Here is a 60,948-nt window from a genome sequence, read left to right as displayed (position 1 = left end):
GTGTGTGCCCTCTTGGGTACATCTCCGGCATTCGACAGGACCGTCTTGGTGTGCAGAGGGACACTTCCAGAAGGTCAGGGGACAGATGTCCTGAGTGGAAGTGACCCAAGGGTGCCCGCTCAGCTGCAAGGACTGGCATGTGACACAGGGACGAGCGAGCGAGCGAGCGTGCCAGGGCCTAGGAAGGGCCAGTGCCTCAGACACAGCTCTGGGCATGGGCAGTGGGTACTGCCAGGGAGAGCTGGAGAGAGCACAGCCAGGCTGCTCAGGTGCGCCCCTCGAGGCCCCGGGGCAGCCGCACCCCAACTCATGGGAGCACACCAGCTCCAGGACCTGGTGCTGAAGATCTGCCGACTCGGGTTCCACCCACGAGGCTCTGCTGTTTTCTTATCTCTCCTTCCCCAAGGGCCCTGGGGGCGGGGCAACAGAAACCTGGGCTGCACAGAAGGTTAGCCAGGTCCTGCAGGAAAGTCCCAAAGTTGGGCCCCTCCTGTCTCACTCCTGAACTGGATCTCCACACACTCAGCAGCTCCTGGTGAGAAACCGGTGAGCGCATGTCCCCTCACAAAGCCCTTTGCAGGTCTGATCTTTTTTTTTTTTTCTTTTTGGGCCACACCCAGTGATGTTCAGGGGTTACTCCTGATTCTGCACCCAGGAATTACTCCTGGCCATGCTTAGGGGACCATATGGGATGCCAGGGATCAAACCCACATTGGCTGCGTGTAAGGCAAAAACCCTACCTGCTATACTATTGCTCTGGCCCCTTGATAATTTCAATTTGATTTTGAATCAAAATTTCCAGAGGACTGAAGCGGTCAGCTGACATCATTTTTGCTTGTTTTTTTTTTCTTTTTTCTTTTTGGGTCACACCTGGCGATGCACAGGGGTTACTCCTGGCTCTGCACTCAGGAATTACTCCTGGCGGTGCTCAGGGGACCATATGGGATGCTGGGAATCGAACCCGGGTCGGTCGCGTGCAAGGCAAACGCCCTACCCACTGTGCTATCGCTCCAGCCCCCACATTATTTTTGCTTGAATGATGCAAATTTTGTCTGTACATCTCATGATTCACAGATTTAAATAGCACTTACTTGTTTGTGTGACTTTTCCTTATTGATGTGAGAAGCCTTCTCAGCAGGGCGGGCTAGAAGGAATGGGAAAGGATCGATGCCGAGTCTTGGCTCATCCGAGCCATTAATAATCATGTGGACAGTCACAAACAATGAAGTTCCTATTTGTTTCATTATGCTGTGCTTTCATTAATTTTTCCTTTTCAGCCTTGCAATTATCTATGCAAACGTTGAATATCTATGCTCTTTTGATTTGTGTAAAACACTAAATTTTACATAGAAAACTAATTGTAAAACTAATAAAATATAGAAAACTAGTAGCTAAATCCAGAAAACTTAAAAAAAAAGACCAGGTTTTTAAATCATTTTGGGAAATTCTTTCTATAATTTCTAATAATTTTGAAGCAGAGAAGTGTGATAAGGTGAGCGACACGGCTTCCCACCATAAAAACACAGTATCTGTGTATAATTCTCTAGGGGAAACAGAATATAGATCCAAGTTCAACAAGAAACACTTGAAAAAGCTGGTTGTATGTTCTGAACAGTTTGAGGGGTGGGGGCGTGGAGACACACCCAGCAATGCTCAGGGCTAACTCCTGATTCTGCACTCAGGGATCACTCCTGGTGGGGCTCAGGGGACCATGTGGGATGCTGGGGATCAAACGTGGACTGCCCATGTGCAAAGCAAACCCCCTCTCCACTGTACCCGCCCCCTGGTTGTACGCTTAAAAAATGCATGCCTCTGGGTATTAAATCAGCTCTGTATTTGGATTCTGTGCAATGTATCTTAAAGTGTTGTGGCAGTTTTTATTTTGAAATGTAAATTTGTCAAATACCAGATCTCACAACCCGGGCACATATTAAAACGTATGTACAAACATTAGAGGCCAACTTGAAAACATGCAGGAAGAGACACGAACTGAACACCAGAGGGGACCTCTGTGGGGAAGGAAGGGGCGGGGCTGAGGGCTGGATCTGTGCTTGGCTGGGGGAAGGGGGGCAGCCCTGGCTTCTGGCCGACTGTGGTGGCTGTGCCCTTGACCATAGTCTCCAGCAGGGGGCGCCCGCGAACACGGGGCAGGAGGCAGGGCACAGTATCAAACCCCACCTGTGTCCCACCACCACGCTGGTGGGTGCGTCTACACCCTACGTGGTCCCGAGGACCCCGTGAGTGCACAGACGAACTGTGAGACTAGGGCAAGTCCTTCTGGCTCCAGGCCTCAGTTTCCTTAGCCACTGCGAGCACCCAGTGCAAGAGGCTGGTGTGGGCAAACAGGGAGACACACACTGGTTCTTCCTACAAGTCCCCAACTCCTGGGGTCCCTCTTGCGCCCTCCCCTGTACCCTCTGCACGCCTGGCGCGGCCTCTCTTCTGTCCCCCCACCCCGGCCCCGTGTGCTGCAAGGCTGTGCCAGGGCGGGAAGTCACACGGCCGCCGTCTGCTTGATGCTGTGGAAGCTGACCCTCGTGGGCGAGGTGGGGATGGACATGGCCCGGGCCACGGGCACCCGCAGCGCGTGGTGGTCTTGCCAGCGGTGCCACTTCTTCCGCACGGCTGAGCGCACCTGTGGGGAAGGGAGACTCAGCCGGCCCCGCCGTGCCCACCCTGCGGCCCCGGATAGCCCCCTCCCTGCGTCCTGCAGGGGCAGCCCCTGTCATCACCCCAGGGACCAGGGGCTCCAGGTCCTGGGAGACCCCTCTCCCTCTATGCAGCCCCCGGGGGCGCCTGTGCTGGAACAGCCGCTGTGCACACTGCCGGCTGACCCCGCCTCTTCACCTCGGACACCTTGTGCCAGCCCTTCCTTCCCCTCCTGCCAGCCCTCTCGGCCCTGACTGCCTTGTCAAAGCCTGGCTGTGAGGCCCAACTGACCCTCATTGTGCTCTGAAGCAGGATTTTCTGTGCAACGAGTAGCACAGGCTGGACCCCAGGAGCATCCACTGTCAGCAGCTCCCCCGCCCCCCACATTCCGCATCAGTCCTGACCAGCACTGCCCGGGCCCACAGGCTGTCTGCTGCACCGGGGCCCCAGGGAGGGCGCTCCCACAGGCCTGACGCTGCATCTCTGGGACTTGGGCGCACTGGGGTGCTGAGTCTGGCTCCCCGGGGCCGCCCGGAGGTGCTGGTCATCTCCCGCCTGGAGGTGGGGGATACTCTGGTAGCTCTGTTCATCTGGCTCCCCAGGAGGCCCCAAGCCTGCCTCCCGCCCACCTGCCTCTGGATCACATTTTTGGGGTGCTAGTGTCTCATTTCGGGCCGGGACAGTTGACCTCAAATGACTGGAGCCCCTCAGGAAGGATCCTTTCTTTTTGTTTTGGGGGCCATACCTGGTGATGCTCAGGAGTCACTCCTGGCTCTGCCTCAGAAATCACTCCTGGCAGTGCTTGGGGATCATATGGGATGCCGGGGATGGAACTGGGGTCCAGAATGTGTGAGGCAAGTGCCCAACCCGCTGTATGATAGCTCCAGCCCCCACTGGGCAAGGGTTCCTGTATCCTCCAGGCAGGGAGTTTCTGGGCCTCTCTCCACCCCGCTGCAGAGTGGAACCTCCAGCCCCAGGACCCTGAGAGCTGGGGTGGTTCCATGGGAGCCCCTGGAGGGGGTGTCAGGGCCCAGGCTCACCTCTCCATTGAAGAAGCAGTAGAAGACAGACACGAAGAAGCCCTGGGGTGGGGAGGAAAAAGGAGGGACACTCAGGGTTCTGCTGAGGGGGTGGGCCCAGGACCCTGCTGGCGGTGTGGCCTGCAACGGGGTCCCAGGAACCTAAGGGTGAGAGCAGGACAGGGCCAGCCCTCGGGGTGCTGGAGGCCCTGGGTCTCCTCGTGGTGAAGCCTAGCAGGTGGGGGAGCAGGTGGGTGTCCCCCGGATAGGGGCCTGAGCCCAGAGCCCACCTGGAAAGACTGCAGGAAGGAGTTGAAGTAGATGAAGATGATGTGGGCCAGGCCGTCGTCCCCGGGGTTGATGAAGAAGAGCATGTAGGTGCTGCCCAGCAGGGGCAGCAGGACCAGTGTGGCCTTCACCGCCTTCCTGGGGGCGACAGGGGGCCGGCTGGGGCTGCCTCGGGGCCCACCCTCCCCGGGGCCTGGAGGCAGGGCCCCGCCACCTCTTCACCCCACCTATACTGGACCGTCTCCGACGTAGTGGACGCCTGCAGCTTGGTCATCAGGATCCTGACGATGTTGAACAGGAACACAAAGTTGATCTGGGTGGGCAGAGGGATGGGAAGGACCGTGATGGGGGGGACACTTCCCCTCCCGAGACCCGAGGGAGCACAGGCGCCCCCCAGACCACCTCTCAGCTGCCTCCCAGCTTCCGCAGTGCGCGAGACTCTGGATGGGGAGAGGATTCTGGGGACAATCGGTGACCAGGCCCCGGAAGAGAGACAGACTCATCACGCCCACCCACAGCCCGGGGCAACGAATGGCTCCCGGGCCCCTGCACGGCCCCTGCACCTTCACTCCGAGCCCGCTCACCACGTGCGGCCCTGCCTGCTTCTCTACCAGCCCTGAGTGTGTGCACGCGCGTGCAGGCTGACACGCTGCAATCTCTCCCCGGAAAGCACAGGAGACAGTGGGAGCTAGTCGGCCCATGTGTGCATGTGTGTGCAGATGTGTCTCTGTGTGTGCTTGTGATGTGCACCGACACACACACACACACACACACACACACACACACACACACACACACACACACACATACCCCTGCAGAGCCTAGTGCCTGTCCTGAGGGCTCTGACTCCTGGGCTCTGGGCAGGGGCCACACAGGTGACCTTGCGGGACAGGCGTCAGCTGGACATCTTGAGCAGCGGCTGCTCTCACGCTCAGACGCCCCACACCTCCCTCAGCTCCTCTCACTTCCTGCTCCAGGACTCCTGTCTCGCCCGTTAGTGGGGAGGTCGCCTCTCCACATTACACCATTTCCAATTGTCTCACATGTGGGATACAGAAAACCCGACCTTTTAAAATTCCTCCTGACTTCTCTGAAACTAATTAAAGGGTGTTGGAACCAAAGCATATTCTCATTGCTGCCATATTACACTGCACTAAATTACATCCACCCATCACCTGGCAAACCTCTAGCCCACTCATTCAATTATTTACCTGTCTTAGTCCTTCCGTCCCCATCCATACACTCACTACCCACCATTCACTCACCACCCGTCCAATCCACCATCCATGCATCACCTGTTCTTCCACCTACCCACACATCATCCACATACCCATCCATCAACCATCTTTCCATTATCCATCCATCCTTCCATCCACCCATCCATCCATCCATCCATCCATCCATCCATCCTTCCATCCCTCCTTCCATCCATCCATCCATCCATCCATCTACCCCTCCTTCCTTCCGTCCATCCATCTGCCCATCTAGCCATCCACTCAACCATCAACCATTCACCCACTATCCGTCCTTTTCCTGTGCCCACACCTCACTGCTGCAGGAGTGAATGAAGCCTGGGCCAGGGGGCGGGCACTGCCAGGCCCCGAGACTCAGGGCAGCACTGACAGGCCTATCAGCACAGAATTAAGTCAGTGACAACAGGAGCCAGAAGCAGAACCAGGCCACCAGCACGCACCCAGAGCCCCTGGTCTTCATGGGACAGATGAGATACTGAGACTCCGGGAGGGCAACGATTCCCTCTTGGTCACAGGGTGAATCCCACGGGTTCCCTGGTGCCCCTCCTCCTTACGGCAGGCAAGTGCAGCATATTCCAGCTCGCCGGTTCTCCACCTGCAGGGCTAGTGTGCAGGGAGACCCCAAGAATCTCTGCAATGAGCTCCTGGCACTCACAGCCCCTCTTAGTGCCCCAAACAGAGGCAGGCGGGCAGGCCTGAGGCTTGCCATTGGCCGGGCATGGTTTCAGACATAGACAGACACAGAGACAGACACCAACATTGACACCGACACAGACAGACACAGACACAGACACAGACACAGGGACTGAGACACAGACACAGAGAGAGAGACAGACAGACACACAGACACAGACACAGACACACAGACTGAGACACAGACACAGACAAAGAGACAGACAGACTGAGACACAGACACAGACAGAGAGACAGACTCAGACACAGACACATAGACACAGACACACAGACTGAGACACAGACACAGACACACAGACACAGACTGAGACACAGACAGAGACAGCTCCTCCCCTGCTTTACTTGCTGACATCCATTTATGTATATACATATATTGAGTTTTGGGGGACCGCACTGGCCATAGCAGATTGTTCCACATCCTCCCCCTGCGCGTGTTCCAGGATGCAGGGCTGAGTGGGGGTCTGCAGGGGTCTGCACATGCTGGAGAGGGAATGACTTGCTGCAGCTGGAACCCAGGACAGTGCTCCTGTCCCAGAGAGAAATGGCTCTGACGGGGGCTCGCAGGGAATGGGAGGGCACCCCAGCTCACATCAGCGAGGGCGACTGCCAGGCTGGCAGTCAAGTGGATGCCACGGGAAGCCACAGGAGGAGGAGAGGGAGGAGGAGAAACGAGCGGCTGCCTCCCAGGTAGACCCAGGGGCCCCCGTTTGGCACCTGCCGTTTGCGGCCTCCTGCCAGAAAGCGGGTGCACCCAGGAGGCCGAAATTATGGCGCCTGAAACAAGCCTTACATAAACGCCAATTTCTCAGGGGGTGTTTGGCATCGCTCTCCCTCCCTCGCTTCCCTCTTTAATGCACGATATATGATGGGTTCAGGACTGCAGAATGCAGCCTCCACTTAAACTCTGTCTTAATTAAAGCTCCTTGTGGATCAGAGACGAGGGGCAATTACACTGTGCATGCAGATTCGGCTGGCAGAGCGTGGCGTGTGCGGGGGAACAATTGCTCGTTACACTTCATTCTAGTAACACAGCTCGGGGCTGGAGGCGGTGGGGGGAGGGGCCGGAAGGGGTCAGGGGGGCTGCTGGGGGTGTTGGTCTGGGCTGAACAGAAGCCCACACACCTTTGCTGCCAGCCACCCAGGACGGGCTGTCTCAGCGCTGTGCTGAGGACCTTGGTGTGGGACGTTACTGAGAAGCTGGGAGAGAGGGAGAAAGACAGACAGACAGAGAGACAGAGAGACAGAGATGACAAAGACAGAGAGACAGAGATGACAGAGACAGAGAAACAGAGACAGAGAGACAGACAGAGAGACAGAGACAGACAGAGACAGAGATAGAGACACACAGAGAGACAGATACAGATACAGACAGAGAGAAACAGAGACAGACACAGAGAGACAGAGACAGAGACAGACAGACAGATAGAAAAAGACAGAAACAGAGACAGACACAGAGAGACAGAGATAGAGAGAAACAGAGACAGACACAGAGAGACAGAGACAGAGATAGACAGAGACAGACAGACAGAGAGACATAGACAGAGAGAAACAGAAACAGACAGAGACAAAGACAGAAACAGAGACAGACACAGAGACAGAGAAAGAGACACACAGAGAGACAGATACAGAGACAGAGACAGAGAGAAACAGACACAGAAAGACAGAGACAGAGAGAAACAGAGAGAGACACAGAGAGACAGAGACAGAGACAAACAGAGAGACAGAGACAGAGAGAAACAGACACAGACAGAGACAAAAAAAGACAGAAACAGAGACAGAGATACAGAGACAGAGAGACAGAGACAGAGAGACAGACACAGAGAGACAGAGACAGAGATAGAGACAGAGATAGACAGACGGAGACAGAGAGACAGAGATACAGAGATAGATAGAGACAGAAAGAGGGCGGACAGGGCCTGGGAATGTCGTGTGGGGAAGGGAGAGGCAGGGATGTCAGAGTGGTGTGTACAGGGGACATGTGGGGCCACCGTCTGCTGGGACGGTCCCCTGCCCCGGGGGACTTACCAGGAGAACGAGGATGATGGGGCCCTGGTAGATGAAGTCCACGAGGTCCCCTGGCTCCTTGCCGAACCAGCACCTGCACACAGGGGCAAGCGTGACACACGGGGACCAGGACCAGCTCAGACCCTTCCTGAGTCCCAAGCCCAGGGCTGGACGGGCACCCAGACCCACCCCAGCAGGGTCTGACCCCGCTCTACAGAGGGAAGTTCTCGAATCCACGTGCATCCCTCTTCCTGCATCCCTCCTCTAGGCCAGGGGTGCTGACGGCCCTGGCTGGCCCATAGCCCTGGCCAGAACCACCTGGTCCAGTCACGCAGCCCCCTGCTCCCCGAGGCACTCAGTGGGGTGCCGTCCACTCCCAAGCCGAGCCTCGTTCTCCCGGCCAGGGGCCCCACAAGACCAGACACTAGTCTCTAGGTGCATGGGGGCACAGCGGACTGGCCCGAAGCTGACTGCCAGCAGCAACGCCTCCCGGACCTCTAGAAAGTTGACCCTGCACCCACCCCTACCGCCCACCCTCGAGCATCCCATGGGCAGCAGCATCGGCCCTGCTGCTTCCAGGAGCCTTCTGCTCTCTGCTGAATGCTCCCTGCCATGGGGCACTCACAAACTCTCAGGAGGTCAGCCTCCTGCCCGCCCCCAGCCCCGTGGGCATGTCCAGTCTCTGGCCACACAGTGCCCGCTTCTCCAGCCGGCGGTGCCTCACAACCCAGCCTCTGCTGGGGGCAGGAGTGGAGGGGGCTCCAGACGGGCTGCACCCCAGGCAGACCCACACTCCGCCAGTGTGGGCTCAGCTCCAGACTCAGCTTCCCCAAGGGCCTGAGGGGCCACGCTTTGGGGGGCTTACAGACCATGACTCCTCATTCAGTTCAAGCCACAAGCCGCCATGGCACCCGTGACAGTCCCCTCGGTGCCAGGGGGCTGGTCTTCAGGGCACCGCAGAGCCTTTGAAGGCGCCGCCCCCAGGCCGGCCCGGCCCACTTACTGTTTGTCCTCGTAGTAGAGTTTGCCCATGGCCCAGGCCATGATGATGGGGCAGGGGATGCCTGTAAGAGGATAGACACGGCTGCAGGGGCCTCCTGTGGGACACGGTGCCCATCTACCCCCCACCCCCCTCAGGCCGCTCCTGCCATCCTTGGCCAGGTCAGAGAGAGGAGAGGACACGCAACTGTCCGATTTGCTTACTTTCTGTTTGTTTTTTTTGTTTTGTTTTTTTCAAGTTTTGGGGCTACACTGCACACCACTCAGGGCTTACTCCCGCCTCTGTGCTCAGGGATCACTCCTGACAGGCTCAGGGGGTGCCGGGGATGGAACCAGACCAGAATGCACGGCGAGTGCCCTATCCACTGGACCAGCGCTCCAGCCCCTGCCCGAGGTTTTTCTGCTAGGAAGTGCCGTCAGCTTTCTTGGTTCTGTCCCAAACCAAGGGATGGGGCTGAGCATGCCCACAGGAGGAGGGGCTGCAGGTGGGGGGAGCTCCGGGGACCCTCACACCAGCCGATGAAGAGGAAGAGCCAGGGGCGCAGGCGCTCGGTGGAGTAGGCCATGGCGATGGCCGTGTGCAGGTAGCAGCCTTCCACGAACATCCAGAAGAAGTTGGTGACCACGAAGTAGTTGAAGACGGTGGTGACGCAGCGGCACCAGACCTGCAGCGGGGTGCCGGCCGAGGGAGAGGACCAGTGAGGGGCGGGCCCCGCGCAGCTGTGGAACCGCCCTGGCCCGCCTCATCCTTGGGTGCAGGTTCTCCCGGCTTCCCGGGGACAGCATGGCCCCCCTCCCCAGGGTTCCCCCTCCCCAGGGCTCCAGCCTCCTCTCCAAGTTTGCTCAGGCAGAGGCGGCGGCTCAGTGCCAACATCTTTTCCCTTCTGTCAGGCCCACACGCAGCCGCGCTTGGGCTTACTCTGGTTCTGCACTCAGGCACCCCCTGGCAGTGCTCAGCGGCCGTATAGGGTGCCAGGGACCAGGCCTGTGCAAGGCAAACGCCCCACCCACTGCTCTACACGGCCCTGTCCTGGATGGCAACACCCAGCTGTGCTCACGGCTTCCTCCTGGCTCTGCTCAGGGATCACCCCTGGAGGAGCGAGGAGGACCCTATGGGGTCTGGGGGATCGAACCCGGTCAGCTTTGTGAACCCCTGTTCTATGGATCTGAAACAGGCTCTTGCTGAGGTGGGGCCAGGGAAGTGGCCCAGTGGCAGAGCTCCGGCTCGGCTGCAGCCAGCCCGGGAATGTGGGGCCAGTGCTCAGCCTCACTCAGTGCCCAGCTCGACAATGACCCGGATAGAGCACCACATAGGCTAGTCGGGGGTGGACAGGCAGCAGCTGGGGTGGCCTGTGGGTGGAGGCTCGCTGTACCCACCGGGGAGACTTATACAGGGAGACGGAGCCCGCTCAGGAATGAGCAGAGAACCCCACTCTCCTCCTCCCAGAGCATCTTTGTGGGGACCTGAATTCCCTGGGGTGCAGGGTGGACGAAGCTGATGCTCAGGCCAGTGCTCCTGAGGCCTGCCCTGGAGGCATCACCCCCAAACCCCCCACATACACCCATACACACACATCCACATGCTGGAGAAGCTGCCAGTGTATGCAGCAGGCTCCAATCCTAGGTCCTGGGGCAGTGCTGACAGAGGGTGGGTACCCGCTGGAGTCTGGGCCCCTGCTCTGAGACCCACACCCGTCCCTGTCCGGCCCCTGCCACCCCCCACCTGGCCTCGCACATCCCCAGCCTCGCCCCAGCCCCGCCCTAGCCCATCCCCAGCCCCACCCCGGCCCCGCCCTAGCCTCGCCCCACCCAGCCCCCGGCCCCACCCCCAGCCCTGCGCCCCCCTCACTCCCCCCCACCTCATTGCTCTCGTGCACTTCATGGTCAATGAGCTGCAGCAGGAACCACATGACGTTGCGCAGGATGAAGGTGGTGACGAGGTTCCAGTGAATCACATTCCTCAGGCAGCGGATACTCCTGTTGGGGCCCAGGGGGGAGGCGGGAGGGGGTCCCTGGGAGGCCGTGAGTGGCCCACCGGGGTGAGAGCAGGGCTCCTGCTGTCCGCGCAGGCACGTGAGTTCAGGCCAGCTCGGCCCTCAGAGGGGGCCCCGGCACCTCCTTCTTGGGCCCCCTTGGCTCCAGGGTGCCCCCACACCCTTTGCCCCACAATGTGGGGGCATGGGGGGCTGAGCGGGGCTGAGGGGGACAGACTCACCGCAGGGCCAGGAAGAGCAGGAAGGCGGCCACCAGCGCAGCCATGGAGACGCAGTGCCCCAGGTAGTTGATCACGAGGGCAATGCGGTAGTGCTGTTCATATTTCCTCTGCTGGACAGACAGACAGACAGACAGATGCGTGGGCGGGCATCTCAATGCAGGCCGGCCAAGATGTTCCCGGGGGCTCTGTTATGAACTCAGGGGCCAAAGGGCACCCCCAGATGTGCTTATGGGGTGACCTGAATAGGAGAACCCCGAGGTGGGAATATGGGAGCTGAACTCCGAGTCTGTGTTCATGGACCCCCGCGTGATGGTGCCAGCCCTGCCCAGCCCGCCCAGCGCGAGTCTGTGGAGACAGGAGGCTTCTGGCAGCTCCTCAGGGGGCTGGGGCGCCCTGGGCAGCATGAGGGGCACTGTCTCTATCCCTTACCCATCTGAAGGAGTGCGCAGGGTCCTGTCCCTGGGGCTGGCGATTCGAGCAAAGGCCATGAGCTGCCCTGTCCCCCACCGGGCCCCTCTGCTAAGAGGGGCCCTGCCATGCAGGGGTGCAGCAGGAAGAGGGACCCTCCCCTCTGCCATGCCTGTTGGGGTCACATTCATTAGACTACCCCCCTGGGCTGCTGGATGTCTTCCTGTGGATCTTCATTGCTTTGGGGGGAAATTCCAGCCCCCAGCCCCATAGAGGAGAGAAAGGAGACTGGGTGGGTGAGTATTCTGGGTCAGGAATGGGGCAGGTGGCATATGCACTGGGGGGCTGCCCTGCTTCCATGTGGAGTCAGAAAGCCAGAAGGGAAACCGAGGCCTCAAAGAGAATTTGGGGAGGGGCCTGGAGCTCTGGCTCCACTCTCTCTTCCTGTGTCTCCATCCCCAGGGATGTCTGCTTCCAGTCTGAGCTCGGGGCCCCTCCCATGCAGGGCTGCGCAGAGGTGGGACGGGCGCACAAGGACAGCGTCCCGTGGCCCTCACGATCCACTGGGTGGGCCCGGGCGAGGCGGCTCACCGTGTCGTCCAGAATGGGCACGCACTCTGAGTAGTTGATCCTCGAGGCCCACGTCCCATTCTCCCAGCACTGCCGGTAGGCGTTCCCTGCAAAACACCCCAGCCCACGGGAGGGTCACGCACTTCTCAAGGGCACCCCGCGGTGTCCAGGCCCCGGCTGACGCCACACTTCTCACCCTTTCTTGCCCCAAAACACCAGCCACGTCTGAGCGCTCAAGCCAGATCTCATCACATCTGGGGCTAAAGTCACCCTAGAGGCCGGGGAGAGGGTCTGAGGGCTGGGCCATGGCTATGCATGCACGACCCTGTCCACGGAGCACTGCTGGGGTGGCCAGGAGCACCCTGGCCAGCACCAAAGGGCACGAGCAGACCATGAGTCCAGTCAGCTGAGTCACACTGGGATGGCACCCAGCCCCCGAGCACTGCTTGGGACACCCCAAACATGCTAGACGTAATCTTTGACATTTTGTTTTGCTTTGTTTTGTTCTCTGGGAGCCATACCTGGGGGTGCTCAGAGACTCTGCTCTCAGGTATCACTTCTGGTGAGCTCAGGGGACAGATGGGTTGCTACAAATCGAACCCCAGTGTGCAAGGCAGACGCCTTCCCCTACGTACTATCTCTCTGCCCCCCTAACTTTGGGTTTTGTACACTGGACCCAGCGTCCCTGTTCTCAACACAGCAGTTTCCATCCTGATCACAATCCCTCTGCTGATGGGCGCCCCCTCTCATGTGCCCACACTGTTCCCAGCCTCTTTCCATCCATGTCCCAAGGGATTCTTGTCTTTGCTTCGCTAGAGACACGGGTCTCCACCCGAGCCTGGCGGCCATGCCGTAAGCAGATACTGTTAGCCCACATTTCCGAGGGGGAAGCAGACTCAAAGAGAGGAAGCTGCGTGCCAAAGAGACAAACATGTGTAACGGATTCACACCCTAGCTCTGAAGTCACGACTGGCCCTAAGGCACGGACGATTGGGGGACACCATCACGTGACTGACAGGTCAGAAAGTCCAAGAATCAGCCTATGTGTTGGAGCTAGAGGTGACACGGGCGTGGACACGCAGAGCTCATGCCTGGCGACAACACGTGGTGCAGGTCTAGGGAATGGGAACGCAGAGGGTCGGGGAACGCTCATGCTCTGAAGCCTGTGTGGTGAGGGTCTCGGTCCTCAGCACCCTGCACCCGACCTTTCAACCCTCAGCCTCCAGCCTGCAGCCCCAGGAATCTTCTCTTGTGCAATGTGCCACGGGGCTGTCTTCTCCCTGTGCGGCTGGCTTTCCACACTGGGGGCAATTTGGAGTCCAGGGCTGTGGTCACTGGCCAGTGGGCGGGGGCTTGTGGATTTTTCTTTCAGCCTTAACAATAGACAACAGGTGGGGCTGGAGAGATAGCACAGCGGGTAGGGCGTTTGCCTTGCACGAGGCCGACCCGGGTTCAAATCCCAGCATCCCATATGGTCCCCTGAGCACGGCCAGGGGTAATTCCTGAGTGCAGAGCCAGGAGTAACCCCTGTGCATCGCCAGGTGTGACCCAAAAAGCAAAAAAAAAACAAAAACAATAGACAACAGGAAACTACTGAAGATAAACAGCTTGCTGAGCCCAGAGTCTCGGGGCTGGTGGGGGAAGCCGCAATTGTAGTGGGAAGCAGTGAGTTCTGAAGTAAGAAAGTTACCTGATATGCTCACTTCCGTCACTTGTGGGGTTACTCAGGAGCACTCGCCAAGGAGCAGAAGCAATGGGCGAACCTTCTACGCACCTGTGGTTTTTGAATTTGGGGCGCTGAGCTCAGAGCCTCTCTCAGCTCAGAGCTGTGACCCAGGTTTTCCTGCCCTGATTTCCGGCACGTGGTCCCGATGTAAGGAGACTGGCTGCTGATCTCAGGACCCCTGGCGACTTCCTTCTGAGGCCTTGTAGCGGGAGGCCACACTGATATCGAGTGCCCATGTGATGCTTTGAATCAGCAACATTGCTGAACTCTAGGATAGTGTGGGCTAGGGTTGTGTGTGTGTGTGTGTGTGTGTGTGTGTGTGTGTGTGTGTGTGTGCGTGTGCAGGGAGGGGAGGGGAGGGAAGAAGACCAGGTGGCCCTCTCATGGGAGGAAAGTGTCTTTGGTGAAATGAACCCTCTTTCCTCTGGGGGATAATCCCTCTCAAAAGGCCCATGTAAAGTAAGTCAGACCAGGATCCTGGCTGTGGTTCAAAGGACAGAAAAATATATCACCTGGGGATGTGTTCACAGATGAGCCAACTTGCTGGACCCCTTCCTCCAGGAAGGCCAGCTGGGTTCCTTCCAGCTCCTGATCTAACTGAACCACAACCCTCTGTCCATCACTATCCCAATGGCCTGGTCCTTGCTCATCGCCTGGCCTGAGCTGTCCTGAGGTGCTAGAGTCTGTCTCTCTGATCAGGATAGTTCCTCGGGATTTTCATTTCCCAAGTATGAGTTCTCATGGGGGGATTGAAAATGGGAGTGAGGGTTGGATGGAGGGGTCAGGAGACAGTCAGCCAAACCTTCCCTGCCGCAGGGCACAGAGTTCCTAGGAGCCTGTCCTTGTTGGCTTTATCAGGAACTCCCTCACTCCCTGTTCCTGCCAACCGCAAGGAAGTTCTGCCCCTCGGCGGTACCAGGACCCCCAAATCCTGGGCCTGGACCCAGTCCAGGGAGGAGAAACGGGAGCCTCTTGTGCATGGCGCCTGCCTGCCCTGCCCTGCTCATTGGGAAAAGGGCCCCACTGCTCGCCTCAGCTCCTGCCTCTTGGCTTCTTCCTCGGCCTCTCACTCACTCCATCTTTTGTTCCTGCTGCCACAGCAACCTGGCAATCTCTGTCAAAATGCCTCAGGTGGCATCTTAGTTCTGTCCAGTCCCCTTGGAGTGGTGTCCAAGGCCTCTGACATGCAGATCACCGCCTCCACTTCCTGCTCCCACTCCACCGTCTGCATGGCAAGTGGCAGTGGTACACGCCAGGCCCTGGGTGGAGCCACCCACGAAAGGTGCTCTTCTCTCCACCACACCGAACAACACAGCGCTTCAGTCCAGGCTGGAGAGACAGTGCAGTAGGGAAGGCACTTGCCTTGCATGAGGCCAAAGCAGGTTTGATTCCTGGCATCCCACATGGTTCCCCTGGCACCATCAGGAGTGATCCCTGAATGCAGAGCCAGGAGCAGGCCCTGAGCACTGCTGGGTGTGGCCCCAAACCAGCCAACCTCTAAATTCCAGCTCAGCCGCCACCTCCTCTGGAGGCTTCCCCAGCTCTGAGGAAACCGATTCCTCTGGTCCTGCTCTTGAAATGCAACAACATATCCAGTTGGGGTCAGACTCCAAGACTCAGCTTTGCTGAATCCAGTTTCATAAAGCAAAATTGATCTTGACTACAGTGAATACCCTCTTTCTTTTCTACACTCATGAATTCTCTTTAGTTTGTAAGCAAATATTGATCATGGCCTGCAACTAAATTCACCATCCACAGTTGTGCTACAATCCATTATTGGAAACACAAATGCCCCCGTTTGAAGCATGTTGGAATTCACCCGGCATTTATTTTCTTTGCTAGTGAAAAGAAAAACTCAAGCGGTTTGGGCACAGACAAGGAGGCAGAAGTTGGGATGCTGAATCCCCTTTCAGACACAAACCACAGGGTTCTAGGTGGGACTAAACCAAAAGGATTTGGGTCTGCTGCAGTCTAGAAGCGCAGGGTCTGAGATGGGAGACATGGAGGTGGAAGGACATTCCCTGTGGGACCCGGAGAGGCCTGAGAATGAGGCTCTGTCTCCAGACACTGGGTCCCAGGGACAGGGAGACAGATGTTCCAGGCTCTCTGGGGGAGATAATGAGGCAGCTCAGACCTGTGGCACAGCCTCAGACAGGAGGGAATTAGACAGAAGCGTCCTCCCCTGGCTCCTGGGGAGTGTGGGTATGGACAGGGGAGGTGGTCAGGCCAGAATTTCGGGATGGATGTGGTGAGGTGGGTGCCTGTTTCCACGACAACACAGGTACCCGGGCGAAAGATCAATGTCCCTGGTGTGCAGTGAAGCCTGCCAGGTGCATTAGACTCTGGATGATGCAGGCAGGGAGGACCAGAGAAGTGTGGGGCCCGAATTCTGCCCACCCTCACCCCGTGGCCCATGCCTGTGGAATGTTCCCACTGCAATAAGTGATGAGTATCCTCCTTCCAGACAGAGCCTAACTGGATATTTGAAAAGAGATCTGAAGGGCCAGAGTGATAGTACAGGGGTAGTACTGTACACTTGTAGTGATAGTACACTTGCTCTGCATATGGTTGACCTGGGTTCAGTTGCCAGGACCCCATATGGTCCCCTAAGCACCACTAGGAGTATAAAACAGAAGATATATCTATATAAAGAGAGAGAGAGAGATCTTGTCTCTCAGGCTTTCTCTGGAATAGTCCAGACATCTGCCTGGGAAAACATGAGGTGCTATACTTATTCTACCTATAGTTTGTTTCTCTCTGACTATGCGACTTTGGTTTCTTCTAAGTTTCTTCTTCCTGCTGAGCCTTAATATCCCCTTTCAAGAAAAGTTTAAAAGAAGGGTTTTAGAAATATAGTGCAAAGTGCTGGATGCACATGATCCCCTAAACACTGCCAGGGATGACCCCAAAACAAAACAGTGAAAGGGTAAAGTGAAGTGAAGCTCTAAGGACCTCAGGTGGGCCAAGGATTTTATGTACGGGGTATCTCACTCTGCTTAGCACCTGCAGTGCCCTGAGGCCACCGTGGAGCATCTGAGGACCACCCACAAGCTCCCGAGCTGAACCCTGCTGTCTGAGATTCTCAGTGGAAAGGTGGGGCAGACAGGTGCCAGGGCCCATTTGGGGCAGTATGACCAGTCACTGTGATACTGGGGGCAGCTGTGGGCCACTGAACGTCTGGGAAGGAGATGAGAGGCGAGGGCAAGAAGTGCCTGCAGGCAGGAGAGAAGTGAGGCGGGGTGACAAGCTTAGGGAAGGAATGGGGCAAAGGACTGCACATTCAGCACCACGGACAGCAGCACACCCCCACTGCAGGCGTGCTGTGCAGAGTATCACACCAAGTGAAAGGAGTCAGAGAGAGGACCTTGGAGAGCTCCCGAACCCGCAGCATCCAGAGCAGGGTCCTGGATCCTGGCAGGGGAGGTCGGGCTGATCCCAGTCTCTCTCCCAGGGAGCGCCAGCCCAGGTTCCTCAGATGCTTCCATGAAAGTTCCATCCCCAAGAGCTTCAGCCGCTCACGTCTATGACTGGAAGGGCTGGGATCGCTCTCGTTCGCCCGTGTCAAGGGGTCCCTCTGTCTGAGCAAGCCAAGGGGAGCAGCCTAGGGCGCTGGCATCTTTGGTGCCTTTCTATTCTGTCTTGTCTTGTCCTGTTCTCTCCTTTCTTTTCTTTTGTTTTCTTGGGTCCACACCTGGTGATGCTCAGGGCTTACTCCTCCCACTTTGCCTAGGGATCACTCCTGGCGGTGCTCAGGGCTTACTCCTCCCTCTATATGTAGGTATCACCCCTGCTGGGGCTCAGGGTCTCATAGGTGGTGTTAGGAATTGAACCAGGGCCAGCCGAGTAAAAGCAAGTGCCTCACCCCTGTACTGTTTCTGGCCGCAGACCAACTTCCACCCCTCTCGTGGGAAAAGCCTTCATGGTCCGTGTCTTCCCAGTGGACAAGGCACCCATGTGGTGGGGATACTCACTGGGATGCATGTGGGAGAGCATGGGTCGTTCAGTCCTGCCGGAGCCCCCCAAGGAGGGCGAAGCTGACCTCGGGTTCCCACTGAGGGAGACACCCTGGTGTGTCCCCAAGGTCAGCCCCCCACCCCCTGTCACTGCTTGGCTGAAGACAAAGCTAATGACAACTGGCGCCCGCTTCAGCGCTCCCTCCTGGTCTTGCTACGCTGAGAGCACATGAGGGTGCTGGGGGGTGGGGGGTCGGTAGTGCTCCCCCTGGCTCCAGCAACCTGGCCGAGGAGGTCAGGTCAGGGCTGAGACACGGGGATGCTGCCCTGCCCACCCAGCCCTCGGCGGGAGGGATCCCTGGATGTAAGCCAGGGTTGTGTGGGTACTGCTCTCAGCTCTGCCTGCCTGTCATTTTGGACTCCTCAAACTTTCAGCTCCTATTTCTAAAGCAGTTTCACTCATGACCCCCTGCTATACTCCCTTTTTTTTTGGGGGGGGAGGGCACACTGACTGCGCTCAGGGCTTACTCCCGGATCTGTGTTCAGAAATCACTCCCAGTGATGTTCAAGGGATCATATGAGGTGCCAGGGATCAAACCTGGGTTGGCTGCATGCAAGCTCTGTGCCATTCCTCCAGCGCCCCCTCTATCCTTAAGGAGGCCTGGCAGGGGTAAATGTCGACACTTAAGCAGACTGGAGAAACTGAGGAATGGGGGCACAGAGCACTTCGTGGAGATCATGTTGGGCCATGGAGCAGGGGGCAGGAATGAACGTGGCTGGTCCTGGAAGAGCACTGCCCCCCACCCACGGTGTAAGTGTGGGGAGAGGTGTCCAGCCCTACCTGGCCTCTATTTGTGGGAGGCTCCCCCTGCCAGCCATGCCTACATGCCGAGGACAGTGGGTGGGCCCATATCATTATGGCACCTCCCAGAGAAGGCAGGGAGGGGACAGTCGCTGGGGGAGCCCTTCGCATGAGAACAGAGGGGGAAGCCGCACGGGAGTCCAAGACACGCGCCTTCATCCATCTGGGCTCTGGAGACAGCTGGAGACTCTGCCCCATACCGGGCCCCCATCCGAGAGCTGAAAGGCAGCTCCTCACCCTGCAGCCCCCATGCCACCCATGCATCTGTCCTGACGGAATTAGTGAACTGGGAGGTGGTCCCAGGAAATGCAAACAAGGAGATAGCTCCAAGAAGTCTCCACAGAAAGCTCAAGCACCCAGCCCAGAGGTATCGAATGCACCCACTCATGGAAAGAGGTGGCCTCAATGGCTGCTGTGCCCCAAGTGGGGCGGGGGCAGGGCTGGGTCTGGTTCTCCAGCCTGCCCAGCGATTCTCAGACCTTCCACAAATCCTTTCTCTGTGAACCCGACAGCGTTGCCACAGAACCTGGGTTCCAAGCCTCACTTTGTTGCAAACTGTGTGACTTTGGAAAAGTCACTCGAGTTTTGGTGCCTCAGTTTCCCCTGGTGAAAGGCCACCTCTCTGCCTATGACTGGGTGAGTCCACAGTCTGGTGAGTAAATGTGAGACAGGGAGGTTACAGATGCTTGGAGCTGGACAGACAGCAGCCTGTACACTGCAAGATCTCCAGGGGACACCTGGCTTGGCACAGGTCTGTGTGGACCCAGGCAAGTCCATCCCCTGCCCCCCCCCGCCCCCTGCCGCCACTGCTGCATCTCTGATCAATGGTGACACTATTGGAAGCTCTAACCTGGCTTCCCAAAGTCGACACCTGTTAGCAAATCAGATCCTGGCTGGGAAACCCCAAATCTCCGTCAGCTAATTTCTGAGAGTTTCCCTAGGCAGGCAGCATTGTCTGGGCAGCTCCAGGCCCATAGCCCTCCCACTCCTTCCAGCCAACCCCTCCCTCAGGCCTCCCTGCCTCACTCCCGACTCCACCCCAGGATTGTCTGGCCAACTTCAAGGTCACTTGCAACCTCCTTTAGTGGCTCTTACCACCACTCCACCCCCAGCTGCTGCAGGTGCCCCCCACTCCCCACCCGCCTCTAGAGTGTCCACTCACAAGCGCCCCCAGGGCCCCCCCTACTGGCACCCACGGCGACACCTATCCTGCATCTGGTCTCGTCTGTATCTTTCTCCTCCTCCCTATGTTCCACGGGAAACTCTCCAAGCCTGAGGCATAACGCACAGCTCCACCTTCTGCCCCATACTAGCTCCTGGTCATCTGCGGCACCCCGACCCTCTCCTCAGATTCTCTCTTGTTTGCTTTGGGGGTCACACCCAGAGATGCTCAGTCAGGCCACTCAAGGCTCTACACTCAGGGATTACTCTTGGTGGTGCTCGGGGGACCATCTGGGATGCCAGGGGTCGTGTGCAGGGCAAATGGCTGCCCCGCTGCACTATCGCTCCGGCCCTCGGCTTCTCTCCAGTGATGTGCCGTGAGTGCTCCTGGCAGGTGCTCTGAACCCCCTCAGAGGAGTCTTCAGCCTTTCTTCCCTGCCCCCTTAGTACTCCCCATAGCCCCCCACCAGGGCATTTATCATTCTGCATTTCTTTGGGGAGGGCGCCCAGGCAGACCTCAGGAGTCTGGGTTTCCCATCTGTGATTCTCGATCCACAGGACTAATGGGTCAGTGTGGAGGCCTGAGGGTGCACAGTTGATCGGTCCTTGTGGTGCAGGGCAGGAGGAGGGGGTTCCTGGGCGACCTCGGAGGTACTGGGGACCTTCAGGGCCACTCCAGCTGTCCCTGGAGCCTTCAGGACTATACCCAGAGGGCTCTGGGGACCGGGGGATTCCAGGTTGGGAGCCTGCCAGGCATCCCCCCCCACCACTGCGCTTCTCAGCCCCCCACTCTCTCTTTGCCATCCAAGCCAGGCTGCAGTGCCAGGCCCTGGCTGGCATGGAGTTACTGCTGACCAATACTGTGCCCGGTTCTGCCTTAAAGAAAAGACCCTGGCTCTGCCCTTAGGGAGTGCCAGGCCAGCTGAGCTCCCTCTCTTCACCAGAGATGGGTTAAGAGATTCCCTCCCCTCAGTACTGGGTCTTCAGGCGCAGCCAGTATCAGAGCCCCCCAGCCCTCCTGCAGGAGCCAGGGGACAGGTTGTGTAGTGCGGGCCTGAGAAGCACACAGGGGCATTCCTCCCGCTCCATGCGGCCGGCCCGGCTCCCTCCCTCCCAGGACGGCTGCTGTGCCCTGCCCCTGCCCTGGGTGTCACTCTCCCTCAGCAGCCCCAGCCCCCAGGGCCACCTCTGTCCATCCAGGGGACACCCCAGCCTCAGCAGCCACAGGGCGTCCAGGCAGCCGCACTCCAGCCCCTCCCAGCAGGGCAAGGCTCAGTGCAAACTGGAGGGCAGTGCGTGTGGGAGCGTGGGTGATGGGATGCTTCCAGGAGTCCTGCTTCAGGCCGACAGCACCCCCACCCCTGGGGGGTGGTTCTCAGCAGGTTCTGTTGTGGGGCAGGGCTGGAGCTATGGGGGGCTTTAGGGCAGCTCTCCAGACTCTTCCATGTGGCTGCCTTCAGACCTGGCATAGAGCTGAGCACCCCTGTTCTTCTATCCCTCAAGCACGGCCTCTCCACCACGGCCTCTCCTCAGTCCGAAAGGAACGCCCACCCAGGGGTGCTGTCTCTCTCCAGGAGTCCCTGTCAGGGCCTGCTCCAGAGCAGGCAACCTTGGATTTGCCAGGAAGAGGGAGGAAGAGGTGGCAGAGGGGTCCTAATTCGGATGTTCCCTGGGGCAGCTCTCCACCGTCCTGACTCAGCCTGGGGCAGGCAGGCAGGGGACCTGAGCTTAGGGAAAAGGGCCCTGCCCCCTCTGGCCCTGAAGCATCCGTGCCCCTCCCCCCATACCAGTGCTCACCCCGTCTTTCCTGCCTCCCATCCTCCTCTGCCAGGGATGGCTATCATCACGCATCAAAATGGGGGATGGGGAGCAAGGAGGGAGGGGAGAGCAGAGCGCTCAGGGAAGGTGCCTTGCGGACAGACTGGGGGAGGTTTGCGCGCCCCCCAACCCTGCGGGCAGCTCCACTTCCTTCTCTCCTGCGTGGGCTCCCGCTTGCGGCGCCTCCTCCTTGAGGTCTCGGGCTCCAGCGGGGCAGAGACGAGCACCCAACACGCCCCCCATCCCTCGGGGCGCACTCCGCGGTGCCGCCGCCCGCGCCCTCACCTGTCGTGTTGTACTGGACGCCGTTGAAATACTCGGGGCACGGCCTCTCCACCAGGGCGCCGGCCGCGCTCCGGGGCCAGCACGTCCCGATCTGGTCCCAGGTGGTGTTGCAGGAGAAGGAACCTGGCGCGGGGAGAGCGAAGCGGGGGTCAGCGGGGCCCCGGGGCTCGGGCCGGTCCGCGCGCGCCTCCCGCGCGCGCCGCTTACCCGCGGGGTCCGGGGGCGCCCCCCAGCCGTCCAGGAGCTGCCCCGCGGCGGGCGCCAGGCTGCAGCCGGCCTCCAGCAGGCTGCGGAGCAGCGCGGCGTCCATGGCCGGGCCGAGCCGTGCGCGCCTGTCGCGCCCCAGACCCCAGCGCGGGCCCGCGCGCGCGGCGCCCCGAAGTGCGGAGTGTGTCGGAGCCCCGAGTCCGCCGCCCGCTCGCGGCCAATGGCGGCTCCGGGGGGCGGGGCCCAGCCTGCAGCCCCCACTGGACCCACTCGGGCCCTGCCCTGCCCAGTCCGCCCTCCCGGGCGGGGACAGGACCATGCGCACGAGGGCGGCGGGCAGGGAGAGCTTAGGGAGGCGGGACCCCCGTCGGAGGCTCAAGGCGCAAAGAGCTCAAAGCCCCAGACAGCAATGCTGAACACCCTCCCCGCACCCCCCTCAGCCCCCCCAAACCCAGAGCCAGGGTGCGGGCGGGGGCGGGCGCTCCTGGACAGAAGGGGCGCCGGTGGAGGATTGGAAGGGTTGGGCAGGGAGTCCAGGAGTCCAGGATGAAGAGGGCTGGAGGGGAATGGAGGAGGGAAGTGGGGTGTCATCGAGAAATCTGATGAGACCAAGTGGCAAGCAGGGGTGGCACCTCGGGTGGCAAAGGATTTCAGAGAGAGGAGGCTGGGGAGACGAGTGGGCAGGGCCGGTGGCGACTTCCGAAAGGATCCCAGGAGGCCAGGATACTGTGATAGGGACAGATAGTGCTGCCAGCTGGTGAGATGGGGAAGTTGGGGTTAAAATGGGCTGAGGGAGTCGCCCCCCACTTCCTTCCCCCCCACCTGTATCTGACCACCCTGGGCTCAGAAGAGAAAGGGGGAAGAACCTGTGTCTCTTCCTCAGGGCTTGGGAAGGACCCTGGGACAGCAGGTATACACTCGTGTAGGGTCTGTGTGGTGAGGGGATGGAGTGTGCGTGGATGGTGTGCATATGTGGATGATGTGTGCTGGATGGTGTATATATGTGGATGGTATGTGTGTGGATGGTGTGTATATGTGGATAGTGTATGGATGGTATATATATGTGGATAGTGTGTGTGGATGGTACATATGTATGGATGCTGTGTATGGTGGACAGTGTGCATGTGGCTGGTATGAATACTTGGATAGCATGTATCTGAATGATGGATTTGTGGATGGTGTATGTGTGTGAGGGTGGTGTGTGGATAGTGTGTATATGTGGACGGTGTATGCATGGATGGTGTGTATGTGTGGTCTGTGTGTTTGTGGATGATGGGTTTGTGAATGGTGTGTGTGGATGGTGCGTGTGGTATATGAGTGCGTGGTGTGCATACACAGATGGTGTGGATGCATGGATAGCGTGTACGTGGAGAGGGGTTTGTGGATGGTGTACGTGTGGGTGGTGCATGTACAGATGGTGTGTGAGCAGTCTGCACTCTCAGGACTGCCTGCTCTAGGGTCTGCGTCTCCCTGCCTGGGGAGCACCTGGGGCGGCTGCAGATGAGGGCGGGGAGAGGCCGGAATCTGGGCTCAGGACACGGATGCTGCAGCTCAGCTGGCTTCAGGTCCTGCCCCGCCTCTCCCCTGTGCGCTTCCCTGACTCCTGCCCTCTCTCCCGAGGCTGTTCCTGCGATCTGCTCCTTGAGGCCACTCCTGCCTTGAGAGCCCGGCAGTGAGTTATGAGATGCAGAGGCGTAGGAAGACACTGTGTGTACGTGTTTCTATCTTTAGAGGGAGGGCGAGCCAGGACGGACCCAGCTGGGCTGGAAGCCCCAGGGAGCGAGGAGCTGTCCCTCAGCCTTTTCTTGGAAGACAGTTGCTGGAGAAGACTGAGCCCCCACCCCCACCTACCCCCACGTCCAGCCTATACTCTGCCCTAGGCAGGGAGTAGTGGACATGATGAGGCCAGCGGCCTTTGGATGCTTCATCTCACCAGCCCCCATATTTCTGCTGCTACCGGGCAGAGCTGCAAAGTAAGGCAAGCGGGCGGAGCACTGAGCGCCCAGGGCTGGTTGGCCGCAGGGACTAGGCATGTTCTCTGCCTCCTGTACGGGCTATATGGATTCTTAGGGCAGCTGTGGGCATGCACAGAGTAGCAGAGTGGATGTGGAGTCCCAGTCCCAGTCCCGAGACGATCTGAGTCCTTCTCAGAGGGTCCCACACGACCGACAGGGTCCACCTGGCCGCCCTTCAGTGGGAAGCAGTTTCCTTTCTGCGCCAAGGGCCTACGCCCCTGGTCTCCACTGGTGACAGTACAAGGAAAGAGAGGGACCAGGCCACCGTAGCTCCTGGCCACAGAAGGAAGAGCAGTCTCTCCGGGCAGCCCCTGCGGATGTGCCACCAGGACACGCAGCCCTCTGCGGAACAGCGCGGGGAGCAGCCAGGAGACTCGAGATGTTCTGAACTGCTCTGAATGGGGAGGCGCCATGAAGAAGGTCCCTCTGCAGGGATCTGTCAGGACCAGTCTCAGGCCAAGGGAGATAAACAGAGGCAGGACCAGAATCTAGCTGAGTGGCATCCCGACCCTCAGAACCAGAGTCCCCTGTTTTCCAGGGTGGAGGGTACTTCCTGGCTCTCGTTACTAGCTGCAAGGGCCACCTGTTATCCTAGAGGCAGCAGAGAAGGCAGCACGTGGGCAGGGGTGGGGCACCTTCGGAGGGAATTTTGGGGGTTGCAAATGGGCAAGACAGAAAGACACTGGGAAGCGCTGAAACTTCCCTCAGTGAGCTCCCACCCACCCATTGATGAATCCCGGGGTGGCAGCTGGGCTGAAGCAGGCTGAGCCAGGGGGAGCAGCAGTGCCTGGGTTTGTGTGTACCCAGCGCCATTGGGACAAGCCTAGGTTGGCAGCTACGTGGGACAGGAAGGCCTACGGGAGCTTCTCCATGTTGGCAGGGGCCCGGCTCACCTCGGACACAGCCGCAGCCATGCCAGGCGGGTGCCGGCGAGCAAAGAGAGATGTCAGGGTCAGCCCGTGCACAGCACAGTGATGGGCACCAAAACAGAGCAGCAATGCCACGTCGCACCGTCACATGCACATCACACACGCCCCTGTCACTGTGCGTGCAGCATCAGCTGAGGAAGGTGTTGGGGAGAACGGCCTCTGGGCCATGTCTCTGGAATGTCCCTTCCTCACCCTACAGAGACCGGGACCCAGCAGTGGGCTTGGGGGGCCACTGAGGACATGCAGGCTTGTAGGTGGCTCCTGGCAGCGTCCCCAGGCCAGGTGCTCTCCCACTAGTTCCCCTGGGACAGGGGAGATAGCCAGCGTCCTCCCCTCCCCGACCTCCTCATTCCGCACGCTGGCAGCTGCCTGACGCTGCTCCCTGTCTCTGCCAGGCAGGTGAAGTGATTTTCCTATTTCAGATCCTCTTCAGTCTCACCAGAGTGGCTCCCCACAGAGCCACCTTCCTGCTCACTGCCAAGAATCTTCAGAGCATCTGCCCCACCTTCTCTTCTCTGCCCGGCTTGGCTGGAGCTGCCTTTGGGGCAGCTTGCCTTCCCCTGGAGCGCCTTGCTCACTCTGCAGCTTAGCACACGCAGCACCCTCTGCCAGGATTGCCTGGTATGGGACCTCCTAGAAGAGCTCCAAGGTGGGGATCACCACCCCGGCAAAAACAGCTTAGGGGGGCTAGAGCAGTAGCACAGCCAGTTGGACCTTTGCCTTGCATGCGGCCGACCCGGGTTTGATTCCCAGCATCCCATGTGGTCCCCCAAGCACCACCAGGAGTAATTCCTGAGTGCAGAGCCAGGAGTAACCCCTGAGCATTACTGGGTGTGACCCCCGCCCCCCAAAAAAATAGCTTAGGGTTTAAAATCGGAACAGGCAGCACAAATGCTCCCAGGAAAGAGTAGATTACAGAGCAGCAGAAATGTGTCCAGAAAACAACAATAAGTTGGTTTAGAGTCTCCAGATGGAGAGGGCAGTGTGGACACAAATAGAAGAGAACTGTAAGGACCTTGCTCTGTATCGTAAGGGCACCCGTTGATTGGCTACATGAACCCCAGTCTCTGCTCTTCACACACTTACTGAATTCTGATGCGCTAAATAAGCGTCCTTACTGTCTGTCAACTTAAACAGTGGCTCACGTGCTGGGAACCTGGACGGGGAGTGATGTTAGGGTGACCATGGGCTCACTCAGTGCTGCCCTGGAGAGCCTGAAGCTTGGACAGTCCGTGGGTGTTTATCTCATTCTCTGACCGACCCCTCCGGATGCAAGTCGAAAGTACCAATTCGACTGGCTCTAAAGAAAGCTCAGGCCACCGGTGCCTCCAGCTGGCTGAGCTCTCTCCTGCTGCTGCCAGTGCTCACCAGGGCTGGTGTGCCTGGGCTCACATCACGCTGAGGGGCTGGCTCTGCTACTGAGTCCTCTGCTCGACTGTGACCCCTCAGGGCCAGGTCCTTGGAACAAGCGCCCCACAGCCTTCTGCGGCTCTGTGCGTTGAAGGAACGGAGACTTAGAGGCAGCCTGGTCTCATTCTCTCCTCATTTCTTGTTGACTGAAAGCCCTGGGGTGTGGGGGTGGATGGTTTGGATTAGGGATTTATTGCAAGGGATCCTTTGTTTGTTTGGGGGCCATGCCCAATGATGCTCAGGAGTTACTCCTGGCTCTGCACTCAAAAATCATTCCTGGTGGTGCTCAGGGAACCACATGGGATGCTGGAGACTGAACCTGGGTCGGCCGCCTGCAAGACAAGTGCCCAACCCACTGTACAGTTGCTCCAGCCCCTCATGGGATTCTTTAATCCACTCAGACCCTCCTTTGCTGCTGTTATTTGCTGGGCCACATGTGGCGGTACTTGGGGCTACTCCAGTGTTTGAGGATAGCTCCTAGTGGTGCTGGAGGGATCCCAGAGTCCCAGAGACTGAGCCAGGGTTCCCAGCATGCAAAGCATATGCACTAGCACTCTGGGCTATCTCCCTAGCCCCTGGACCCTATTTTCCCTCTGGCCTGAACCCCTCATGTGCCTCCCCAGATGCACCCCGTTAGATGCCTCAGTGATGAATAAAGCAGAAGTAACTCACTTAAAGCCTGCCTGAAATCTCTCACCGTGATGTGCATTTGCCTTTACTGGGACCTCAGGGGCACACAATTTAATCAGCCACAGACCTTGATTCATGACTCCTTGGCATCATTAGCCCATGCCTGGCCTAACTTTATTTTTGTCTTTATGGGCTTTTGTGTAGAGTAGTAAATATAATGAATTTAGCACCCATTCTGAAATGAGATCATTGCCACTGCCCCCCACCCCGACATTTCCATCTATTTATTCCTTCCCCAGAGGGAACATTCTCTTGGACAGTGTTTGTCCTTGTTCCGCTCTGCATTTCCTTTCATGCTAGCACGTCTGTCTCTCTAAACAGGAGTGTCTGTATTGGAACTTGGTTAGTCACTGGCATTGTCTGAGTCAGTAAATGCTCAAGATGGGTTGCACCGCCCCCCCCCCCCCTTGGAGACCCAAGTCCTGAAGCCCAAGTGTGCCCCCAGAAGCCACCTCAGGCCACAGACAAAGCTATTGAAAGGTAACAGTGTCACTTCGGGGAGATCTATAGCAGTTTAACAACATGGGAGAATGTCCACTCTGGATTTAAAAGTCAAAAGAGCTTCCAAGGCATCAGATCACCCTAGGTTTATAAAAGTGAAAAAAAAAGGGGGTTTAAGAATTGATCAATTTCTGAGAGGGGCTATAAAAATAATAAAATATCAGGGTTGGTTTATTAGCTTTGATTCTTAAAAACCTTTTCCCTCGGAGGGGCTGGAGAGCTAGTACAGCAGGTAGGGCACTTGCCTTGTATGCAGCCGACCCAGGTTTGACCCCCAGCACCACTTATGATCCCCTGAGCCCCTCCAGGAGTGCTCCCTGAGCATGGACCAGGGAGTGAGCCCCGAGAACTGTGTCCCAAACCCCCAAATTTTTCTCCAGGTAATATATTAGTGTATATATACAGGCTTATATAGTACATTTAAAATACTGATCCCCACTGTAACCAGATCAAGGGCACTGGAAGGTGGGGAGACCCTTTATGTCAGCCTCAGGTGGATCCTCCCTCCAGGCACCTCCCACTGGGTCGGGGGGAAAGTGGGGTCTTTCCTTGTGTTGGGGTGATGGGTCTGCTGACAAGCCAGCATCACCTCATGACAGAGCTCACTGGGGGACACGTGGGCCTTCATGAAATGCGGGGCTCCTCTCCTGTTTGGAGATGGTCTATCTCCACAGCTTCTGGTTCCACAGGTGTGATGCAACTTTGGACAGGGTACAGCCATCTCTCAAAATGGGGGCACTGAGGTCTCAGAGGATAAAACGAGTTGCTGAAAACCCGTATGTTGGAGCGCCAACCCCAGAACCAAATCATGGGAAGTTATTTGGAAATAGGTAATTGGGTTAAAAATAAGCCATAGGAAGGACCATAATACAGTGTAAGGAGAGTCTTTATAAGAAAAGGGGATGGCGCCCCACACGAGTGAAAAAGGCCGACACTGAAGACAAGAAGCAACAGAGAGTGGGGGGTGGGGTGATGTGGGACATAGCATACTCTTCACAGAGGCTGGGAATGTCTTCTGGTTCCGCTGCTATGGAAAACAGTATCATGATCTCTCAAAAAAGTAAAAATAGAACTCCCACAGGACCCAGCAATAATTCTCCTTGGCATCCATCCTGAGAACACGCAATCATTTCTTTGAAAAGACCCACATACACCTATGTGCACGGCCGCCCTAGCTCCAACAGTCAAGGTCTGGCAAGAACCCAAATGCCCAATGACGGATGAGTGGGGTAAAGAGAAACAACTCGGCTCGAAGAGCCGCTGAATGCTTGCCTCTTGCGTGAAGCATTAGCTGGAGCGGGAGGAGGTTGTGCTCACGGAAATAAATCAGAGAGAGAGAGAGAGGGACAAAGATCGCACTCATCTCTGGCATAGAGAGAACACAATGAGGGAAGGAACGGTGGAGAATGAAAACAAACCCTGGGCTCAGCCGACAGACCGAGGTTACGGGAGGCAGACCAGGAGCAGAGGGCGGGGGAGGGGAGAAAATGTGATCGTTAGCCCTGCTGTAAACCGTTTAGAATGGAAAGAGAAGAAAAGACAGAGATTGGGTCCTCACACAGAGTGAAGACCCCCATGAAGCCCAGGGGGAAAAAGGTGCTCTGGGGCCTGAGGCGAGAGCCTGAGGCCACCGTCCTAGCGCTCCCAGCTCCAGAACATTAGTCTGTCTTCCTCACTGCCGCCGTCTGCAGAAGCACAGGCCGGGGACACACCAACACAGCAGGGCTGGGGCTGCTCCAGGACACACCGGGAGGTGAGGTGAGGTGGATCCGGACTCGGCCCACCCTGCTGTCAGGAGGGCGGCCGAGCAAGCTGCCTTTGGAGCCGGGTCCTGGGGCTGGCCACTGCCCTCGACTCCAGGGGCCGTGGCAGCAGCCCCCTGCTGTCCTCTCCCCATCTTCCTCGTTCCCGGCTGCTCTGTGGACACGGACCCCCGGGGGTCAGGAGGCTGGGCAGAGCAGGGCCAGGGTATAATCTGAGCTGCCGTGGCTCAGGCTCTGGCCAAGCGCTCAGCACAGGAACCCTGGCTACTGTTCCTGTGGTCCTTCCCAGGAGGTGACACCTGTAGCCACGGCAACCGAGCCCATCTTTTTCACACCTCAGGGGGCCTCTGCAGGCTCCTAAACACCAGCCAGCCTCCCTCCCTGTTTTTGCTTAGAAACAGGGGCCACTCCCAGCGGTGCTCACCAGAGCAGGGGGATGGTGCACAGGGCCCTACTCAAGCTTGGCTCAACCCCCGGGTCACCTGCTGGCCACCCACTGGGCTTCCCTGGAGACCTGGGAGCGAAGGTTCCCCGCCCAGTCCTTCAGTAGCAGCAACATCCTCATGGAGCTGAGCTCCAGGCACAGAGCAGACCCAAGGAGTCCCGGGAACCAGGAGCAAAGGCAGCCTGGGCCTGGCCCCTCTCCTGCTGTCGCGGGTGGGGGCAGCATACCTGGGAGGTCTGCGAGGGTGGCGGCAGCCGGACAGAACTGCTCCAGCACAGCCCACACCAGCTGCTCTCGGGACACCTGGCTCGGCCCGGCTGCCTAAGGGACAAGGGACAGGGGCCAGAGGTCAGCATAGGTGAGCCACTGCCAGCATCCCCACCACCACCCGTGTCCTGCTGAACCGCACTCCCTGACCCCCACGGTCAGCATCCTCTGAGAGGGAGGCCCAGGACACACAACAGAGTCAGCCTGGCCAGGCCTAGAACACGGAGAGGCCTGCAGAGCCTTGGGCAGTTCTGGACCTGAGGCAGGAATCTGCCCGGTCCACTTCTTGTTCCCTGCCTCGTAGTGTCCTCCTCGGGATGGGGGCAGCCCTGTGTCCTACAGTAAAGCCAGGGCTGGAGGAGCGCCCGCAACTATTCATGTGCTAGGTACGGATGCCCTACTTGGAAAGAGCAGAAGGAACGAGCACGGGTGGGAGGCTCTTGCCCGGCACAGGGGAATCAGCTCCACGTGGGAGAAACACCTAACCTGGATGGGGAAGACAGGGAAGACTTCCTGGAAGAGATGGCACTTTGGGCACTAGAAGGATGAGGAGGGGTGAGTGGGGGAACCATACTGCCTGGGCAGTGCTCATCAGGGAGCTGATGTGACCGTGGCAACAAGGGCAAGCCCATCTGAATGGCAGAGGTACCCAGGGTCCCGTCGTCTGAACACACCATGAGAATGGGCAAGGAGAGAAAAGATGACCGTGGGGAAGGTGATGGGAGACCAACCTGGCATGGCAGCTGTGTTCTGTGTAGGGGCACCGGGGCAGTGCTGCGGAGGAGGACATGCCAGTGTGGGCTCTGAACAGTGCACAGGAGCCTGCCAGGGAGGGCCAAGTCTGGGGGATGTGAACTCCACCAGGATCTTAGCATCCCAGCCCTTGTGCCACTGGCCTTCCTGCGCGGCTCCTCCTCCTCTTGGGACGTGTGTGTGTGTGTGTGTGTGTGTGTGTGTGTGTGCCTGGTGGCCAATGAGTGTGCCTTTTGGGCGCCTGATGGCCAATGAGCGTGCAGTTCGCCCATTCGGGCTGGTGGGCCGCCAGAGACCATTTGCAATTACAGCCCTGGCCCGGGGCTGCGCCCGCAGGCAGCCCACTAGCACCCCGAGTTCGAGGCGCCAGGAAAAGGTTTTTCTGCGGCGCCTGGGCCAGGCTCCCGGGATGCCCCGAGTCTTGCTGTACAGCACAGCAGCTCTCCGTGGCCAGGGTCAGCGCGTGCTCTCCTCACAGGAGTGCTCAATGACGGGGGTCCAAGCCCTACTCAGGCCCTTCTCTGGAAAAGCTGCGTAGATGCCCCTCAGTGGGGCGGGGGCTCTGTGGGAAATGGGGCGTCGCCCAGCGGAGATCAGCAGCTACAAGGACCTGGCCCATGCGGGGGAGGAGGGAGACAGTGGGCGGGGAGGGCGCCCTGCAGAGAGGCCCCCGGAGGGACGCTCCTCCCGGCCAGGCCAGGGCCGGGCAGGCTGGAGCCAGCAGGCTGCTCAGGGCCGCAGGAGGAGAGTGGGGTCCCCGGGGTGAGGAGAGCCCCGGAGAGGCTGGGCCTGTCATCTGTGCGGTCCCTGCGTCACCGTCATTGTCCTCAGAGGGACGCTCCTGGCCACCACCAGCACTGGTCAGCTCGGCTGGGCTCCGCTGCCGCAGCTGTGGCCCCCCACATCCGTCTCCAGCTCGCAGCCGGGCCTGGCACCCAGCCGGCGGAACCGTGAGACCAGCCCCCTGCTCCAGGGCATGCTGCCCTCCCCCATTTCCCCAGGCAGAGCTTTTCTGGCCCAGGCACAGCTAGCTCACTGACCTTCCACCACACCCCTCAGGGCCTTGGGGGCCTCTTCCCTCCTGCTGGCCTGGAAGGGAAGCCCCTCCCCAGCCCTTCCCCAGCCGCAGTGCCCCTTAGAAGTGCTCAGGGGAGCAGTCCCGGCAGGGCAGGGTGGGCGGGTGCCAGTCTCTCCCTGCTCTAGCTCCCCTGTGGATCTGGTACGGATAGAACCTGTACCCAGGGGCTGGGCAGCTCTAGAAGGAGTCACTTCCCAGGAGCCTTTGGGGGGGGGTTGGCAGGGGCATCGTGAGCCAGCCGCTGAGTGCTCCCTCTGGCCTGCATCTAAATTTAGCCTCTGGTCTAAGCTGGGAGATTTACCTAGCACTGGCCAGGCTGCCAGCCGCCTGGGCACGGGGTGAGCCGCTCCTGCCTCTCCCTCCTCGGCCAAGGTCAGGCAGGACCGTTTTTCTCCTTGTGTAGGGGGGGTATAAGAACTCCCCACTGTTCTTGCACCAGGAGAGGGGGAGTAGAGAGAGAGGGAGGAGGAGGAGGGACAGAGTGGGAGGAAGGGGAAGGAAAGGAGAGGGGAGAAGGTGGGGTAGGAGAAGTGGGCAGGGGGAGGAGCGCCCCTCTGGATCCTGAGGGGGCGCAGGATGAGCGCTACCCCAAGGTATGCCAAGGCACAGGGGAAGGAGCTGGGGTGTCCTCAGCAAGAAGTCAGTCTTTGTTTCGGGGGTCATCCTGGAAGGCTTCCTGAAAGAGGCTTCTTCTAAGTTCCCAAGTGTTGGCTCTCTGCTGAGACCCCCAAAGCCTGCAGCAGCTGCTTGGCCAACTCTCTTCCTAAGTCGCCCCACTCTTCCCTCCCTTCCTGAGTCAGCCGCTCTCACGGCTCCTGAGAACTGTCTAGATTTCTCCTTTTCACATGGTCCCTCACCTTGGAAACTCTGCGGGTCCCTCCTGGTCTGCCAAGCCCCAGGCTCTCCTTGCTCTTGCTCCCCTGTGTCTGAGGGTCGTGGAAGGGTGGGGGATCCACCTTAGTTTAATAATGGTGAGGAGGTCCCTATAACACGCCTTTAACAGGCCTGGAATGGTCCTAACATTCAGCTCTCTCGCATCCGCTCCCCTAAGAAGCAGCCCTTCTGATGGGCTTTGAAGCAGGTCATAAATATGACCTGGCGGTCAGGCCGAGTCACTGGGGAATTAGGTTTTCACTCACACTCGCAATGAGGACCTTGGCTCCAGGCTGACTGCTTTGAACCTTGGCCCTGCCACTTACCAGCCAAGTGACCTTGGGCATGTGACCGTGCCCCTGTCACTTAGCTGTCCAGTGATGCCTATTCCCTGGGGTGGCTGGGAAGCCGGAGGAGTCTGCACTAACAAGGCTGAGGGGTGGTGACCCCACACAGCAACTAAATGGAACAAGTACACGGACAATCTACCCTTCTGTCCGCTGGGTTGGCACACACATCTTTTAACTGTAGATTTTTGAATCAAGTGACTTTGGACTAAGTGAATAAAGAGTTCTCAAATAGTTAAAATTAGGTAAAATAGAAAATTACAGTTAAGAGGCTACAGAACGGTCCCATAAATCATAAAGTGCCACAAATTTGAGACTTACTTAGAGTACCAAATTAGACAACACCCTCGGACAAATTGGTTTTTATAGACATTATTTAAATTTCACCAAAATGGCAGAAGCACAGGGACCAACTTAGCTGATTAAATTAGAAAACACTTAATTGGACTTAGGGCGGTGGGGGTGCAAGTCATTAACTTCTGGCAAAGGCCTTCCTGTCCCTGTGCCGACCGGGTGTGTAGGGGTGCAGGGCTGGGGCTGGTTCTGGGTGGATTACAGAAGGCTTGAAGCCTCTTTGGGCTGAGACATCTCAGGACAGCCCAGCCCTGTTACCTCAGAAGCCAGGCTTGCGGCAAGAGTCTCTGGTGCAATGTCCTACCCTGGGGTCTGAGTGGGGTGGGACAGAGCCCTCTCTGCCCAAAGGCCAGGCAGCCTGGCCAGGAGGGGCTGGGATCTTCATGTGAAGTCTCTGAAGGGTTCAAATCAGGGTTTGGCTCGAGCAGCGAATCACTCAGGCACCCTGGACTTCCTGTAACCACATGGCACTTTTTTTGGGGGGGAAGAGTGGGGGTGTACACCTGGCGATGCTCAGGGGTTACTCCTGGCTCTGCACTCAGGAATCACTCCTGGCAGACGTGGGGGACCATATGGGATGCTGGGGATTGAACCCCAGTTGGCGGCATGTAGGGCAATGCCCTCCATGCTGTCTTATAGTCCCAACCTCCGACTTCTGTTTGTGGGGGGCTCCATTTCTGTTCTGTTTGTGAGGGACCCCCATTTCTGTTCTGTTTGTGGGGGACTCCATTTCTGTTATGTTTGTGAGGGCCCCCATTTCTGTTCTATTTGTGAGGGCCCCCATTTCTGTTCTGTTTGTGAGGGACCCCCATTTCTGTTCTGTTTGTGAGGGACCCCATTTCTGTTCTGTTTGTGGGGGACTCCATTTCTGTTCTGTTTGTGGGGGACTCCATTTCTGTTCTGTTTGTGAGGGACCCCATTTCTGTTCTGTTTGTGGGGGACTCCATTTATGTTCTGTTTGTGGGGGACTCCATTTCTGTTCTGTTTGTGAGGGCCCCCCATTTCTGTTCTGTTTGTGAGGGACCCCCATTTCTGTTCTGTTTGTGAGGGACCCCATTTCTCTGTTTCAGTAAGCTGGGGGAGCCAACAACAGACTGCCTGATGCAGCTCCCCCAGAGGGCTTCTCTGGGGACTCCCAGGCACCCCCTAGAGCGCCAGAGCTGGGCTGGGCTGCTCCAGGGCCCTGTGCTGTGGGCTGGGCCAGGTGTCCTTGGGATGCAGCTGGAACTGGCCCACCTGCAGAGCCATCAGGCCCAGCTGGCGGCTGGCGGTGGAGCCCCCAGCCTTGGGACAGATGCCCCCTGCAGCCTCCCCCCCCCCAGGCCCCGGGCTCTGCTGGGCCCCCTCCTCCTGCCAGGGTGCCCCTCCCAGGCGCTCACCTCGGCCGTCCTGCTCTCAGACGCGCACACTCAGCTCTGCTCCCGTATTCCTCCCACTGAGGTGTCCTTCCGGGTTCCCCTTGGGAGACGTGTCACAGCACCCTTCGGGGACCATGAAGGCCCAACCCAGGCCAGTTTCCCCCTCTCAGTGATGGGGGGTGAAGGTTAGTCTCTGGTCTCAGCCTGCTGCCCCCGGGAGCCTCTGAGTCCCCCGCTCTGACACTCCCAGAGCTCAGGGTCCCTGCCTGAGAGCCCCTTCACCCCACCTGGTTCTGGGGCAGCAATGGGGAATCTCCAAGGGCTGTCGGTGAGGGTCATGGTATCCAGGGGCTGCGGGCTGGTGCTCTGGGAGGGCAAGAACATGTGGGCACATGTGAGTGAGAGTGTGAGTACATGCGTGAGTGTGTGTTCATACATATGTGCTTGCATGTGTTAATTGTGTACACGAGTGCATGTGAGTATGAAAATGCACGCATGTTTGTATGTATGAGAACATATGTATGTGCATGCGCATGCATGTGCACATGAGTGAGCATGTTCATGTGTGTGATCGTGTATAAGCAAGTTCGTGCATGTGTGAGAGCACGTGCATGCATGTATGAGAGCAGATTGAACATATGTGAGCATGTGTGGGAGTTGTGTAAATATGTGAATGTAAGAGTATACGAATCTGTGTATGTGCATGCATGTAAACACATGTATGTGTGCATGTGATTAATATATGTGCTGTGTGCACATGTATGCATGAGTGGTATATATATATATGTAAATCCGGGCATATGTGTATGGTACGCAATAACATATGTCAGTGTGTGCATATATGAGTGTTTTGTCATGTGTGTCCAAGAGCTTAAGTGTGCACATGTGGGATTGCAACCCAGAACTTCCAGGTGGGGGTGGGGACAAGCGCCTCCCACAGCCTCAACCCTGCAATGTCCCTGAAGGGCTGGTGGTCTGGGCAGCCCAGGCTTGCCACACCTGAGGGCCCCCCAGAAGGTGGCCCCCGACACAATCCTTTGTGTCCTCATCTAATGGGGGAGGAAGGAGCCGTGGCAGGAAGCCACATAGACCAGCCGAGGTCCCAGCGGCACCGGGCAGGACACAGGTAGTGGCCGAGAGCATGGGACCCTGGGGGGACATTGAGGCTTGGCCAAGCCCCTGAAGCAGCTGTGGGTGGGAGGCAGGGCAGTGCCCCCTGTGGTCAGCTGTGTCCCCTGAATACAGGGGGAGCCCCAGGAGCCCCTCCCTCTCTGAGCACTCTCCCTGCAGTCCACTTCCTCCCAGCTCACCTCCCTTTCACTATTGCCCAGTTCCTTTCCCAGCTCACCCAGCTGCAGGGGCAGATTCCGACTCCGGCAGAGGACCGGGGTGAACGTGTGTTTGCACAAGGCCCCAAGGACCCCTGCTCACTGCTTCTTTGCTGCCGGGGCTGCCTAGTTCAGGCATTAGAGGAGGGTGAGTTGGGGCTCGAGTGATGGCACAGAGCGTAGGGCATTTTGCACATGGCTGACGGGGGCTCGAACCCCAACACCCTGTATGGCCCCCCTGACCCACCAGGAATGATCTTTGGGTGCAAAGTCAGTAGTTGTGTAGCCCCAAACAACAAAATTAATAAGAGCAAAAAAGAGGAGGTAAACCAAGGAGGGGCTGCAAAAGGCGGGGCTGACCATGGTGTGGGGGCGCAGGGGCGTGGGGGGCCTTGAGGTTCCTGTGGGGAGACAGTGAGGAGGGGAGTCCTTCCAGCCCTCCTCCCTCTCTCTGCCCCAGGGACACCTGCCCTGCTGTTTCCCAGATGGGGGGGGGGCAGAGCCCCAGTGCAAGGTGGGGGGTGCTTTCTGCCTGTTCGCCTCAGGAAGGGACATTTCAGCTCAGGCTGAGTGATTCCTGACCCGCAAGGGCGGGTGATGGGCTTAGTTAGTTTGGAAACCGCCCTCTTACTCCTTCTTACTCCATCCCATAGTCACATTTGCGGGTCCCCAACCCCGGGGGTCCACTGAACCCTGAGATGCACCCCCAACGTACACCCCCCCCCACACACAAACTCAATCTCAGCAGCTGAACCAGGCCCAGAGCAGCACCAGCCTGTGACCCAGTTCACCCCCCTTGGGACGGTGCGGCTCCCGGCCCCACCGGACAGGCACCCAGCACCCACTCAGCACTCACCATGAGCAGCAGCGGGAGGAGCTGGAGCAGGCACAGGAGCGGCTGAGGGGCGTGGAAGGGGCGCGGGGTCCCCATGCCCAGGTGGCCAGGGCACCGCGCACCTCCCCGCGCCCTGGCCCTGGGCGCACGCCGTCAGCCCCCTGGTCCCTCGGCTCCTCTGAGGCCGCCAAGGTAGGGCCCGGCGGGGCTCCCCGGGCTCCCCTCCCCCAGGGCGCCGCGCACCGCCCCGCCGCCCGCCCCTCCGGTTATTTATAGCCTTGCGCGGCTCTGCCTGGCCCTGCCTGGCCTCCAGCCCGTTGGGAAAGGGTTAAAGGCTGGGTCAGCGCTGCGTGCCCCATAGGGGTTCTGAGGGGAGAGGGAGGGCCCTTTCCTGCTTGGGAAGACCCTCTACCCAGCAGCGTCTCACGCACCCCCACCCCCACTATGGTCTGGGAGCTTAGACTTTTGGTTCGAAGACCATCATTTTTTCAAATAAATATTAGTGCGTCATTTATCTGAATGTAAAAGTAATGTACTCTTACGGGAGGCTGGTAGGTGGGAGAGTGAGGGCAGGCGGGCGTTTGGGGCGGAGAGATGGTACAGGGTAGGTCGCTTACTGTGACTGGGGTTCCACCCCTGCCACGGTCCAGTCCCTAATGCTCGCCAGAGTGATCCCTGAGTGCAGAGCCGGGAGTAAGCCCTGAGCATCACCGGGTGTGCCCCCTCCCAGGGGAGGGGCTGGAGAGATACAGTCCAGCGAGAGGGTGCTTGCCTTTGCACACGGTACATGGCAGGCCTGGCTTCGATCCCTGGCACCAGCGGGAGTGATCCCTAGGTGCAGAGCCAGGGGTAACCCTTGGGCATCACAGAGTGAGGGTCATAAAAAGGAAGCTCATGCTTCTTCCTGAAGGGGCGCCCCGTTACCCATTCAGAGAACTAGAGCACATGGGTAAACTGAGTCATTGACGCATCTGGCCACAGGGATGGGGGTACGCTTTAGATCATCCCTTCAACCTTTATGTGATTTGAAATGAAATGCTAAGACACCCCAAGCCCCGAACACCAACTCCCTCAGGGGAGCATTCCCCATCCTGCAGAGGTGGGGACCAATGAGGTGCTCAGAGAGCTCCAGAGGCCCTGATCCCAAGCAGTGACCAGCAGTACTGGGGCTCCAGGTCAGCGGTCAGGAGGCCCCCGAGGCAGCTTGGAGAGCTGACCCAACGGGGCTACTCAGGGAGTTTAAAAGCTTAAACAACGTTCCAGCACCCTGATCCCTGGAAGGCATTTGAGGAATGTGATTAGCTGAGCGTGAGCGAGCGAGCAAGTGAGAGAGCGAGGTTTGCCAACGCCCAGAGGCCCCGCCACGGCCAGGCTCGAGGTGGGCACTCTGCACTGACTCCGGTCACCCAACTAGGGGAACTTTTTGGTTCTTTTGTTTGTTTTTGATTTTGAGCCACACCCAGAGATGTTCAGGGTTACTCCTGGCTCTGTGCTCAGAGACCACTCCTGTTGGGTTTTGGGGACCCTATGGGGTGCCAGGGATCGAACCCAGGTCGGGCAAGCACTGTCTGTGCTGTGCTGTTGCTCCAGCCCACTTTTCTGCTCCTTCTGCTTCCTTCCTCCTTTCTTCCTTCCTGCCCTCTCCCTCCATGCAGCCTTCCCTGATTGTTCAGCTCCCACCGCCCTCTTCTGCAATTGCCCAGACCTGGGTCTGGGCCCCTGGCCCTTTCCTGCTCTGAAGGGCCCTCTGCCCGAGCTTTAAGGAGGCCAGCCTGAATCTAGCTGGGGCAGACACGGAGGCCCTGCAGAAGGAGGTGGGCTAGAGTTGGCCTCTTTGTTGGCAGGGCACCAAGTCTTGCCATGCCCAGGGACCACCCTGGCTCTGTGCCCAGGGACCACACCTGGTGCTGCTTGGGGCACCATATGGGGTGCCAGGTTTGAACCAGGACTGTGGGCTGCTGCATGCCACGCAAATGCCTTCAGCTTTGTGCTGTCTCTGCCCCGCTCTCTGTCCACAGCCTCAGCCCGGTGCTGCGGGGAGGGAAGCAGGGGGGTCTTCCTGGGGGAGTCTCTTGAGGTGCTGAAGTGGTCTCTCATCCACCCTGCTCTCTGGGCCTTGCTGGATGCTGTGGGAGAGGGGGCATCTCAGAGACCCCCAGTTGCTAATTCTAAGTGTCCAGCCCCCAGACCCACCTGGGAGTCTGGGAGTTCTCTCCCCTCTTTGTAGGGTGTGTGTGTGTGGGGGGGGTGCCTTCAGGCAGTGGTGCAAGGCAGAAGAGCATTCAGCATCTGAAGGAGGAGATGGGCCCAGAGTTTCGGGGTGGACGAGCACCTGGGTGCACTGTGGGGCTGTGAAACAGAGAGGCACCCGGAAGGGTCAGCAGAGGGAACGGGCAGGGAAGCTTCTGGGAAGCGGGAGGAGCAGGCCTCCCTGGGGATAGAGCAGGCCAGGCTGGAGGACAACTCATTTCCTCATGTTCTAGAAGTCTCTGTGGTGCTAGCACGTAGGGTGGGCCTCTGGGGGCAGAGATTGCCTCGGCTTCCCAACCCGCCCCCTGCCGCCCCCAGCCCCCTGCTAGTTGCTTGCTGGACTGGCCAGAGTCACTCCCTGTCACTGCTGCTTTGTCCTCTGTCCTCCGTGGCACCACCCCACCGGCCTCTCTGGAACATGCCTATGAGTCCACGCCCGTGAATCCTCACCCCGGGGACCTCAGGGTGCCTGCCCTGCAGTCAGGGAAGTCTGAACTCACCCGTCTCAGAGTAATGGGTTAAAACCTGAAGACTCAGGGCGGCCAGAGCATTTCCTGCACTCACCAGCCCCAGTGTGCTCTGGGCAAGGCTGTTGATCTCTTACCTGCCAAAAATGCCTGAGCAGCCGGCCCCAACAGATGAACTGTGTGTTCTCTGCAGGTGCAGGAACTGCATGTTTGAAGGATGCACTTAGAAGGTACTCAAAGGGAGGGTTGCTCGTCCAGTGGCTGGGCTTAGCCAGGTGCCTTAGATGGAAAAGGGGAACGTGATTCGGACCTGGCTGGGGGCCCCAGGGACTCTGCAAAGAGGGGACCAGACTGGGGCTGGAGGAATAGCACAGCGGGTAGGGCATTTGCCTTGCATATGGCTGACCCAGGTTCGAATCCCAGCATCCCATATGGTCCCCTGAGCACCGCCAGGGGTGATTCCTGAGTGCAGAGCCAGGAGTAACCTCTGTGCATCACTGGGTGTGACCCCCCCCCAAAAAAAAAGCAAAAAAAAAAAGAGGGGACCAGACTGCAGGTCTGGCTCAGAGTGTCCCCTGGGGCTCTCTGGTCAGTGGCAGGCACACCTGGAGGGCTCCTGGACTTGGAGAATGGGAGGGTGTGGGGTGTGAGGCCGGAGTGGACATGTGCTGGAGGGAGGGTAGATTGGACAGTTCATTCACTCTGGAAGGCCACTGTCCTCTCGAGAAATGCTTGTCTTTTCTGCCAGCGTCTCAGCCTTTCTTCCTCCCCGCACTTGCCTTCCCAGAAGTTGGCTCAGACTTCTGTCCCTATTGCCCTGTGAAGCGTAAGACCGTAGACCCTGGTTATCAGCTGGTGTCCTGGGGTTCTGGGGATGCTCACAAACATGTTTGTTGTGTCTAGGATGAGTTGCCTCGTGGCCCCTCAACAGCACACACTTCATGCCCACATCTGGCTTTACTCTGAGCAGGTGCCAAGTTTGCCAAGGACCATCGGGTGGGTCAAAAGAGGGGCCCCGACTCACAGGAGGCTGCTGGAGGAAGAGGTGCTGATCAGAGTGACACAATCCAAGCACTCCTTTTGTTGTCACTTTGGGGTCACATCCTGTGGTGCTCAGGGCTTGCTCCTGGCTCTGCACTCTGGGGTCACTCCCAGCAAGACTCAGGGGGTCCTGCAAGGCAATCTCCTGAGCCACTGTGCTACCGTCCCAGCCCAATTCACATCTTTCTTAACTTTGCATCAAAAATTGACAAACAGGAATGCCCTGCCACAGAGGCAGGGGCGGGGGGAGGTTGTGGAGAATGAGGTGGGGGTGGTGAGAGGGATGCTGGAACCATTGGTGGTGGAAAATGGGCACTGGTGGAGGGATGGGCACTTGACCATTGTATGACTGAAATGCAAGCACAAAAGTTTGTAAGTCTGTAACTGTACCTCACGGTGATTCACTAATAAATTTTTTTAAATTGACAAACAACTTCTTGGAGGCCGGGGGTTCAGTGATGCACCGGGGTTCTTGGGCACTCACAGATGTGTTTGTGGCAGAGACTGAGACTCCAGGGGCTCAGAGAGTGTCCGGAGATGTTAAATGGAGTCAGCAAGGAAGGAGGCCCTGGAGGTACATGGGGCGCTGGTCTGGCCCCGCCAGAGCCTGCTTTGCCCCTGCCCCCCTGAAGACACTCCAACAGACCAGCCCCTCCCCGCCGACCCGAGCCTCAGCTAGTCAGCTGTGCTTCGTTCCCTCGCTATGAGAGGGATTCTGACCAGCGTCCAGGTCTCGGGTATAAGCAGGAGGGAAAGGAAGGTTGCCCGTCCCCACAGCTGGGCGCAGACCTGCGAGAAAGGCAACGGGGACTTTGGACAAGAGGGAGCTTAGGACATTCAGGTGGCTGTCTCACAACAGGCTGCCCACGGCTAGGAACAAGGACAGGGCAGGACGCACGTGCAGCACCCGGGCCAGAGCTCAGACACCCCTTTGTCCAGCATGGGGCTGAGGGACAGGCAGGCTAAGAAGGGTCTGCCACACCCCCTCTTGACTCCGGAGGGTCAAGACCCAGACCCCCAGTTTCTCGGGGGGCTTGGACAGCTCAGACTCACTGTGGCAGAGGCAGCACTAGGAGCTATGTAAGGGGAACTCTGTACTGCCCCCCCCCCAGTCACAGTTTCCCCCTGGTTTTAGCCCAATTCTAGCTGTGGCGCTCTGGGATTGGTCCTGGAGAGAGCTTTCTGGGTGCATTTTCAGAAAAGAGCTTTAGAGCACCATTAAAGGAACAGAGCTTGAATTTGCTTGTTTTAAAATTTTTATTTTATTCCCCACACCCTTGGTCATTACTTTCACTTGCTTCCCTTCCCCCCCTCCTCCTCCCCCTCCTCCCCCCCCCTCCAGGGCCCTGCAGGGGTCATGCTCGGCTGTGCTGTCACTCATCTTGAGAGGAAACAAGCGTGCACTCATGTTCCATGAAGAGGGATTGAGCCGGCGCTGGCAGAGCCCTGACCTGCTCGCGGAGTGGCCTGGAGCCTGGAGCAGGGCCCAGCAGGGGCTGGCCAGTACTTGGACCCAGGGACACTCGGGCCTGGTTCCCGGCGTCTGTGGTTTCATGCATTCCCCTGTCCTGGCTCCTGTGGAGCCGGGCAAGGAGCCGGTGCCAGGGAGGGGTGGCACAAACCCAGAGGTGCCACAATCCAAGGGCCGGGGGTCCAATTCTGTCCCCAGCACACATGCACTGGAGGCCCCTGGAGGTCCTCCCTGAGCACTGTGCTCTAGGGGTGCCCCCAGCTCTGCCAAGTGTGGCCCTAAAACCCAGTAAATAAGCAAAGGGCAAAGAATGCCAGAGGGAACAAGCCGACCAGGTGAATCAAAGTTCCCTCTCTAAATATACACCTTCTGGAACAGCTGAAATGGAGTTTCAATAATTGTAGTTTGCAATTATTTATTTTTAAATTAATCCCCCCAAATATTGTAATGGGGAGAGAGTGGGAAAGTCAGGGAGGCAGCAAACGCCTTCATGGTCTGCATGAGCTGTGTTCCCCAATCTGATAGAAACACGTACATACACACATGCACACATGTGTATAAACACATATTCACATGTGCACACATACCCATACAGGCACACATGCATACAACACATGCTCTCATGCTCACATGCAGTTGCTTGTGCACACATGCACAGGCACATGTGTGCACACATGGAGTAACTCGAGTGCCGAGCATGGAATCGGGTCACCTCCCTCCACACTTAGCTGGCTGTGCTGTACACGTGTCTGTGCGCTCCTGGGCTCGCATCAGGCTCTGGTCTTGTGCTCAGAGGTGCTCGCTGGGGCTGCCTCTCTAAGTCATGTCTTTGATTGTTGTTTTTTTTTTTAATTTTTTATTGGTGAATCACCATGAGGTACAGTTACAAACTTATGAACTTTCACGTTTGCATTTCATACAGTGATCGTTTACCCATTCCTCCACCAGTGCCCATTCTCCTCCACCAATAATCCCAGTATCCCTCCCACCACCCCCACCCCCTCTCCCACCACCCCATCCTGCTTCTAGGGCAGGGCATTCCCTTTTGTTCTCTCTCCTTTTGGGTGTTGTAGTTTGCAATAGAGGTATTGAGTGGCCATCATGTTCGGTCTATGGTCTACTTTCAGCTCGCCTCTTCCAACCCGAATGGGTCCTCCGAACATCCTCTACTAGGTGTTCCCTTTTCTATCTGACCTGCCTTTTCCCCCAGCATGTGAGGCCAGTTTCCAAGCTGTGGAGCAGACCTCCTGATCCTTATCTCTACTACTCTTAGGTGTTAGTCTCCCGTTCTGTTACTTATTCCACAGATGAGTGTGATCTTTCTATGTCTGTCTCTCTCTTTCTGACTCATTTCACTCAACAAGATACTTTCCATGTTGATCCACTTAAAGGCAAATTTCATGACTTCATCCTTTCTAACAGCTGCATAGCATCCCATTGTGTAGATGTACCAAAGTTTCTTTAACCAGTCATCTGTTTTGGGGCACTCCGTTTTTTTCCAGATTTTGGCTGTTGTAAACAGTGCTGCAATGAACATACAAATGCAGATGCCATCTCTACTATACCTTTTTGCCTCTCAAGGATATATTCCCAGAAGTGGTATCACTGGGTCAAATGGGAGCTCAATTTCTGATTTTTTGATAATCGTCCATATTGTTTTCCAAAAGGGTTGAAGCAGTCGGCATTCCCATCAGCATGATTGGTTTGTTTTTTAGGCCACTCCGGCTGTGTGCAGGACTTACTCCCGGCAGTGCTCAGGAGACCATCTGGGACTCTGGGGATCAAACCAGGGTTGACTGTGTGCGAGGCAAGTGCCCTCCCGCTGTGCTGTGGCCCCAGCCCCTGGCTCTCTAGGCTTTGATGGGTGCAGATGGACCCCCTGGGGTCGCCCTCCTGCTCTCCTTACCTCGGGTCTAGTTTCTTCCACTTCCCTTGGGCTGTGGTAGCAGTGGCTATGGAGTGCAGCATCTCAGGTGTGTGGGGCTGGCTCTCTGCCTCCCGATGACAGGCGCAGGCCAACTCTGAGGGCCCGAGGTAGGATCTTAATCCTCCTGTGTCTGTGAGCTAACAGGGATGGCCATGGCAGTAGTCAAACCCCTGGTACCAGGGTGAATCCGGATGTTCCCTCTCGCACAGCCTCTCCTGGACGCCTCTGAGAGTGGCGCTGAAGCACTAGCCCCCCAGCACGAACGGTCTTGTCCACACACGCGTCCTGAGGAGTCTTCAGGGTGGCAGACAGACCCAGGAGCTGTGGGCACCGGCCCCAGGGAAGGGCTGGGAGGGGGGAGGGGCTTGAAGGTGAGCCTGAGGGTCTTTGTGGGGTGCAGTCACTGGGGCATAGGGGGGCTCAAGGGGCTGAGCAGAGGCCGTGGGCCGCAGGGCTGCGGGCTGGCCAGTTCCCCAGGCTGACTCAGCTCCCTGAGCCCTGGCTGGGACCCCGATACTGCTGGTCGTTGCCTGGGAACTCTGTCGCTGGCAGAGTCAGTGGACAGGCAGGTTGACAGCAGAGAAAGGACCAACAGCCAATGGCTCGGCGGGGACCCCAACACACAAGAAACATGAGGAGCACTGTGGCTGAGAGGAGGGGCTGGTGCTCCCTGGTCACTGCGGAGGAGCCCAGGCAAAGGGACAGGAGCCCAGTGCGAGTACCCAGTGTGGGTACCCAATGTGGGTGCCCAGTGTGGGGGCCCAGTGTGAGTGCCCAGTGTGGGAGCCCAGTGTGAGTGCCCAGTGTGGGTGCCCAGTGTGGGTGCCCAGTGTGAGTGCCCAGTGTGGGTGCCCAGTGTGAGTGCGCAGTGTGGGAGCCCAGTGTGGGAGCCCAGTGTGGGAGCCCAGTGTGAGTACCCAGTGTGGGTGCCCAGTGTGAGTGCCCAGTGTGGGTGCCCAGTGTGAGTGTGCAGTGTGGGAGCTCAGTGTGGGATCCCAGTGTGGGAGCCCAGTGTGAGTGCCCAGTGTGGGAGCCCAGTGTGAGTGCCCAGTGTGGGTGCCCAGTGTGAGTGCCCAGTGTGGGTGCCCAGTGTGAGTGCGCAGTGTGGGAGCCCAGTGTGAGTGCCCAGTGTGGGAGCCCAGTGTGAGTGCCCAGTGTGGGTGCCCAGTGTGAGTGCCCAGTGTGGGAGCCCCGTGTGAATGCCCAGTGTGGGTGCCCAGTTTGAGTGCCCAGTGTGGGTGCCCAGTGTGGGAGCCCAGTGTGGGGGCCCAGAGTGGGGGTCCAGTGTGTGTGCCCAGAGTGGGTGCTGTGCACCATGTGGCACCCACCTCTCCAGCTGGTCTCCTTGGCTGAATTTGACCACTGGGTGCCCTGTGCCCCTCTGAACCCAGAGTGAGAAGAGCCCATGGCACGTGCCTCCCCTCTCCAGGCTGCCTCTGCTGCGCCATTGTCTGTAGGGGACCGGAGGGCAGGACCCCAGATACAGGCTGGGGAAAGCTGGGCCGTCTCTGAGTCTGGCCAGGCCCGTGCCAGCCTTGTGCTGGGCCAGCACCAGGGGCCGGGAGATGGAGCTTGAGGCCTGTCAGCCGCCTTGCTCAGACCTGAGCAGAGGGAGGGTGCTCATCGTGGAAACTGGGAGACACGAAGACTCTAGACCCCCAGAGGCTGCGGGGAGCCCCGGCTCGTCTGGGCCGCTCTTGCGAGGACCCGGCAGCCAGACTGGCTCCTGCTTATACTGGCTCCGATCTGGACCTGGGATAAGGCTCAGGACAGAACACCCTGGCCGGAATAGGGATGACAGTGGCTCACGCATGTCCCGGCAGCTACGTGAGCCAAGGGAATCAGAAATGGGGGCTGCTGCCAGAGTGACAGTACAGCGGGGAGGGCGCTTGCCTTGCCTGTGGCTGACCCAGGTTCCATCCCTAGCATCCCACATGGTCCCCTGAGCACCACTGGGAGTGATTCCTGGCTGCAGTGCCAGGAGTAACCCCTGAGCATGAATAAAACAAACAACAACAACAAAAAGGAACGGGGAGCTCAAGCCAATCAGTGTGTGGCTGCAGCTCTTGGGGTCTCTGGCCCCTTTCGGTAGAAGCCGCAGAGGCCGCACCACTCTCTAGCCCAGTGAGCGTGAGTCCCCCGGAAGGCTCCAGCCTCCTGCCTCTGGACCATCAGCTCTGGGCCAGAGAAGCAGCACTTTTGGGGACTCGGGCTTCCCGTCTGCCCGGTAAGACCAAGGCTGCTCCCCGTGCCTGGGCGGCCTTAGGCAGGGGACACTGGGGAAGTTCAGATCCCGGGGCCTGGCCGCCTGCTTTGCTGCTGGCGGGACTGGGGGTGGTGGCCTCTGAGCGTGGCCACTCTGCTGGGTCCCAGGCAGAGCCAGCCTCCAGGACACGGCGTGGAGCCCACGGCCTTCCACGCTGATCTCAGCTCCCACACCTCAACTGTGGTGAGCAGGAGGCACGGCCTTGCAAAATACAGTTGAGTGCTTGAAAGGTTGGCCGCTGACGTCCCCCCCAGCTGCCCCAGGAGGCAGAGGTCATGCGGGGAAGGAGGCGGAACCAGGAGACACCGGCCAGCCACGACCCACGCAAGGCCTAGAGCAGGGCACGGCCCAAGTCCTGCCTCCTGGCACCTCTGTGTGCCCATTCCCTCAGCCTCTCTCCCTCCATCCCTCCCTCCCCCTCTCTCTCTCAGCCTCTTCCTCCCTTCCCTCCCTCTCTCCGTCTCTCTCAGCCTCTCTCTCTCTCTCTCTCTCTCTCTCCCCTCACGTGGCAGATGCTGTCCTTCAGCCACATTCAAGCAGAAGCCAAGGCTCCATGCCACAGCCCAGGGTCACGTGACCCCTAGCAGGGCGTCCGTGGGAGCCCCCGTCCTCCTGGCCAAGTTGGGGCCAAGCCCCGTGTTTGTTTTCCCTCCCACCCCGTGTCCTTCTCTTCGTTCCGGCTCACACACCCCTGCACACCATCTTCCCTAGGCCCCCCACCAAGCTCCTACAGGGGGGCTCAGCTCCAGGCTGTCCCCCCCTCAGCAGGCCCAGACTGTTGTCCTGTGAGCCCCTACCTGGGAAGTGCTCTCCCACCCACTTCTGCCAGGCCTGGACCCACTGGGACTAACCACTTGCCTGAGGGACTAACCGCTAGGCAGGCCAGCCTGCCAGCCTCTCACGGCCTGTGACTCTTGGAGAGCTGGGAGCAAAAGTCTCTTCCCCCTGGGTTTTTCACTGCTCAGGGCCCACAGTACCCACAGCAGGTACTGTGCATTTAGGGGTACTCAGAATGGCATTATGCATTTAGGGGTGCACGGCATTTAGGGGCACGCATCAGGGCACTGTGAGTTTTGGGACGTACAGCAGGACCCTGAGCTTAGGGGCACACAGCAGGGCACTGTGTCTCTGACGCATGGACAGCTCCTTCGGGCCAGCAGACAGTTGCTGTGAGGCTGAGGACCAGCTGTGGGCGGCGGCCACTCTGCCCGCATCCCTCCCCTCAGGCTCGGCAGTGCTGCCCTCTCCCATGGCCTCTCGTCAGGCCTCCGGGAAGCAGGGGCGGCTGTGTGGGGAGCTGATGGCTCCCCAGGATCTGAGAGTCCCAGAGGGCGGGCAGGGTGGCAGTGCGGGAGGAGCCGAGTCCCAGAGACACAGGCAGGCTGGGAACACCCTTCTGTGTGAGCTGTAGGGTCCGAGTTCCTTCTCAGGAGAACCTGCCTTTATGAGTAAGGCCTTCGAGTGATGGAGCGCGGCCCACCCCTACTTCGGGCAGCAATGAGGTCCTTCAAGTGCTTGAGTGAGGCCCACCCAGCTCCACTCTAGAGTAATGATGTCCTTCAAGTGCTTGAACGAGGCCCGCTCCCACTCCAGAGAGTAATGAAGCCCTCCAGGTGATAAGTGAGACCCACCGACACTTCAGAGAGTAAAGATGTCCCTCAAGTGATCAAGCAAGGCCCATCCCTGACAGAGCACAATGATGGGTCTTTCAAAAACCCTGTGAGTTAAGTGTCGATCATCCCCGAGGAATGCCTCCATCCCAACCTGGTGGGGTTTGATGGTGTTTCCCTCATCCCAGCCCTGATTATTCTGTAGGCCTGAGAGTGCGCTAGGCTCGAGCTTTTCAGGAGCCTCTGAGAACCATTCACAGGTGTTCAGGGCCCACTGCTGGTTGGGGTGCAGGGGGCCCCCTCCTGCTGGCCCCCACTCCCACCCCCCTCACGGGTCTGTTGTGCGAGTGTCTGACCACCTGGTTAGTCACAGAAAGCTCAGTCGTGGGAGTACCAGAGGGTACTTTGTGCTTTTCAGTAGTTTTCAAAAATTTTGCAAGGAATTGAAATCTCTTGTGAGTAAGAAAAAAATTAGTAGAACATAGAGCGAGGTTTGTGCATTGTTTGGAGGCTTCCTGGGCAAGGGAGGGAGAGAGGCAGCAGGAGGGGCCCCCTCCGGGCCCCAGGCACAGACTCAGGGCCACGCTGGGCTCTGCTGGGTGCCAGGGGCCTGCGGGGCCTTACTACCCCCACGCACTTCCCAGCCACGTACAGAAAGAGCCGTCAGCTACCCCCCCACCCCCCATCCTACCAGGCGCCTCCTGTGTTCCGTCTTCCGGGAGGCTGTGAGGGTGCAGGAGTTTGACGCTCAGCGCACAAACCCGCCTTTCCTTAATAAGCATGGCCTCAGCATGAGCACTGGTGCACAGAGTGCCTGCTGGAGGCAGGAGGGGTGCGAGGGACACTGCACACCAGCTTGTTCTCATCAGCCAAAGGACACACACCGGCCTCAGGGCCTCTGCCTGCTCAGAAACAGGAGGACATTGACTCTTGTTTGTTTGGAGGCCACACCCGCTGTGCTCAGGACTCACTCCGGGCTCTGTGCCCAGGAGTCACTCCTGGGGGCTCTTGGGGGAACATATGAGATGCCGGGGATGGAACCCGGGTCAGTCACATGCAAGGCAAGTGTCCTACCTACGGTGCTATTGCTTCAGCCCGGAAATTGGCTTGTGAGCAACAATGCAGGTGACCCTAGTACCGAGTCTGTGCAGGGTCCTCCCAGGGCGCAGATGAGGCTCAGTGCTGTGAGTGCCAACCCGATCGCAGGGCCAGACAGCATCCCTGTGCATCCCTGTCCCAGGGGCAACAGCAGCTCCTGGGCCATGACCCCTCTGTCAGGATGGTTCTCAGGGGGACAATCTGGCCCACGCCCCTTCCGATGGCCCTGAGATTACATGGGGCTCACAAGGCAGTGTGGTTAGCTCTGTGCCAGCCCCCTGCCACCCCTCCACCACAGACGCCGGCACGGCCATAGAGACGGGGCTCACAGGGAAAATAGGACCAGGCTGGGGGCGCAATCCCGGACGCCCACTCTTCAGGCCCAGACCACCTGTGACACTGGCTTCTGTGGCTCTTGGCACTGTCATGAAACCCGGCAACAGTTGGCGAGCGGCACGTGGAGCTGTGAGTGCGAGTGTCTTGGCAGGGCCTCTGGTTTGAGCCTCTTCATTGTAAGTGTGGAAGCTGAGGCTCGGGAGGGGAGCAAGGCCCTGGCAGAGCCTGGATTGAAAGTCCCTTGGCTGGGGATGGCCCTGCTTCTCCAGTCATGTGTCCTGGGTTGTGGCCAGGACCTGATCTAGGGCGGAAGTCGAGGAAGGAAAGCTGGCAGGCTGCGTGTGCAGCTCTGGGGGAGGCCCCGGGTTCAGATCCTGCGGCTAGGGCCAAGGAATAAACAGAACACCTCAGCAGGACAGAAGATCCCCGGGTGCGGCTGCCTCTGGTGTGCTGATCAGATCTCGCCCGGTGTGGCCGCGCAGCTGGAGGGTTTCCCGAGCTCCCCAAGGTGACTTCTGGGTGGCCTCTCAGTACTAACCTCCAAGGCCGGGTGAGTCTTCCTGACTCTCAGGACCACTGTGAGCCTTGGGCTGGAGATGCCTCCTGGGGGCCCAGGTCCCAGCAGGGGCGGGAGGGCCCGGGGCAATGGTCTGGCCTCGTAGCAGACTTAGAGCCAGAACTCAGGCCCTGAGAGGCAGTGGGAGCAGGTAAGACCTTGCATGCAGCCAGTGTAGGTTTGATCCCTGGCAGCACGCAGGGTCCCCTGAGCCCCACCAGGAGTGATCCATGTAGGTGTAAGTCACACCCACTTGGTGTGACTATGGCACAGCTGACTATGTGAGCACAGCTGACTATGGCCCCAAAACATGATCAAAAACCCCAGAACCCAGAACTTCTCAGTTCCCAAGAGGTAATTTAAGTACAAGAAAATAGTTTTCTCTCAAAAAGCTTCCTCCTAGTAACTTTCCTAAAAACAATGCTCTCTCTCTCTCTCTCTCTCTCTCTCTCTCTCTCTCTCTCTCATTTTTCCATTGACCTACCATCGGTTTTCGTAGAGCTCCAGTTTTAAGTTTCACAGCTCTCTGTATGGATTTGCCACCACGCCACTACACATTAAAAAAAACAAACTCCTTTGCACATTCCTCCCTCCATTTCCTTCTGGTAATCACCATAGTTTACACTGAGACCAAGAGTTGGGCTTTATTGAACCTTCTGGGTTGTTTGCTTTTTTACTCCATACATGAGTGGAAACATGACACTCTCCTTTCACTTTCTCCCTTATTTCAAGTAACACAACGGCCTCAGTGTTCATGCTGCTTAACACAAACAGTGTGATTTCATCTTTTTTAATGGCAGAGTCGTATTCCAGTGAGTGTATATGGCAGCTTCCTTCTCTAGTCAACTGGTTATAGGTATTTAGGTATTTAGGTTGTGGCAATTTTCTTTTTTTTTTTAATTTCTATTTTTATTTTTTGGTTTTTGGGTCACACCTGGCGATGCACAGGGGTTACTCCTGGCTCTGCACTCAGGAATTATTCCTGGCGGTGCTCAGGGGACCATATGGGATGCTGGGATTTGAACCCGGGTTGGCCGCGTGCAAGGCAAACGCCCTACCCGCTATGCTATCACTCCAGCCCCTTAAATTTCTATTTTATCACCATGTGGAAAGTTACAAAGTTCTCAGGTTTATGTCTCAGTTATACAATATTCAAACACCATCCCTTCACCAGTGCCCATATTCCACCACCAAAATCCCCAGTATACCTCGCCCCCGCCCCCCACCCCCAACTGTATAACTGATGAATTTGATTTCATTTTCTCTTTACCTTGATTACGTTCCATATTTCAACACAAAACTCACTATTGTTGTGGGAGTTTTACCCCCAAACAAGACAGCCCTACTAAGGAAGCATTTGATAATTAGTTTTCCATTAAAAGATTGTATGTTTTCAGTTTTTAGAAAAGGTCGCGAGGCCCAGTCCCACATCCTGGAGCCGTGTTAGTTGCTGCTCAGTGTCGCCAGGGCTCCATTTGGAGAAGGTGTGGTGGCTGCACCTCCTCCGTCCGGATCTCCGGTGTGCTGGTCCCGATTTGGGTCCAGAGCATTCTCCAGGCCGCGTGGCTCACCAGAATGCCTGGCTGCTTCTCTGTTGAATGTGGCAAGATGGCGCCGAGGGTGGGTCCAAGTTGTGGCAATTTTCTGTTAGCAAAAGTTTGTTGTTGAAATGTCTCTCCCTGTTGTTTTCATGTTTATATTTTTTACCATCTTTTAAAAAATAAGCAACTTTGTTTTGGGGAACAGAATTCTCATTTATTTACCTTCCTCCCTCAATTCCCCTTCGTGGTTGTCACAGTGACCCAATCTCATCTGATCTTGAGTGATCTTGACTGATCTTCACTGAGGTCATATCAGTTTACTCTACTGTAGGTCTCAGGTGTAGGGTCCCTACCTCAGTAGCTGGACATCTAAGCCCACTCCCACCACCAAACAGCTGGTGACCATCGCCACCTATTCACCCTCTCCTTGCCATCCACTCGGTCACCCGCATTCTCCATCATGGACTAAGGTCTTGTTTTTGTTTTTCAGTTTCCTTTGCTTTGCTTCCTTACAGCCCACATGCCTCTGAAATGATATGGCATTTGTCTGGCTCTTTCTGGCTTACTTGTCTTAGCATAAGCCCCTCAAGGTCCGTCTGTGATGTCACAAACAGCACAGCTTTATCTCTTTTAATGAATATTCTATTGTTCTACATCAGCTATCATTTGGGAGATGCAAATCAGAACCTCAGCAATAAGATTTCCTCTCATGCGGGTTAGGAAGACTTAGAAGCCCAGAAACTATCAAGATGGGCAAGAATGTGGGGAGAAAGAAGCCCTCTGCGGGGGCCGGGGCAAAGCTTCCTGTTCACCCCACACCTGATCCTGTCCGGGGACACAACCCTGCCCAGGGGCCAGCATGGACCTGAGCCTGACCCCTGGGTGGGGATGGGAGCTAGCATTGGGCAAAGACTGCTTGCACCAGGGGCCAGTGCAATTTTACAGCGGGTAGGGCGCTTGCCTTGCACATGGCTGAGCTGAGTTACCAGGAGTGATCCCTGAGTGCAGAGTCCGCAGTAAGCCCTGAGCACAAACAAAAACTGTTCCAATCAAAATGGGATCAGATGGGTTTGTGGAGGATGAAAGAGGAACTGTTCGATGTCACCACTTAATTTGTCGCCTGCCTTTCAAATACAGGCCTCACACAGCTCAGCCTGCACACGTATACCTTTGTAGGACAGTGTATCCCAGTGATGGCTGCAAAAGCTGTGGGGACGTGGCCAATAGCCCAGTGTCTGCATGCAGCTGGGTTCCATGCTGAAGCCCTAACAGCGCCACAGAACGGCATTTGGGGATTATAGCTAGACCAGGGCATGAGAGTGGAACCCCCTCCCTGATAGTGAGGGAGGGGCCAGCTGCTTCTGGCTCTGCCATGCCAGGGGCCAGAGCAATAGTACAGCAGGAAAGGCACTTGCCTTGCATGGGGTCAACCCTGGGTTCCATCCATGGGTTCAATTCTGGTACCCCATGACCCCCAAGCACCTCCAGGAGTAATTCCTGAGCACAGAGTCAGGAGTAAGCCCTGAGCATCACCAGGTGTGGCCCCCTAACAAAGCAAGACACACATCAAGTGAACCCTCAGTGACATGGGCCAGCAGGCACCTCGGTCTCCAACTCTGGCCTCTAGAACTCTGAGAACTAATTGTCTCTTATAGAGTCAACCTGTCTTTTTTGTTATAGCAGTCAAACCAAGACACACATGGACACATGTTCAAACATGCTCACACACACATACACACATGCACGCGCGTGTGCACGGACAGGCCACACATGAGCAAACACATCTCCTCTTTCCCAGGCAGTAACATCTCATGTCAGGAGGTCTGAGCCTGGTTTGGTTATTGACTCTCTTTGTCTACACCCCTGCCGATCCCTCTGTTCTAGGCGGGGCTCCATCCTCTCTTCTCTGCCCCCAAACAGCCTCTTGGGCCACTGAGGATGCTTCTTGGTTGGCTGAATCTTGGTTCCCCAAGATCTCCCTCTCTTATTCCCAGCGCCTGCTAAACTACATGGCAAAGAGGGATGGAATTTGGGTTTCTAATGAGCTTGTGTGGCTATGAGAGATGGTTCTGGAAGAGTCAGGTGGACCATAGGATCATGAGTTTGTACAAGCCCCTCCTGCATGGCTGGCGGTGCCGGGGGCCGTCGAGGCCCAGTGTCCTGCCTGCCTGTGCTCGGGGGCACCAGGTCCGGCAGGCGGTGTGTGAGGGGCGCAGGCAGTGCTGGGAAGCAAGCCCGGCAGCGTGCTTTCTTACACACGCGCCACCTCTCCCAGCCCCAAGCTACTGAATCTTGGGGGCTTGGGGGTGCTCCAGCAGCTGTGAGAAGTGGACTCATGACTGAGTCGGAGCCACTGTCACTTGTAACCACCAGGAGTTCCCCCATCCCTGATGGGTGGTTGATGTCACATTGCCCATGAACCATGCATAGGTGGATGACACAAGCGGACAGGCCGTGAGACTTGAGAAGGTCCCTTCCTCTCCTCTGAGCAGCTGAGGGCAGGGCGATGGCCCTCTCAGTGCCCACATCCCGGCCTCTGGGGTGAGTGCTCTCCGTCAGGAAGCGCCCCTCTGTATCCATGCTGGGGCAGGGGCTGGGACATAATACTTCCTGTGTCAGCTCCCACAACCAGGCGGGTGCTGGGATGACCCCCAAGTGCTACTGATGGCCCCCCTCCCCACTCCATACCCCTCAGCTTGGGGAACAAGGAGGAAAGAGTACATTTTGTTCCCACTAGTCCCAGAACCCCCAGGTGACACTCTTGGTTTCCTTCCCTAAAGCCATGAGGTGTCAGCTGGCTTCTCCTCCAAGGTAAGCTAGCAGCTACCTTGGGGCGGGGCTCTGGTCTCCAGGAAAGACAGTCAAAGCCCAACCCAACCCCCGACTCCTCTCTCTCAGTTCTCATTCCTGGGCAGCCTACAAAAGTGTCTCAGACGTGATGTTTTCTTTGTTTGGTGGAGTCATTAGGCCTGACTGAGGCATTTGTGACATACGGAACCGTGAGATATTAACAGTGCCCATGGTAAGGATTCACTGCCTCCTGCGTGTGGGGATGGGCCCCCTGGTTTCAGGAGCTCAGGCACCAGCTCAGCGACAGGGCTGTCTGGGCGGGGGAGAACACTGACCCACTGCCAGGAGGCAACAGGTGTCACTGCTGCTTCTGTGAGCCCCTCAGCCCTTCGCATCTGATCGCCGACGTCCCTGCCAACCTCTCACCATCCTGGCCCCATGGAGAAGTGGGAATCACTGCTCACACGTGGTGGCAGGCAGGATTCGTCTATCTACACCCATTTTCATTTCGTCTGAGCAGTTCAGGATTCACCCATGTGCTGGAGAACAGCAGGAGCTCTCGTTTCTCAGGGCTAAATAATATTCTCCCTTCTGCCTGCACCCCATCTTCGTCTGCTTGTCTGTGCTGCTGCTCTCGGGCTAGTTCCACAGCATGGCACCGTGAATGAGGCTGGACACAGGAGAACCAAAGTCTCTTCAAGGTCAGGTCTTCTTTTGTTCTGACAAGTACTCAGAAGTGAAATATCTGGTTCCCAGAGTTGCTCTATATTTCAGTTGTGGGGTGTGTGTGTGTGTGTGTGTGTGTGTGTGTGTGTGTGTGTGTGTGTGTGTTGGGGGGGTTGGGGAGGGGGAAGCACATTCAGCAGTGCTCAGGGGCTATTCCTGGCTCTGTGCTTGGGAATGATCCTTGGCAGTGCTTGGGGGACCATATATGGTGCTGGGGATTAGAATCGGAGTTGCGGCAGAGGGAACCACATGCGAGGCAAAAGCCTTCTCTCCTGGACAAGCTCTTCTGTCTGAGTTCCATTTCTTAGCCTCTCCGTACGCTGTCCAAGGGCCAGCTCTGTACTGCTTCTCCTACTGCTTCTCAACTTCGTTCCCACAGGGCTCACATTCCACTTGGAAACCGGAAGTTGCCCAAGATGAAAATTCAGAATTTCTATTTGGAAATTGTCAAGGGTTCCAAATCCTTGTTTGCCACATCTTAAGCTCTTGTCCTTTTGATCCTAGTGATTCTAACAGGTCTGAGTTGATTTAATTTGGGGAAGCCCACCTAACAGAGCTCAGGGCTGACTCCTGGCTCTGTGCTCAGGGATCACTCCCAGTGGTGTCAGGAGGGGGACTGTATGGGATGCTGGGGATCGAACCCAGACCAGCCATATGTGAGGCAAGTGCCCTACCTGCTGTACTATCACTTTAGCCCTGATTTAAATATCCATTCATATTTAAATATTTCGTGGTTTATTTATATTTAAATATTTACATGTAAATATTTCATTTGTATTATATTTAAATTATATTTAAACATTTTATTCATCTTTATTTGTAGTTTGCAAACTGATGAGTAGTTTTTGGCAACGTGTACCAAAGCTTTGGTAACTCTTATAAAGCCAGAGCTGGAAGACTTGTGTTATCAGAGCTGAGTTCGGGGTGCCTCAGTTCCTGAAGATGTGTCCCAGGCACCTGAACACACGCATTTCCAAAGAACAAGAGCCTTCTTGCACATAATCCCAGAACAGTGATTAAAACCAGGAGGGGCACTGAGTGATTACAAGACCTGCGCACTGCCGACCCCTCCCAGGTGCCCGAGCTCGTAGCCAGAGCCCTGAAGTCCCCTGACATTGTCCGGTGTGGATCCGGACACAAAGTAACCCAAACTCCAGAAACTTAAGGAGAACTCTGACATCCTTCTTGCAGCCAATGTGTGCGTTTCTTGCTCATGTTTTACCAACTGTCCTCGGCAGCTGTGTCCCCATCCCTGCCCCAGCCCAGCTGCCTTTCCTGGTGCCCTCTCTCCCCAGTGCTCCCTCCTCTCCTGCTGCTCTGGCCCTGGGCCGGCTCGGCTCCTGGGTCGAATAAGCCCCGCTGGGCTTCCTGTTGGAGCTGTCAGATTTCTCATGATTCCATTGAGAAAACGCCAGTTTTCAGAGTGGTAATGGTGGGTGGCTGCAGTGCCAACACCCAGGCCAGGCGGGAGGCTGCCCGTGACGGTGAGTGCGGCCCCGGCTCTGCCATTCCGCTGTCCACAGTCCACCTGAGAATCTTTCTGGAGCCGCCGTGCAGCAGCCGCCTGGAGTGCATCATGAGCAGAACACAGGCCGGGCCTGGGTGGTGAGTCGGGGCTGGCCCACGGGCCGGGTGCCAGGATCTGACTGGAAATGGGTGCTCAGTGTGCGTGACACAGACACGGCCCTGGGATGACACCCTGGAGCTGTGACGAGTGTCACGGAGAGAGACAGCAAGGAGGGAAAAGCAGTGGGGACAGAGGCCAGGCCTGCGGCTGCCACGACCCAGGCCTGAGCGGCTCCCTTGGTGGATGAGTAGGTGTATGTGGGGGACAGAGCCTGGAGAGGGTAGCTTGTCGCTGGCTCTTGGGGTCTGGGGTTCACCAATGCTTAGTGGCCGAGTCTGAGATATCAGAACAACGGTGTGTCTTCAGACAGGGGTCTGCAGGGATGGGCTCCGCAGCGGTGGGGGTCCACGGGGACAGGAGTCTGCAGGGTTGGGGGTCTGCAGGGTTAGGGTCTGTAGGGTTGGGGGCCTGCAGGGTTGGAGGTCTGCAGAGACGGGGGTCTGCAGGGTTAGGGGTCTGTAGGGTTAGGGGTCTGAAGGGTTGGGGGTCTGTAGGGTTGGGGGTCTGCAGGGATGGGGGTCTGCAGGGTTGGGGGTCTGCAGGGTTGGGGGTCTGCAGGGATGGGAGTCTGCTGGGTTGGGGGTCTGCAGGGTTGGGGGTCTGCAGGGCTGGGGTCTGCAGGGTTAGGGGTCTGTAGGGTTGGGGGTCTGAAGGGCTGGGGGTCTGTAGGGTTGGGGGTCTGCAGGGTTGGGGGTCTGCAGGGCTGGGGGTCTGCAGGGTTGGGGTCTGCAGGGCTGGGGGTCTGCAGGGATGGGAGTCTGCTGGGCTGGGGGTCTGCAGGGTTGGGTGTCTGCAGGGTTGGGGGTCTGCAGGGCTGGGGGTCTGCAGGGTTGGGGTCTGCAGGGATGAGCTCCACAGGGACGCAGGTGCACAGGACAGAGCCAGTGCCTGGAGCACTGCAGAGGCTCTGAGGTTACAGTCCTGCCTCCCTCGGCCATCATCCCTGCCTACACAAACTTCCAGGCCCTGCCTGCCTGCGCCATCTCGCTCGCCTGAGAGCCGGAGACAAGCCCGTGCAGCTGGCCCATAGCTCCCTGCAGGCAGCAAGCTTGGAGGCGTCTGCTCCTGAGAGCAGATGAGACCCACTCCCTTGTGCCCACGTGCGCCCAGGCACCCCCAGTGTCCAGTGTCTCTGAAGGGCAGCTCCACAGGCCAGGCGCCGGCGTGGTCAGCTGCAGCGAGAGGTCACCACCCTGCAGGCGGCGTGCTCTGTGTGCTGGACGGACATGTGGGCGAGGGAGGCTGGGCCTCTCGCTCCTGGGTGTGTGTGTGAGTCTAGGAGAGCACTGTGCGTGTGAACCTGGGTGTGTAAGCGCGTGTCTGTGGGAGTGCGTGTGTGAGAATGTGAATGTGAGTGCATTTAGAGTGTGTGTGTGAGTGTGACTGTGTGAGAGTCTATGAGAGCACATGTGAGTGTGTGAACCTGTGAATGTGTCTGTGAGTGTGTGAGTGTGTGTGAATGTGTCTGTGAGTGTGTGTGAGAATGTATGAGTATGTAAGGGTGTGAATGTGAGTGCGTGAAAGTGTGTGTATGAAAGATTGCCTGAGAATGTGTGTGCCTGAGTGTGTTTGAGAGTGTGAGAATGTGTCTTGCGTGAGTGTGTATGAGTCTATGAGAATATTTCTGTGAGTGTATATGAATGAGTGTATGCCTGTAAGCGTGAGATTGTGTGAATGTGTGTTTGCATGTGAGTCTGTGAGCAAGTGTGTGTGTGTAAGCATGTATATGAACGGTGTGTTCATGATGAGTTGTGTGTGTGACTATATGTGGGTATGTATGAGTCAGAGTGTGTGTATATGAATGTGTGTATGACTTACGGTGGTGAAAGCGTGTGTGAGTGTATGAGTCGGTGTATGAGTGCGTGAGCATGTGTGTATGACTCAGAGTGTTCAAATGCATGAGTGCGTGTGTGAGTGCGTGTGTGAGCGTGTGTTGGTGTGTGAGTGTGCATGAGGAGGGACTCGTCGTCTCTGGCCCCTGCAGGACAGTGTGGGGGGTTCTGGCTCTCAGTCAGGTGAAACTCTCAGGGTGGCAGCGAGCCTGGTGCCCACCATGGGCCTGGCACAGAGGCCTCTGGGCTGCTCCGGTGGGGCTGGACCCAGACCCCGGGCCGCTGGGGCTCGCCCAAATGTCCGCTTGTCCCTGAGAAAAAGGCGGCTGAGGGCGACCAGCTGGGCTTGGGGGTGTGACAGATGCCCTGCAGGGCCCCGCCTGGCGCAGTTGCCGGTATTTTTAGGCTCCGTAATGATATTCCACCTTGAATTTGCATAGCTCCTTTTGTCCCTTTGAAGCCCTGTCACATCGTCCCAGTCAATGGCAGCACCTCTCTGCAGAGGCCAGCAGAGACCCCCACACCCCCTGTGCTAAGCAGAGGCTGCCTGAGGGGCCAGGAGAGCCAGAGGCACTTGGAGACCCCCGGGTCCGTACAGACAGCCCCCTCCCCCTCAGCAGGGCAGGCCTTCTTACCCCTTAACTCTGGCCTCGTCAGCCCTGGCCTGAGTGAGCCCCACCGAGCCGCCCCCCCCCACCCAGCTGGCTCCTGCAGCACCCACAGAAGCACAGGGCCCCGGGGCCTGCACCGCACTGCTGGGTTTAGATTTAATTTCTTTGCAGATGAGCCCGTGCCCCGGGAGGAGTGGGGAGGAGGAGCAGATCTCTTCGTAATCACGCAGGGCATCGTCTCACAGCCCTGGGCAGCGGGCCGCGGGGACCCGGCCCCAGCAGTCCCCTCCCCAGCCAGAAACCCCCAGAGCCAGCCGTGCAGCTGCGGGGCCTCAGGGGTGCCTCCTCCTCCTCTGCTCAGCGGGAGGAAACGTGCACCCCGTGATGTCTGGGGCGTAGGTGGAGTGCTGCTGGGGAGTGGATGCCAAGGGCGGGAAGCTGCCCTCACGCCCCTCCTGACCTGGAGGGTTCCCCGAGCCGGCCCCTCCTCTGCTCAGGTGCCTCTCCTCGTGGGGTGAGAGCTGCTTCAGAGACCCCAAGACTTGCCACACATGTGGGCATACACAGAGGCACATGCACGCACATGCACATACACACATGCACACATACGCATGCACATACATGCACATACCTGTAAACACACCCACACACTCACACCCCCCAAATATACCACCAATACACCCTCACACACTTGCACATACACATGCTCACACATGACACACACCTGCACACACAGCCCTCTATCACACCTCTCACACTCACACACACACACACCTGCATACAGAAGCCACCCACATCACACCTGTCTCACCCAAGCACACACACCTGTCACTGTATCATACCTCACACGCGTGCATACACACACGCACACACACACACACACACACACACACACACACACAGAGTTCCCCAACTGCGTCTTCCCTGTTGGCTCTGACCCTCATTTCGCCGCCCGCATTTCCTTCCGGCCCCGGACCTGACCTCTCTATCTGCTAATTGAGGGCTTTGAGGGGTTGAAGCTGTGAGCCCCCAGCTCTGCTCTGCGGGTGACCCTGAGAGCTGGAAGCGTGAGCAGGAGAATAAGCACTTCCTCCTGCTGCCCGCACCCCTCCTCTCCTCCTCTGCCCCCTCCTGCTCGCTCCCCCTGTGACACTCAAGGGATGACGTGGGTGTCCTGTGAGCTGCGATTGATCTCCCCTCTCTCTCCCACTCTCCCTCTCTCTCTCATTATCTCTCTTTCCCTCTCTCTCCCTCCCTCTCTCTTTTTCATTATCTCTCTCTCTTCCCCTCTGGGTCTCCCTCTCTCTCCCTTTCTCTCTCATTCTCTTTCATTCTCTCTCCCTCCGTCCCACTCTCTCTCCCTCTTTCTCTCTCTCCCTCTGTCCCTCTTTCTCTCTCTCCCTCTGTCTCCCTTTCTCTCTTCCCCCTCTCTCTCATTCTTTCTCTCCCTCTGTCTCCGTCTCTCTCTCTCCTCCCTCCCACTTTCTCTCCCCTCCCTCCCTCCTTCCCTCCTTCCCTCCCTCCCTCCCTCCCTCCCACTCTCCCTCTCCCTCCCCCCACCCCGTGTCTCTCTCTTTCTCTGGCTCTCTCCCGATCTCTGCGTTTGTCTCTTGTCTCTCTCCCTCAGGGCTGGGGTCTCTGTGTGTATCTGCCCTGGTTTGATGTCTATCTCTAATAGAACACTGAGGGCTGCGAGTGTTTGTGCTTGTTTATTTGTTTCGACCACCTGGGGCGGTGCTCAGG

At 57.8% G+C, this 60,948-nt stretch overlaps 1 protein-coding gene across 4 annotated transcripts; it reads right to left on the bottom strand.

Moving 5' to 3' along the window:
- Positions 1–1,561: 1,561 nt before the first annotated feature.
- Positions 1,562–37,265, bottom strand: CRHR2 (corticotropin releasing hormone receptor 2). 4 transcript variants are annotated; one of them, XM_055137835.1, is made up of 13 exons: positions 37,078–37,265; positions 30,091–30,184; positions 21,904–22,026; positions 12,120–12,205; positions 11,121–11,230; positions 10,765–10,882; positions 9,417–9,570; positions 8,910–8,970; positions 7,928–8,000; positions 4,184–4,269; positions 3,959–4,094; positions 3,690–3,731; positions 1,562–2,635 (listed from the first exon to the last, which is right to left on the bottom strand). In XM_055137835.1, exons 1-13 carry the CDS (start codon positions 37,150–37,152, stop codon positions 2,495–2,497), a joined length of 1,299 nt encoding a protein of 432 aa, XP_054993810.1. In that variant the 5' UTR covers positions 37,153–37,265; the 3' UTR covers positions 1,562–2,494. The 4 variants fall into 4 exon arrangements, with proteins under 4 accessions (XP_054993810.1, XP_054993811.1, XP_004604099.2 ...); XM_055137836.1 differs by having other exon boundaries at positions 11,121–11,227; XM_004604042.2 differs by lacking the exons at positions 30,091–30,184; positions 37,078–37,265 and adding an exon at positions 22,111–22,260.
- Between the last annotated feature and the right edge of the window lie 23,683 nt (positions 37,266–60,948).

The sequence above is a fragment of the Sorex araneus genome, chromosome 1 (assembly GCF_027595985.1).
Source record: "Sorex araneus isolate mSorAra2 chromosome 1, mSorAra2.pri, whole genome shotgun sequence".
NCBI lineage: Eukaryota > Metazoa > Chordata > Mammalia > Eulipotyphla > Soricidae > Sorex > Sorex araneus.
Note: the sequence above shows the minus strand (reverse complement) of the source record. Positions and strands in the feature narration are given on the sequence as shown.

Coding starts and splice junctions, on each gene's coding strand:
- CRHR2 (XM_055137835.1), bottom strand. CDS start 37,152: ATGGGGACCCCGCGCCCCTTCCACGCCCCTCAGCCGCTCCTGTGCCTG. Junction 11,231..12,119: donor TGCCCATTCTGGACGACACG/GTGAGCCGCCTC, acceptor CTGTCTGTCCAG/CAGAGGAAATATGAACAGCA. Junction 3,732..3,958: donor CCTTCCTGCAGTCTTTCCAG/GTGGGCTCTGGG, acceptor TCCCCACCCCAG/GGCTTCTTCGTGTCTGTCTT.